The sequence below is a fragment of the Perna viridis genome, chromosome 5, assembly GCF_037379345.1.
Source record: "Perna viridis isolate PV_CMFRI_1.1 ecotype Kerala chromosome 5, ASM3737934v1, whole genome shotgun sequence".
Lineage (NCBI taxonomy): Eukaryota > Metazoa > Mollusca > Bivalvia > Mytilida > Mytilidae > Perna > Perna viridis.
In genome coordinates, this window is record NC_142449.1 from 33,291,827 (window position 1) to 33,357,676 (window position 65,850).

The 65,850-nt window shown below is 32.5% G+C and overlaps 1 protein-coding gene and 1 long non-coding RNA gene across 20 annotated transcripts; one reads left to right on the top strand and one right to left on the bottom strand.

The window, feature by feature from the left end:
* The first annotated feature begins 398 nt into the window (after positions 1–398).
* LOC148617157 (uncharacterized) lies at positions 399–31,296 on the top strand. Of its 17 annotated transcripts, none has more exons than XM_088584528.1 (15): positions 399–570; positions 1,298–1,367; positions 3,212–3,474; positions 6,280–6,615; positions 7,524–7,850; positions 10,811–10,856; positions 12,068–12,165; positions 14,481–14,516; positions 15,550–15,585; positions 19,717–19,791; positions 23,388–23,462; positions 24,090–24,365; positions 26,785–26,859; positions 27,854–28,129; positions 30,483–31,296. In XM_088584528.1, the coding sequence occupies exons 3-15, from the start codon at positions 3,384–3,386 to the stop codon at positions 30,506–30,508; spliced, it is 1,773 nt and encodes a 590-aa protein (XP_088440654.1). In that variant the 5' UTR covers positions 399–570; positions 1,298–1,367; positions 3,212–3,383; the 3' UTR covers positions 30,509–31,296. The 17 variants fall into 17 exon arrangements, with proteins under 17 accessions (XP_088440654.1, XP_088440658.1, XP_088440649.1 ...); XM_088584532.1 differs by having other exon boundaries at positions 401–570; positions 6,280–6,480; XM_088584523.1 differs by having other exon boundaries at positions 402–570; positions 3,369–3,474.
* LOC148617158 (uncharacterized) lies at positions 28,962–47,258 on the bottom strand. Of its 3 annotated transcripts, XR_015922436.1 has the most exons (8): positions 47,191–47,258; positions 44,414–44,521; positions 43,680–43,988; positions 42,547–42,629; positions 41,562–41,579; positions 35,956–40,348; positions 31,654–31,729; positions 28,962–29,285 (listed from the first exon to the last, which is right to left on the bottom strand). It is a non-coding gene; the product is annotated as an uncharacterized LOC148617158 (long non-coding RNA). The 3 variants fall into 3 exon arrangements; XR_015922438.1 differs by lacking the exon at positions 44,414–44,521; XR_015922437.1 differs by lacking the exon at positions 41,562–41,579.
* Between the last annotated feature and the right edge of the window lie 18,592 nt (positions 47,259–65,850).

The window sequence follows — 65,850 nt, forward strand, 5'->3', positions numbered from 1 at the left end:
CATTTGATATAATCCTTCAGTACAGTGGATTCCACTAAAATTGCAAACATGTTCATTGCATATACTGTTAATCGGATATGGACTCAAAAATTAAAACCATTTCCCCTCTAAACCCTCTTATTTGCATAACTTAAGACTAAAAATAGAAAATATTTTTTACTTCCATAAATGTATTTATTTCAAAATTAACTAAAAAATGTATCTGAATGGGTAAAGCAATAGTACATCGTTTGTGAAATTTCTAAGTATTCTTCAGAATTTTTTAAAAAAATTTTACGACACTATTTTATTTTTCATTGATATCACTAAGACAGTAATCTATTAGACTTATTAAACATGATACATAAATATATCCCTCTTAAACATTTAAAATATTGCGTATTTAATATTCCACTGAAGTACAATGGTCATGGTACGACCGGGGTCTGGTCCGAATGAATTGTCAACATGAGATTGGATTTAACCAGGAAGGTAATTGATATAAAAGACGTGGATATATTCCCTACTTGCGGAGCTCGGATACAGTCATATTTTATCCTGTTTTTGCAGAGTTACCTTCCGTAAGAGCAGGTATAATTTCGAAGTCTCTCTAATCGATGTTCGGATTCGGGTGCAGAAAAAAGAGGTAGACTGGTTCCCGATCGCAATATTCAGTATGTTACACATATACAATGAAAATGGAATCCCCAGCAGACAAACACAAAAGTGTTTCTTAAATTTACAGTGTGTTTCATTTTGTTGGTAGGTTACATAAGGATGATTTTCATTTGTATCCCGGGTAAAGAAAATTTATGGCAGGGTCAGTAGAACGAGAAATTCCCTTTTGACTTTCGAGATTTTCTAAAGTATCGTCGATATTGGATGGAAAACCTTACGTGTTCCGAATAGAAACCTGCTCCAAAGGGAGATAAATGTTGACAAAATGTTGGTCCGCAAGTCGGGTATATATAAAAATAAAAAAGTTTTTATAAGTTTTAAAAGCCGTCCGTGCAAGACCCGACAGAGTAGTCAAGAACATTGAAAACCCCTTTAGTAGTAGTAATTATCTTATTGAATACGTACAAGGTTAGTAATATGCATGTGACATGTAATCCAAGTAGACAAGTAGACTTTTATTTTTAAACACGCGGTGGGAATTGTATGCCTAGAAACATTATCAACGATATACATGTAGGGGTACCATCCGTAAAAAAAATATGTATATATTATTGATCAAAAATGTTTTCTGCATCTAAGGAGGAGAGACGTACACATTTCTGGAGTCTATGTCCCGTTTTGTAAATATTTTTTTTTATAGCAGAAGACCGTTGGCTGGCAAATGGTCTATTCTGTGGAATAAGAAGAGAGTTCGCCAATCTCATAATTAGGTGATTTCATATTCATTATTGTGCATATCATTAAGTGCCACTGAATTGGTTTGCAAGTAAATAATTTCATGATAAAACTCATGACAATCCTTATTTTCAAAACTTTATGACTTTGTTATTTTACATCCAGTAAGTTAGATGAATTGATAATTCAAATTTTGTATCTGAATCTATTACCTCTTTCACTTAAAAAAAATAATTTGAAGCGATATTTATATTTACACCTCTATTTTCATATAAAATTGTAATTAAAATATTATACTCATATGGTTCAATAACGGAACATGCTGACTATTATGGACTGAAAAAGAGTGTTGTTTGCAGTTTATGGAAACAAAAGAACTTTTACTTATCTTATAAAAAAATGAAAGTTTTGATGATTTAAAGTTGATGCCCCATACCGCTTAAGGATTTTTGCCAAAAAGAACAACTTACAGGTAATCGATGGTCAACATCCCAAGAACTTTCCTATGCTTATTTTTTTATGACAAGCTAAAGTAGACAAAAATGCCTATTTATAAATATTTATAAATAATTATAAATATTTATAATTCAATAATAAATATTTATAATTTATTTATTAATACGTATAATTCAATTATAAATATTTATAATTTATTTATTAATACTTATAATTCATTTATAAATATTAATAATTCATTTATAAATATTTATAATTAACATATTTGTAAATGTTTATGATTGATTTATAGATATCAATAAATGATTTTTAAATATTTATAATTGAATTATAATATTTATAAATGAATTATAAATAGTTATAATTATTTATAAATATTAATAAATAGGCATTTTTGTCCATTTTGGCTTGCCATATTTTTTTTAAATGTTGCCTGGTCGAAAAAATATTTTCAATCACATTGGGGCAAGATTATTTATTTTTTGTTCCACTGTATGAAGTATATTTGTATGTGTATGTGCATTTGTTCCCAATGAGAAGTGGGGATAAAGGGTCCTTTTCACCTAAAATACAATTAGAAACTTTAAGTTTTAATTGTGAATTTGGAGATTTGAATCCATTACAGATAAAAGAACAGAAAGATTTCAGATAGTTCTTGCATTAAAAGTCTTAAAAAGAACAAAAGAATGGCTTGAAGTTCATCAAAATCTGTCCATTTCGTACTTTAAGGTCACTGTTTGGTCATATTTGTGGCAAATAAAATGGTGTCCCATCCCAGATACACTTTCATATTTCATTAATACATTCATTAATACTTAGTTGTTTATATCTTTGAATATACGATGTTGTTCCTTGCTTGTAGACAATAGATATAAATATGTCCCCAAAATACCAACAAACTTAAAATGTTAAACGACCTATAATTGTTTTGTGAGTGAATTATTTGATTTTACATATGGGTGGAGGGGGTGGTGTCCTGCTTTTTTTTTCTCTTCGGCACTGAGCGCTGAATTTTTTTTATAATACAAACAATATTAGGGCAACAATCGTGCTTCTTTATTTTCTCAGATGACATGTCCTGGCTTTTTATTTCTTGAAAATTTTAATCCTTTTTATTTCAAATTTGATCATGCATTATTTTTGTTCCACCGGGCTTGAGATTTGTTTGAAGAAATTGCTTTATTCAGAATATTAATTTAGAGCATTGCTGAATATATGTTGAACTGCAGAAATTTTTAGTTTTATTTTGCAAGTTTCCTAATCTAGTATCGATACTGAATATTAGTTTGAATATTCTAAAACAAAGTGGATATAGTTCTTCATGTACAGCTAAATTACCATTTTTTCAATGATTGAATCTTCAGCTACGTTTTAGACTGTTGCGTTTTGTATATACTTAAGTATAAACATAAACTTTTTTTAGGTTAGGTTTCTAACATACTGCACTGGTGACTGGTGACATTTTGCTGCAACACCTCCTACGTCCTCAGTCGAAGCCATCCTTCATCATCGACTCCTTGTTCAAACTCACTATTGTGTTGTTAATAAAGTTTAGAACAAACCTTTAACTTTTTTTGAAGTTACAGTGAGTGTGAATGAATGCCCGAAGAACAACAAACTGTAAATGCCACATGAAGTCCATTGTACTTGTACTGTTTGTACTACAATTAGTTGGCTCCACAAATGGTAAGAAAATATCTGTAATAGTTTATATAGGATTAAACACTGACATTGTTTTGTGAGTGAATGGTCCGATTTTACACATCGATCAATTTCGGAAAAAGCAGTGCTTAATCCGTATATAAATTCCAATCCGTAACTATCTAAAATATATTTATATAGTATTTTTTCTTGAAGGGCTCTTATTCAGTAAAATTGACACCCGAAATTGACATTGCAAATGGCGGCATTCAACCGACAATGTGACATGGTTGTCAATTTCAATATTCAAAGTATTTACGGGCTACTGATAGCTGTATTCTTTCACAAATTGTTCTTTTAAATATACAATGCAGAAAATGAATGGAAAATATCAGATAATACCGTAATAAGCCTCTAAACGGCTCTATCTTTTGTCGAAGCGATGGTAGACATATTGTTTATGATATGTACATTGGATTTACACTGTTGTTTGTTTGTTTGTTTGTTGGGGTTAACGTCCGAGCAGCAATATTTCAGCTATATTCCGACGATGAACATGAAATTGATGATAAAATGAACATGAAATAATGATGAAATGAAAAAGGGATGGGACACAAGGGCAATAGGGTCGACAAATTTTGATTGCCACTGGAAATAGGGAGAGGTGGGTAGGGTCGGGCAATTTAGCCTCCTGTGGCGGAGCCCTATGGTTCCTACTTCGGGAGAATACCACAGTAGGGTTCTTTAACGTGCGAGGAACGTGGCATCTTTCCCAACACGGTGCACCACTATGGTTTGCGGTCAGGTTTTCCGTATTATAGCCTGACAACCCCAGCATGTAACACGCCAGGGGTACCCCATTCCACCACCTGGGGCACACATTCCAGTTGCTCTGTGGGCAGAGCGCCTAGCCCCTGGCTAGGTTCCTGAGTACTATTCAGTCGCCTTTTACGACAAGCTGAGCGCTGCTGCAGGTCTATTCTTTTGACACCCGGACCTGCACGGCTATTTACACTGTTGTAAAAATTGTCATTGCTGAAGTCGTAAAAAAGGTGAACAACCAATCATAATGGATGAAAAGGCATAATTTTATGCTAATTAGGTTGGAACTATTAAAGGATAATGTTCAAAAACAAAACATTACACTTAGCATTGTGTTAACCAATCCATGATTGATTCTAAGTACTGCCTGAATTCTAACCAATTGACAGGACTTTTTTTCTCGTTTTGTTGCAATATACACAAACAAGCAAACCCTACCAAATTTATAATGAATACTTTGTGTGCGTATGATTCATTCTTGTAAACAATTTAAAAAAAAACTTTGAAACGAAACAAAATTGAAGGCGAGACCGTCGTCATTTATCATTTGATATCATATTGAGATTTGAAGTTGCTCATTAATAAGACAGATCCGACGGCAACTTCCCTTTTCAACCATTGCTTGAAGGATGCACTGATTAGGAACATATATGGTACACTATGAAATCTTTGAAACAATATCAATTTTCCTGATTTATGAGCGACATCGCCAAAAATGCAAAAATGTTCTAAATCCTACACTGCCCACTGTCTCCGAGCTACTGCGATACAGGAAATGAGCGACGTAGGGTTCGAACTTCGACATATAATGCACATGGCCATGAAAACGAGAGCTCTGTTCGTAGTTATAACCGTAGCTTCTCGTCGAATCAGAAGGAAGCACTGAGTGACTCTCTTTCCGCGATTTCATCCGGCGCTAAAACTGAGTTACAGGTGTCATCAGGTGTTGAAATCAGTTGATTTTATTGTATAGAATAAATTCGTTGTATTAAAATATTTTTTAAATTAATCTATAAGGTTTGACAACGAAGAAAATATTGTCTATTGAAAAATAACATTAATTTTCGTTGTGCACATTTTGTTTATCGTCCTTCGCGCAATAAACAATGTGCACACCGAAAATTAATGTTATTTTGACCGTTTGGAGTTTGACAAAATATGGCCGCTGTTACTAAAATTAGAACATAGGGGTCGAAATACAGTTTTTTTTAGCAAAATTCTGATGGAGAGTAATAGTGTTTACCATCAGAAGACTGACCTTCGCTAAAATTTTCAAAATAAATTGTTGCCTGTTGTAGGATTTATTGTCCCAGGACGGCTTTTCTCCGCTGTTTTTTTTTTTTTTTTTTTATACTTTTTTACTTGCTTTGATTTCAACGATAATTGGTTCTTATAGTGAGCATGGTCTGAATGGTGATGATGAAAATGTTGGATAGCTATGACTTAACTTCATTTTGTTCTTTTTCAGCAAATGTATACTGGGTTTATGGCCTCTCAGACCAAGTGGAATAACAATTCATAGGGGTACCCCTGCCCAATTTTTTTCGGAGGTTTTTTTAGCAATTTTTTGTCAAACATGGTTGCAAAGCATGATACCTTTACTTACGTAGTTAATAGGGCATGGTGTGCAAGGTGAGCGATTCAGGCACTTCGACAGCCTCTTGTTATTACAAAATTTGTATCCTCCTCTGTGTAAAAGGTGGGGGAATTTATTTACCCCGCCCCTAGGAGATGGGGGATATTGTTCAACCCGTGACTTTTGGCTTGGAAGACAACGACTTTGACGACCACGTTAAGATTTTGATAATATGCTAAAATTGAGGTGCGAAGGGTACTGCTAGTGGGCATTGGCTCTCAGATTTTTTGTTTTAACCTTAAAATAATACCGAGGAAATCTGAAAAAATATTAACAACGCTTCTACGAAAATATAAAAAAAAATGCTAGGGTAAGTAAGGAAACTTTAAAGACATATATTTTTCATTTAACCTCACCAAATAATAGGAATCTTTTCATAATTTATTTTACAGGAAAATTGCAATGGGAGGTTTTAGGAAGTGTTACTAATTTTGGACAGACAGTTATATTGATATGTTTATCTGACTCTTGCAACAGCAAAACTTCATGTTCATTAAGGACAGGATGGGATGCTGGTAGAGATACTCTAAATCTGAGACCAAGATTTCTACTCGTCCAAAATCAAACAGTACCAGCTACCAACAAGTATTCAGGTCAATATGTTGAAAACGGTTTCACTCTTGAAGTAAGAAATCTATCCAAAGATGACATAGACATCCTTTATGAGTGTTCAGTTGGTCTTGATAGAAGTGATCCTAAAGCTTTACGTGTAAAAGATGCATTTACAGGTTGGAACAATAATTAATTAGTTTAGGCCAACAAAATAATGTGTGTTTCCTGCTACCATATCTACACTCAGTCTGTTTGTGTTTGTCCTAAACATTTCATGGCCATTTTGGCTCAAGTACTTTTAAAGTCTAGATTGTTTCCCCATGAACTCAATGACAAATATGATAACTTCCTTATCTACCCAAATTTATTTTCTAGACGGGAGCAGGAAACATGTCTGCCATATTTTGCCATAATTTTGTATTGACATGTTTAATACTAGAAGGGGTCCAATGGCTTGGTTTTAAGTTTGATCATATGCATATATCTCCAGTGGACTTGTGATTCTATTTTGTAACTTTTACTTGGATATAAAATTTTCTTACAATCTTAGTTCCAATTTTTTATTGGAATGTAGTAAGGAACAAATCGATGATATACAGGAATTACAACCCTTATAGTTGCTTTATTTAATGGGATAACTTATTTACAGAACTCTTGTTGATGTCTGATATGGTTTTTTGTACTCCCCATTTGAAAAGCGGGAAGCAAATATTAATAATTGTGTCTTATTGTTTGTCAGTCCTTCCCTCCGTTCATCTGTACTTTGTTCTCAATGTGCAACTCCTCTGAAACTGTTGAATGGAATTTGATAAAACTTTCACAGACTCTATATTACATGATGAAATTGTGCACCTTCAAATTTTGTATTTACATCTGGATGCTTATGGGGTATCCTATATGGTTTCTGGGGAGGGAAGCAGGGGGTATCACCATGTCTAATTATTTTTAATGGAAATATAAAAAGAGAATGTGCCTACGTATTATTCTAGGCACATTTTTATAGCTGGCTTTGGGTGACATAAACCCTGGATTTGTTGTATCATTGGAATACAAACATACTTGAGTAGATTCTTATTTTTTACAGGAAGTCTGAACTTGGAAGTGAAAGAAAAGATGACAGAGTTCGGACAAACATTAAAACTGTTGTGTGTTACAGATTCTTGTAGGAATAAAACTTGCCTATGGAAATCTGGATGGGGGAGATATATTCCTAGTTATGAGACTTTATTAGAAGATGTGAGGAACTTATCTAGTGTAACGAATGACAGATACTATGGTCAGATAGTAGAAAATGGGTTTACGCTTGAAATCAGAAATTTCTCAAAAAAGGATCTTGATTACCCATATGTTTGCGTAATACCATTCAACAGTTCAAACAGAGTAAAACTTCTTGAGAAAGATGTATTGTCAGGTAAGTATGACTAAAGAACAAAATCAATATTATTATAATGGTTTTTCATTGAATTCATTTAAGTCTAATTTTGTTTATTTTGTGTTGTATTTTCGTGAAACTTTATTTCTGTGTCAAATCGCTATAACTATGTTTGTTGTCATGGTTGTATGATGTGTATGTGCTGAAGTTGTAAGCTGTCTTTCTATTATTGAGGAGCAAATTAAAGAAATTTTCTTGCCAATTTAAGGATCTTTACTCTACGACAATTTTAGCCTGTGTACATCGTTAACCGTGCATTAAAACATCGTTTTGATGTTCGTTTAAACACACGAAAAACGCACACAAGAAGCGATTGTTTAAAACACATGATAAGAGCGTGCGTTTAAACCCAAAGCGGTCATTTTAATGCACGATAGTAGCGTTGGGTTAAAACGCACGATACTAACATTCGTTTAAAAGCTTGATTGAAGCATTCATTTACTTCTGTACATTCATTACTTCATTTTTCCAGCTATTATTTCGATATTCTGTTACTATTATTATACCCCTGCAAATAAAGTTTGGGGGTATATAGGTTTCACCCTATCTTTCTGTCCGTCTGTCTATCCAAACCAATTTCTAAGCAGCTTGCAGCATTGCTATGAGACTTTGTTGGATGTATTATAACCACATGGAAATGTGCATACTGTCAGGAATTTGTGTTTGTATGAAAAACAAAATTGTAGAAATGAGGGTTTTTGGACTCAAGCGTTTTTCAGCAAAACTTCGTCAGATGTATTGTATTCAACTCCTCCCCAACCGCTTGCAGGATTGTTATGAAACTAATTGGGGTGTTATATTATCATATGGAGATGGGCATATTGTCGGAAAGTTGTGTTCGGATAAAAATTTTAGAAATGACAGCTGTTGGAACTTTAGTATATTTCAGCAAAACTTGGTCTGATGCGTTGTCTACAACTCCTCTTTAACGACTCGCAAGATTATTATGAAACTGTGTTAGGTCACATAGACCATCTGGAGATGTGCATACTGTCCGGAATAAGTTATATTCTTTCATTGAGTGGTCAACAAAAGTAGTTCTGATTGCTGTTTGGAGTTGGTTGTTTTAGATAGAAATATGTGTGTCAAGAGTGGTTGACTTTAAACAAATTTTGATCCGTTTAATCATGTGTGAGTTATTGCCATTTTTCAATGTTTTTTTTTTGCTATTTTTTATGTTAGTTATTTCAAAAATCTTCTCCTCTGACACTATTTGACCAATTAGAACCAGACTTGATTTGAATGTTCCTTGGGGTATCCTGCATAAAACTGCAGTGGGGATATTTGATCTATCGAAAAACATGGCCGCTGTTACTAAAAATAGAACAGACAGTAGTTTGTCGCATATATATCTCCAAAACCATTAGGTTTAGCCACATTCTGACATGGAGAAAAGTGTTCAGCATTATTAGATCTGACTGTGGTTAAATTTTCGTTTTGTTCTGTTAGGCCGTGTTTGGATTATTGTCCTTTATCAACGTTTTTAACTCACATGTATACTACCATCACTTGGCGTCCGTCGTCATCGTCCGTCGTTAACAGGTTAACAAATTTTCAATACTCTTCTCCTCTGATACTACTGGACCAATTGGAACCAAACTTGGTATGTATGTTTCTTTGGATATATTACCTTAGAACTAATGTAGGGATTTTTGATCCGTCGAAAATATCGCCGCTGTTTCTAAATATAGACATAGGAGTCAGACAGTAGTTTTTTTCGCATATATATCCCCAAAACGGTTGATCTAGCTAAATTCTTTTAATGCTGAAATGATCCTTATGATAGTATGATAAGTCATACAAAAGTCTCCTTGAATCAAAATCGATGGACAAGATCTTGTTTAATTTCTTGCCCTTGAAAAGCAAAATTTAACCAGTTGAGCGAATCTGGCTCCTTGAAGCCTCTTGTTTCTTTCTTCATTAATTGTTAATATCATTCTTCATATTTGTCATCGTTCTATCGATGAGTGTTCATTTATCGCGCATTTAAGTGCATGCCATGAGCATTCGTCTATCGGGCTTATAAGCGCACACTTGGAACATTCCTTTATCGTGCCTTTAAACGGACGTTAGGAAGGAGTGTTCGCTTAATGCACGATAGAAGCATTCGTATATGGGGCATTTGGTAAACATTAAGATTGTGGAAATACAAACCCAGAAACATCGCGAAGAGTGTACAAATATTGGTGTTGAAGAAAAACAAAAAACAAAAACAAAAACTTCAATATGTTGAAACTAAAACTTTTCCCTTTCAAATAAATTGTCAGTAAATCTGTCTGCTAGATAAGGCTGATACCACACGTACATAATCCACAGATCTTAATAAGCGAAATCGTCGTATACTATTTCTGCACTTATTTTATAAAAAAAACAAAATGCATGTTTTAAGCAAATGCATTAATTTAAGCGTTGTGTTTTAGGGGTGGGATGGGTGTATTTTGTTTATTTGTTTGTTTGCTTGTTTACTGAAATACATGTGCATGTGTAGATAATACGAAGATAAAATATTAAGAATGCATTTTCAATACCAGTTTTTTTTTAATTTTTACTAAATATATGTATGTTTCCTAAGACATTTGCCCAAGCGATATTATGATTTGGTACATGAAGGCATTTCATACAATGACTATACGTTTTTTAAGGGTGAATTATTCAGCACAACACACAAGACTGTAATATCGATATTGACTCCATCAAATTATATGATTATATGTTAGACATTCATTATAGTCATTTATTAAAAAAAACAATAGTTTTAGCAAATCCAGCTTAGTAATTTTCGGGCATTGTAATATCACAAAAGATTCTTTAGATATTTTTCTACAGCTGAATCTATATCATTACTATAGATTCTGTTTCTAACTTCTTATCGTCAAGTACTATGAAATTTTTCTGTGATAAAGAGTTTTTTTTTAAATTATAAACACAATTTTTTATAGGTTCCTCTAATGGCAAAGGTGAAACAGGATCGAGCACTGGAGTGATGTAAGTACTTCAGTCTATCAACATAAAAAATATTTATATTTTTTTAATGTTTCAAAAATTGTAAAATACATATAGGAAGTACACGTAATACCTTATGGTTTCAGATTTTTAATTTATATACTTTTTAGCTCACCTGGCCGAAGGCCACGTGAGCTATTTCCATCACTTGGCGTCCGCCGTCGTCGTCGTCAGTCGTCGTTAACATTTTTTCAAAACTCTTCTCCTCTGAAACTACTTGACAAATTGGAATCAAACTTGGTATAGTTTAACTGCATAGAACTGAAGTGGGCATTTTTGATCTGTCGAAAAACATGGCCAACGTTACTAAAAATATAACATTTTTTCGCATATATCTCCAAAACCGTTAGGTTTAGTCAATTTTTTCAATAGCTAAAATGATCCTTATTTATAGGACTACAAAAGTCTTCAGGCATTTAAGTTGTTAGATGACTCCTTATAAGAGTTATTGCCCTTGAAAGAGAAAAAAATACAATTTTCAGCCAATATCTTAATTTTGGGGATTTGATGCATCGCTCCAACCCCAAGAACTTGAAATAAAGGATACTACAAACACTGTGAAGTCAGCCTCATATCTTGACCTACACTTAGAAATCGATGGTAAAGGAAAACTATTGACTAAACTTTACGACAAACGCGATGACTTTTCATTCAGAATTGTCAACTTTCATATGTAGCAACATCCCTTCAGCACCAGACTTTTTGTATCGCGCTGGAATTCTAACAAATAGGCTTCTGGTACAGGGTTATGTTGAGAAAAGATCGTCACTACAGAGGTTTTATGGTCGTCATCATGAACTCGTGGATTGTTACGGTGTATCCATCAGCGCCATGAAAACTGATTTGTTCAACGTGTCATTGCGGTACGTTAAGATAAGGATAACTACCGAAACACCACGAATACTTATATAAACTGGTTTCCTATTACGTTAACACTCGCGATGACCAGTTTATGAGATTTGTAAACAAGACAAATACGAAACTGCAAACGAAAAAATCGCGACGATATGTCTTTCAAATAAAATATTTATTTGGGAATTTTGCAGTAAACATTTGGGAAAATTAGAGCATATTTCTCATTGGGAACGGGGCCCAAATGAGGGATGAAAATCACTGGTTAAAGTCTAAATATGTCTGCAAACACCTACCAGTCAATACTTTTTGTCGAGTTTGTTCGTCTTTTTCTATTTTAGAATAGTTGTTGCATTATTGACACCTATAATTGTCTTTGCGATTGTTGCCATAGTGTGTTTTAAGTATAAAAGAAGAGAAACCAGTAGTCAACGAGGAAGTAAGTTAAAAGGATTTATGACCATGACAGATATTTAAAATCATTAGCACAAAAATTATATTGGATTCAAATTGAGGATGATAGAAAAGTATGAATTGCAGCACATATTTCTCATTCCCATTGTCTATTATTTTACTTTCAACAGACATTAAACAAAAGTACAGCTGAAAACAGTTTTTAAAGGCTTCTGGTTTAGTTACAACTTTTTTGATTGAATTAATTCATATAGCTATGCACATAAATGCAAAATAATAGTAACAATAGTCAATTATTTTGTTTATAAAATCAAGTACTAGTATGACTTAAACTTGATTTAAAAACTTGTAATTTTGCGTTTTGAAATCTTTTATGCATGGAAGTTAACCTATGTGTAATTGGTAAGTTACTTGTTTATTGTGTAGTTCTTGATTTAATCGTTTAGAAGTCATTGGCTTGCGAATCATATGAAAAAAATATAAGTTTTGAAATAACAATAAACTGTAGCCCCTGTCTGAAACAGTAACTTTCAGTGTAACCAATAACTGCAAAGAGCTATGCAATGTTTAAAACATGCTAATTTGTAGTATTTTTAGACCATAGGCCAGCATCAAGCTCCACGTAACCTGGAAGCCGGAAAATATTTTCGTTCCATAAGTTTCTCTCAAATATAACCCCGGGACATTATCAATTTATCTTAAACAAATTTCTGCCTGTTTGCTTAAATATTAGTGTATTGCTAGTCCAGGAATAAAGAAATAGTAACTGATTTTAACATTATACCAGAATTTCATATAAAAAACCCAGTTTCATTATCATAGTCAATTAAGAGACGCGGATACTAAATGATATTGCATACCATTAACAAGTTGTAAGATTGTTTGAATGAGTGTATGGTTTATAGCTTTTATTTTTAAGATATTGCCGAAAAGAAAAATAAAGAAAATCTTCTTACAAATTTTAGTAGAATCTCTTCAAATCTAATTGGAAATGAGCATGCAACAGTATATAACACCAATTCATAGAGGACAGCTTTGCATGCAATCATAGTTTGAAAGCCTGCATAAATAAAACATAATTCTGCTAATTCCCTTTAGAAATCTTTAAAACTAAGTTGAAAGAATGATCCTCCCTATATGAAAGTATCTGATCATTAATTTCCATTTTCATAACAAAAGCACTATAAAACTAAATTTAGAGGTACATAGTTATCAACGTATTGAATTATTTCTGAAAAGCTAGAAGACTATAAGAAAAATGAAGAATGCAAAACTTGAGTCTGTTTTCACCTATGAGAATCATTGCATTAAACATTTTCAAAATTATACTTAATCCATTTCTTAATTCGTACAAAATGTTATATATATATTCTTTCAGACTCCATAAATTTGACGTCCCGATAACTACAAGGTGTGGGATAAAACCCACATTTTGTTATACGATCCCAAAACAATTTGTTCGTTCGTAAAATGGTATCACCATGTCGTTCATTACAATAGCGTTATAGAACTAAATTTAGAGGTAAATTAGACATTTAATTTATTTATTTTACCAGTCATGGACCCTACATATAGCTTATCTTTCAGTCTCGAGAGGATTACAAGATTTCTCTACTCGAGATAGTTAAAAGTAAAATTTTACTGTCGAGAGGGGAGAAATCTTCTAAAACCAGAGACCATTGGAGGAGAATCAGTTTCTCCCATGAAATCTAAAGAACACTCGGAAATTTAAAACGGCACAGAAATTCAATCACTCTCCGGTGGTTAAAAAAATGTATTTCCTTTTTAATCATTCGATACATCTTTTATTATCTGTAAATGTTTCTAGTAATTATTCACCTCAATAATATTCTTTTATTTCAGCAAATAAAATTAGGATCTAGTCTTGAAATGAACGGAAGTTACTCTTTTTTGGCCTTGAAAGATGTTTAGTAATAGATTTGCATTTATGGAATTTAGTTCTCGCAGTAATTTGTCAAGGAGCATTAAATGTGCTAATCATGTTCCATTTAACACAATTTTCACTCAAAATCTCTATCCTATCATTAATATTTTGTAATTAATAAACAGGAATTGAAGAGCAGTAATTCAAACTAAGTAATATTGGCTGGACAATCAAAATTGATAAAAAGTGTCCTTTGACAAATAAACGTCACTTCTTTTCTATTCACAATGTTTTATTTCCGCTAGAATCTTGGTTCCTTGATTACTCTTTATCCTACACAAAATTTCAAACACTCAAAATCAGTCGTATGGGAACGATTGCATTTAACACTTTCAAAATGGGTACATAATTTGTACAAGATTTTGTTAACGTAAATCTTATTATTATTCTTTCAGAAACCAATACAGAGAAAACGTCCGAAGAACTGCAAGGTATGGGATAAAACCCCCAAATTTTTTTTCTCAAAGTCCGAGTTGCACATTTACTTTTATTACTTTGTATGTGTTATTTTAGTTATTATTATATTCTTTTTTGTGTATGTCTGTTTTCCAATTCTGATCATTGTCCCTGGATTTCATTTTTTTAGTTTCCGCTGGCGTCTTGGTTCCCCTGATTAGTGTTTGCATGATGACTTGTACCTTGTCGCCCCTTTTTAGGTTCCTCTCTCACCTACTTACTGTTTACCGATCGTTTTCGTGTCTTCCATTGCAGGATGTGTTGGATTATTCTTAGCAGAACATTCATGAAACCACTTGTTTAATTATGGATATTGGGTCAAATTAGACAGATGCTTAAATGGAAATTTTAAAATTCGTTGAACAGTTTTTTTTTGTTTCAGAATCTTGTTCTGTGTCAAACATTCAACCACAATCCAAACTCTGAACTGCATTCAGCTTGAATGTTGTGTGTGTTCATATTTGCCCAAACTGTGATTACCTGTTAATATATTTCTGGTAATTATTCACCTCAATAATATTCTCTTATTTCAGCAAATAAAATTAGGATCTAGTCTTGAAATGAACGGAAGTTACTCCTTTTTGGCCTTGAAAGATGATTAGTAATAGATTTGCATTTATGGAATTTTGTTCTCGCAGTAATTTGTCAAGGAGCATTAAATGTGCTAATCATGTTCCATTTAACACAATTTTCACTCAAAATCTCTATCCTATCATTAATATTTTGTAATTAATAAACTGGAATTGAAGAGCAGTAATTCAAACTAAGTAATATTGGCTGGACAATTAAAATTGATAAAAAGTGTCATTGACGAATAAACGCACTTCTCTCTTATTCCCAATGTCTTATTTTCACTAGAATCTTGGTACCTTGATTACTCTTTATCCTACACAAAATTTCAAACACTCAAAATCAGTCGTATGGGAACGATTGCATTTAACACTTTCAAAATGGTTACCTAATTTGTACAAGATTTTGTTAACGTAAATCTTATTATTATTCTTTCAGAAACCAATACAGAGAAAACGTCCGAAGAACTGCAAGGTATGGGATAAAACCCCCAAGTTTTTTTTTTCTCAAAGACCGAGTTGCACATTTACTTTTGTTACTTTGTATGTGTTATTTTAGTTATATTATATTCTTTTTTGTGTATGTCTGTTTTCCATTTCTGATCATTGTCCCTGGATTTCATTTTTTTAGTTTCCGCTGGCGTCTTGGCTCCCCTGATTAGTCTTTGCATGATGACTTGTACCTTGTCGCCCCTTTTTAGGTTCCTCTCTCGCCTACTTCCTGCTTACCGATCGTTTCAGTACCTTCCTTTGCAAGATGTGTTGGATTATTCTTAGCAGAACGTTCATGCAACCTCTTGTTTAATTTTTAATTATGGATATTGGGTCAAATTAGACAAATGTTTAAATGGAGATTTTAAAATTCGTTGAACAGTTTTATTCTGTGTCAAACATTAGATCACAATCCACACTCTGAACTTTGAACTTTCCGCTTGAATGTTGTTTGGGTTCATATTTGCCCAAACTGTTCGAGGTTAACCATTGCGGTCGTAGCAAGCTGTACCTGCAAAGCATTTAATATCATTTAAGTGTAAGTTTTCAATTTTTACAAGTAGCATTAAATCAATTCAGAAAGTCGGAAAAGTATTTCATCGCAAAGAAAAGGTATAACAGAGATATTGGCTATTTTCTATCGTATAGAGTCTCGGTTTCTTCCGCCATTGTTTAAAATTATGACATTACAAGCCATACAAGTTGTTGTTATCGTGAAAAATATTTTTGCAAAATTTCTTTTTTTTTTGTTCTATTTTAAACAATTTGTACATTGTTATTTTATTTGATTATTAATATTTTTGTATTCATGAAATTTAAAAACTATATATATCTTTTGATATAAAAAATCCTAATTTGTTTACCTTCATGTTGGGATTAGCTTGAGAATTAGCTTTTGCCTTGCAGCTTATTTCACCGCGACGAAGGACCGGATGTTCCATGGGGACAAATTTACTTGTAAGATGTTATTTGAGGTCGAGGGTTAAGGGTAAATTGTTTTGAAAACACAAGTTTGCATTGTTATCAAAAAACAAACTAATTGGTAGGGCTAGTCATGTGTAAATTGACAAAAAGTAATGCTTTTCATAGGTCATTTTCAATAGTTTATATATATTATTGGGGGTGGGGGTGTGGGGCTAATTTGATGATAATCCCGCAGATTTAAATCTGCATTTTTTTTTATTTTGATTATAATGTAAATTAAAATTGATTTTTTTTCAAAAATAGTAACTTTATCTAAATGTGCGACTAAATATTATTATTTATATTTACTTTAACATGATATATATTTACTATAAAAATATGATATTTCACAACCATGGTTTTACAGAAATTGTACATGTATGTTAGAAATATTGTTAATGACCTGACTCTTTATTACATGATGACAATTTATTTTAAAGACTATTGGAAGTTGATTGATTCATTAGTGTGTCTAATAGACAACCAATCCGACGGAAATTGTCACATGTTATAATCAAAAATTATAATACTTCAATGAAATACAGTCATAATAGTCTTTTTGAGTAATACTAAAATACTGGGATGTCGTGAAAGCATGACTTGGCTAAGCGCAGTATAGAAATGTCGTCTTCGAGTTCTGACAGTACTGACACAATTAGCATAAATCAAGATTGCATTCAAAGAAAATTTCCGATCTTAGAGTGGTCTCTGTGTCCGCCTTCCTATAATTCAGGCCAGTATAACAAAATGTTGTGAGATGTGATTTGTCAATCCCTTCTACTATCTACTTGAGGAAGTTGTGCTTTTATTTGTTTTAATTGTAAACGTACTTTCGAACAACATTTTGCATGACATAAATATATAAATAAATAAATTGAAGGATTAGAAAATTATATGGGATCAGGACAAAAGCCCCGGGCAAACCCCCCACACCCTGGATAAAAGCCCTCCCCTAGGACAAAAGCCACCCCCAGACAAAAGCCCCTCTTCCATGAGAAATTTCTTTGCAACTTATCCTACGTGGACACTGATATAAAAATGTACAAATACTAGTATTGTAAAATTTAAACATTTAGTACGTTTTGAAATTTTATTTTAGTCTAAGTTATAAAGTTCAGATGAATGGTATTATCAGTTAGCTATAGTGTATTTTGATCTTTGATCTTCTCATGATGATCATAACTGCTTATTTAACTATGATTAAAAACTTTCAGTTAGTTTGAAATTGTAATCAATCAAGAATTATTTAATTGAAACCATTGACTTTTTTGTTTTCATTTCAATAGAAGTCAATTTTGAGTTATGTTTTGATAATTATTTTTGTAAAGATACTAATAAGGATGATAGGGAATGATTTCTGTACATTAACTCATAAAGCCATAAGCTTTTGTTTTCAATTTCTTTTGATATACACAATTTTATTTCTTGAACAAATATGATCATCGTTTGTGAAACCTTTGTAGAATCTGAGAATTTTTTTAGTCAATTTTTAATGAAGCCATCTCATACCATAAAAAAAGTTGCAAAACTTTTGAAATCATATTACTGCTATGGAGTTTGTAACAACTAACAAAGGTAAGCAAAAGCTGTACTACAAGGAATATCTTATACTCGCCGGAAGACCTTACCAATGGTGCTGTTGCCTGGGAGTGTGAGAAAAGACGCCGTGAAAGCTGCACTGCTAGACTCAAAGTCCGAGGAGAGTAAGACGCACTATAGAGACTGAAGAAACTCCTCAACAGATAATTAGCACTGCTGTTGCTAATGTAACAGAGTCTGTTGCTGCTCAGTTGCCACCAATCAGACACATCAAATGTGGTATCAGACGGTACAAAAACAACGCTGGACATGCACTGCCAATATCACCAACTCCTCAGGCCATGGATATACCAGACAAGTACCAGGTTACCAACAGTGATGAGCAATTCTTGTTATAAGATAGTGCCACTGACAGTCCTAACCGTATGCTGGTCTTCTTCACCGAGACCAGCCTTAGAGCACTCACAACTAGTGGACACTGGTTTGCAGATGAAAATACTAAAATAGAACATTTGAGTACAACCATATATTTTTGTTTATCTTTGCAAAACCGTCACAGATAGAAAACAGTTTTAGACATCTTAGGCTTTTTAGCTCGAAGAGATCTATCTTCCTAGAAAATTTCAAGATATTCGATTTACTAATTTAGCAGTTATTACCATTTTTCCCAAGTTTTCCTTTTTTAGGGCAGTTTTTTGCATATAAGTAAATAAAAGCACTGTAATGATTATTGTTAATTGTATCTATTATTGGTGCAAATTTCTTTAAAAAAATTGTGAAACCGTCTTGGGGTTATTGTGTTCCTCTACTTGCTGATCTCTTCCGACACTCTGATGAGGCTGACTTTATGATTCTTGAATCTCAGTTTCCGCTATATAGGTGACGTATTATCGTTAATAAATCCTTGTTACGGGGATTTGATACATCGCATCTACTCCAAAGTACTTTAGATCAAGAATACTACAAACACTGTGAAGTCAGCCTCATATCTTGACTTACACTTAGAGATCAATGGTAGAGGAAAACAATTGACCAAACCATACGAAAAGCGCGATGACTTTTCATTCTATTGCCAACTTTCCTTTTATCTGCGACGACATACATTCAGCACCTGCGTATGTAGTTTTCATTTCACAACTCATACATTATGCCAGAGCTTGCCGTTAATACGCAAACTTTTTGTATCGCACTAAACTACTTACAATTTGTCATCTTGAACATGGTTATGTTGCTACATGATTGAAGTCATCACTATAGAAGTTTTATGGTCGTCATCATGAACTCGTGGATCGTTACGGTGTATCCATCTGCACCATAAATACTGATTTGTTCAACGTGTCATTGTTTTCTTTTCCTCGTTTGTTTACCCCGGACTTGACTTTTAAGCAAATCGACGGGTGTTTCTAGAACAACAGAGGACGCTTACCCTACCGATGCACCTGGTCCATGCTCCCAGGTTTTCGTTGAGTCCGAGTTTCTCATTTACTTCTGCTACTTTTTATGTATCATTTTGGTTATTTTATATTCTTTGTTGTGTGTATCTGGTTTCCATGTCTGTTCTTTGTCCCTGAATTACACTTTATTTATTTGATTCCCTTGATTACTCTTTCAGATAATCATGATACAGTGAATAGTCGGCTTCTAGGAAAGGAAAACAGTAGTCTAGGGGATGGTACACAAAGCTATAGTGAGTGTCTTAAATTAAATTTAGAAATGCTTAAATACTGTTTTGTTCAATACTTAAATTACCATAACAATGTTATATTATTCATAAATGGAAAACGGCACGGATTAGTTGTCTTCAATCGTCAATTTGATTGTTGGCTTTAGTTTTCCGCTGCAGTTTACCCCAAGTTAGGATTGAGTGTTATCAGTATATTATAGTTAAGTCATTTTACTACACTAAGTTTCAAGCTCTGGTCAGGAAAACAATAGGTTTGAAGGTTCAAAGGTCTAGAAAACAAATGTCAAACTAAATAATTGATTGAAATAGATCCTTAATATAGAACAATTGTATGTGTCTGTAAAGTCTGATCTAATGAAAGCCATTGTAAATAAACATATTTCCTGAAAAAATCCTTGCATGAGCCGAAGTGAACGATATGTCGAAGCTGACGACTTTATTAAAATATGTTGACTTACTGTCCACAAAATACGGTACATATTTCACAATGATATTTATTAGCACATATAATTGACGTATTTTTGTCCCCAGCCGCAACGCGGAGCGGGGACATACAAATGCTGGTGCCCGTCCGTCCGTCCGTGTGTCCGAAGTTTGTGGACGCAACTTCTCAGAAACGGCTGAACGGAATTTGACCATCTTGGAGTTATTGCCATTGAAGTTGTCATTTTTGACATTTTTATAAGTTTTTGCCTATTATTTAGAAAACGAAAGCGTACTGATGATTATTGTAATCTGATAAAATGTTCAGTATTTCAATATCTATTTTTGGTGCAAATTCCGGAAAAATCTGTTGACCCTTCTTGGAGTTATGGCCCTTAAAGGTGACATTTATGACATTTTATTAGTTCTTTCCTATTATTTAAAAAAGGAAAGCAGATTGATGAGTAACGTTATTTGATAAAATGTTTCAGTATTTCAATATCTATTTTTGGTGTAAATTCCAGTTAAATCTGTTGACATTTTTATCAGTTTCTGCCTATCATTTAGAAAACGAAAGCAGATTGACAATTAATGTAATTCAATGATATCTTTAGTAATTTAATATCTATTTGATGTAAATTTCAGAAAGTCTGTTGAATTTTATTGGAGATATGGCCATTGAAAATGTAATTTTTGACATTTTTATCAGTTTTTTCCTATTATTTAAAACAAAGAAAAGCAAAGTAATGATAATTGTTGTCTGATAAAATGTTCAGTATTTTAACATCTATTTTTGGTGCAAAATTCAAAAAAATCTGTCGACCCTTTTTGGAGTTATGGCCCTTAAAGGTGTGATTTTTGACATTTTGTTAGTTTTTTTTTCAAATTTTATTTAACAAAGGAAAGCAGATTGATGAATAACGTTATTTGATAAAATGTTCAGTATTAAAATATCTATTTTGGCGTAAATTTCAGAAAAATCCGTTCTTCTTAGAAACACTTAGAACACTTCTTAGAAATATTAGAAATATGGCCCTTGAAAGTGTCGTTTTTGACATTTTTATCAGTGTTTGCCTATTTTTTTTTTTAGAAAACGAGGGCAGATTGATAATAATCGTAAATTGATATAATGATCAGTATTTCAGTATCTATTTTTGGTGCAACTTTCAGAAACATCTGTTGACACTTCTTGGAATTATCGCCCTAGAAAGTGACTTTTGGACCTTTTCACAGTTTTTGCCTGTTGTTAACAAAACAATATCAGATTGGTAATGTATGAATACTTTATAAAAAAAAAATTACATAAATATAACATATTATCTTTGCAAACTTGTTCAAAGATATTCGACCATTTTTAGGTTTTGCATGTATTCAACTTACTAAAGCTATTAAACCAGATGAGCGATTCAGGCTCTTGGGAGCCTCTTGTTTCTATCAGATTAACATCTCTTATGTTTTGTCAGTAACAGGGATAGAAGATAAATGTTTTTTTATTTGCATCCGTAGAGCAGACCTAATTTCATATTTGTGCTATATTGTGTCCAATCAAGTTATTATATCCATAAAGAATTGTAAGTTCCAATTTTTAAACGTGACAAAAACTGATATTGTGTCCACACGTGTCTCAAGTAAACAGAGTTCCACATGCTGCGGTCGTATCATGCTGCGTTATGCGAAGCTCTTTATTCAAAATTTTGATTGACTTGCATTGCAAAATTCTGCAATTTCCTTTATCTCATTTACAATTTCATAAGATGAAGAAGTCGTGCTGTTTACTTTCTTTTATATTGCTTATTTTTTTTTAAAAAAAAGGTACTTTTTTTCTATTTCAAAATACAATGTTATTCAATTAAAAACTCTTAAGCCGTCATTATGCGTTTGTTCCAGTCGTTTTCAATTCATTTAAATTGTTGGCAGAACTTTACACAGAGTTGGAGTTCTTCCCTTAGTTGCTTTTGTGTTTACTTTTGTTCGTTAAGTCGTTCTGAATGCGCTCTATCCGTTTGCATTTATATGAGAAGGTCGTTCATGTAAGAAACCGAATTAACTCGCACATTTATTTTTAATGTGCTAAATGTTGATTTAACGCAATGAAACACCTTTTTCGAGTTAAAATAACATTTTATCGCATTAGAATATAAACATCTTTAATGAGTGAATGAGTTCATTTTTGTACCGTATGTGATTAAAAAAATATCACATAAAATGTGGGTATCATTGGCCAAATTTGACTTTAATGCAACATAAAGTGTTCTCTGTAATTGTTACCTCTTAACAGCAATTTTAATAGTTCAATGTTATTTAATGGATGCTATTCAAGAAATTTCAAAATACTGTGCAAAAAAAAAGTTTTCACGCTTTAATTAATATACATGACGTATTTTGCCACTTCACTTTGTAAGTTTCGATTTAAATTTGACGCCTTAAAATGCAATTATAGCAATAATAAAAATTTCTATTAGTCATTGAAACTATATTGAACGCGCTAAATTAAAGTGTTGGTTTGTCGGGTTTTTGATATGAATGGCTTTTCATACATATTAGTTTTAGCTCGTTCAAAACATCAAACTTTTTATTTGACAGTTTGTTTGCAGTCTGCTTAATTGTTTAAGTGTAAGACGATCTTAACGCAATATACCTGTCCGATATGTTAATAACAATCATAGGTGGATCCTGGATGGATAATTCAAATTGATAATAAAGAAAAAATGAATTTCCCCTTATGCAAATCAGTGAACCACCTCTTTTCCGAATATTTAGACTATCACTAATACAGATTCATTCCTTCAAAACTAGTTTAAAGGGGAAAGAGAATAAAAACAAGTTTTTAACAACATTCAAGGAGGTAACATTATGATATGCAAGAAAGCATACACTATTACTCTAAATTTATAAATGTGGCAGCATTCTAGTTTGTTTGTTTTCTTTTGTTTTGATTTGTTTTGATTTGCCATATGACCTGGGAGTTGTACTGATCAGGTGTTGATACAGCATGACTTTGTAGTACGAATTTAGTTATGTATTGTTTTCAATTAGACATTTAAACAATGAAAAAATCCATATTTTGATATCTACTAAAAACTGGTACTTTTTGATCACCAGGTACATAACGTTTTGTTTTAGGTCTGAAAGATTTCTTAAAGGAAATATATGAGTATATAAATGATAATTTTCAGATGCTCATGACACAGTGGACAGTCCGCTTTTAGGAAAGGAAAGCAGTAATCCAGTTGATGGTACACAAAGCTATGGTGATTGTTTTAACTTTATTTAGAATTACTTAAATATTGTGTCGTGCAATAAAGGCAGCAAAGAGCATTTTGGTAAACAATTATTAGTACATATTTAGAGTTGGGAGTTCATTAATGTGAGTTATCATTGTCATATTATTTATTAATTGATAGCGGAACGGATCAATTATCTTCGATTGTCAGTTTAATTGACCGCGTTAGTTTTCCGAAGACATGTGCTTGATATCAATATATTGTAGTCAAGTCATTTTACTACATTAAGGCCCAAGCTCGGGTTCGGTAAACAATGGATTTGAAGGTTCAAAGGTCCAGAAAACAAATGTCAAACTAAATAATTAACTTCATTGAAAAAGATCATTAATAAAGAACAATTTTATGTATTTGTAAAGCCTGATAAAGACACTATGATCTAATGAAATGCATTGTAGGTAAATATATTTCCAGAAAAAAATCCTTGCACGAGTTTAAGTGAACGATATGTCGAAGCTGACGACTTGATTAAAATATGTTGACTTACTGTCCACAAAATACGGTACATATTTCATAATGATCTTTATTAGCACATATAATTGAGGTCTTTTTCTTAATATTGTAGTACACAGTATTGTGATAATTTTACTGTTTCAGGTATACTCAGCAATAAAACTATATCAGCAATAGGAGGTAAACTGTCATGGGATGATTGGTGGAAGCTGTTATATGCATTAGGTCTTGATTACCGCAAAATAGAGCAAATCCAGAATGATAACCCAAATAATGTTTGCAGACAAGCAACAGTCGGCTTGGAAGAGTGGAGGGAAAAGGGTATACAAATTCATACTGAGGAAAAAATGGTAGAAGATTTACGAACAGCATTAAATTCTATTGAAAGAAGAGATATTAGTTATGATGTACTGTCAGAAGGTTTGTTTTATTGAATTACCAGTATGATAAGATTTAATTGAAAAATTAAATACATTTTTAAAAGAAATTTCTTGGTTCTGAAATGACTTTTAAATAGTTGGTATAAACATTTAAGGATTCAGGTTTACGTCCAAAGTACCTTCTCTGCAGAAAAATAGAAAATCAGTTGATGCTGTGAATAGCGTATTTAAATACATCAAGAAATGATTTAAATATTTGATCAATAATTACATGTTTCTCATATCACGAACAGCTCATTGTTGAAAAGAAGAAAGACATTGTGAGCTAAAATTGTACAAATAAAAAAAAAGACATTCTTTTAATTAATACGTAAAAGTACAAAAAAAATAGATTATATGCAGGACTATGTTAACATTCTTTACCAAACATACCAGTCATTCTGTTCTTGTTTTTGTTCCTGAATTATGGATAATCTGTTCATTGTTCAAATCATGGTCTCCTTGCTTCTATTCCCATAATATTACATCATGGATATAACAATCTTTTCAGTAGCTTGAATTGTACAAAACACACAATTTACGCTTTTGATCGTATGAACGAAAAAGTTACCTTATCAATCAAATGAATTCTTGCATATTAGAATGTGAAATATCAACCATAGCAGTTGTGTATCCGAAAGGGGGCATTGACTGCTCATGTATTTTCAAATGTTTACCCGCATCACTAAATGTAGAAGCAGGATTAGAAATGACGTAACCATTTTTGAATTAAGGTGAAAAAATGAATAGAAATAAATGTTTTCCTATGTCTAGGAAAAAACAACTTACCTTGAATTTTGATATTTATACGACTTAAAAAAGGTTATTCATTTCTTGAACCGTTTAGGAATAAGGAGCTAAAAAGGGACGAAAAACAAACATTTTCCTGATATTATGTGGACAATAATCTGACCTCAAGTAAATGGAGGTCTTTTATGATATTGAACGACAAGGTGCAATACTATAGAAAGACTTAGACAAAAATAACTTTTTAGGGTGATGACATGACGTACTTCTGAAATAAAGGAACGAAAAAGGGCCATTTAAAGCATTTTTATGTTTCGACCGTAACTTAAGTTAATGCGAATGGATCTGATTTAAATTTTACCAGAATGTTTAATTCAACAAAAAGAGGGTTGAAATGGAGTTTGCGGGTTGTGAACTGTTGATGAATGAATGTCATAATAAGGGACACAAATCCAAGCATTTTTTTAATGTTTAGGCAATGACTTTAGTGACATTGATTGGGTCTCTTTAAAAGTGTAACAACAGGTGCTACACAACCAATGAAAGGCCAGGAGTAATGGGGTATGATTAGCCACCAAAAGGGACCAGAAACAAGCATTTTTAGATGTCCTGACAATAATCTCCTTGAAATCATATTCCAAGGTGCCATGCAGTAAGAGAAAGACAATGTTGGGTTTTGTATGTTACCAAGATACAAATATGTAGTTCTTGATAGAGATTCCTCATACTTTTTTTAATAAATAATTCCTAATCATCTTCAAAACATACCGAATATGTTTTCAAAATGCTGGAAGTATTGTCGACAACATATTTGTCCAGTTTTTCAGCAAACGGTCGGCATTCTAATAGGAACGAACTCTGTTCCTCTACTTGCTAATCTCTTCCGACACTCTGATGAGGTTGACTTTATGATTCTTGAATCTCAGTTTCCGTTATATAGGTGACGTATTATCGTTAATAAATCCTTGTTACGGAGATTTGATACATGGCATCTACTCCAAAGAACTTTAGATCAAGAATACTACAAACACTGTGAAGTCCGTCTCATATCTTGACTTACACTTAGAGATCAATGGTAGAGGAAAACAATTGACCAAACCATACGAAAAGCGCGATGACTTTTCGTTCTATTGCCAACTTTCCTTTTTTCTGCGGCAGCATACATTCAGCACCTGCGTATGTAGTTTTCATATCACAACTCATACATCATGCCAGAGCTTGCCGTTAATACGCAAACTTTTTGTATCGCACTAAACTACTTACAATTTGTCATCTGCAACATGGTTATGTTGCTACATGATTGAAGTCATCACTATAGAAGTTTTATGGTCGTCATCATGAACTCGTGGATCGTTACGGTGTATCCATCTGTACCATAAATACTGATTTGTTCAACGTGTCATTGTTTTCGTTTCCTCGTTTGTTTACCCTGGACTTGACTTTTAAGCAAATCGACGGGTGTTTCTAGAACAACAGAGGACGCTTACCCTACCGATGCACCTGGTCCATGCTCCCAGGTTTTCGTTGAGTCCGAGTTTCTCATTTACTTCTGCTACTTTTTATGTATCATTTTGGTTATTTTATATTCTTTGTTGTGTGTGTCTGGTTTCCATGTCTGTTCTTTGTCCCTGAATTACACTTTATTTATTTGATTCCCTTGATTACTCTTTCAGATAATCATGATACAGTGCACAGTCGGCTTCTAGGAAAGGAAAACAGTAGTCTAGGGGATGGTACACAAAGCTATGGTGAGTGTCTTAAATTAAATTTAGAAATGCTTAAATACTGTTTTGTTCAATACTTAAATTACCATAACAATGTTATAATATTCATAAATGGAAAACGGCACGGATCAGTTATCTTCGATCGTTAATTTGATTGTTGGCTTTAGTTTTCCGCTGCAGTTTACCCCAAGTTAGGATTGAGTGTTATCAGTATATTATAGTTAAGTCATTTTACTACACTAAGTTTCAAGCTCTGGTCAGGAAAACAATGGATTTGAAGGTTAAAATGTCTAGAAAATAAATGTCAGACTAAATAATTGATTGAAATAGATCCTTAATATAGAACAATTTTATGTGTCTGTAAAGTCTGATCAAATGAAAGCCATTGTAAATAAACATATTTCCTGAAAAAATCCTTGCATGAGCCGAAGTGAACGATATGTCGAAGCTGACGACTTGATTAAAATATGTTGACTTACTGTCCACAAAATACGGTACATATTTCACAATGATATTTATTAGCACATATATTTGACGTATTTTTGTCCCCAGCCGCAACGCGGAGCGGGGACATACAAATGCTGGTGCCCGTCCGTCCGTTCGTGCGTCCGAAGTTTGTGGACGCAACTCCTCAGAAACCACTGAACGGAATTCGACCAAATTTTGCAGGATTGTTTGTCACCATATGTATTTGATCATACTTAACTGCTATTTTGATTCGACAATTTTTATGGTAGTTATGGGACTTTGTTCATTTTTCAGGTTCTTTTTTTTGCGGATTTTGTTGTTGTTGTATGAAGAATTCTTAACCTAACTTAATTTTATTCATTAAGATACATTAACCTTGAATCGCCACATGGACTTATGAAAGCACATAAGTTTTGAATCTGCTATTTATACAAGTGTCAAACATTTGTAATTCAACTCTTTCAACAGCGGCGGGGGACATATGGCTACGCGTAGCATTCTTGTTCTTAATATTATAGTACACAGTATTCTGATAGTTTTACTATTTCAGGTAAACTCGGCAATAAAACTATATTAGCAATAGGAGGTAAACTGTCATCGGATGATTCTTGGAAGCTTTTATTGCAATTAGGTCTTGGTTCCCGTGAAGAAGAAAACATCAAGTACAATAACCCACGTGATGTTTGCAGACAAGCTACAGTGGGCTTAGAAACATGGAGGGAAAAGGGTATACAAATTCATACTGAGGAAAAAATGGTAGAAGATTTACGAACAGCATTAAATTCTATTGAAAGAAGAGATATTAGTTATGATGTACTGTCAGAAGGTTTGTTTTATTGAATTATCGGTATAATTATATTTAATTGATTGTTTGTTTTTGTTTGTTTGTTGGGGTTTAACGTCCGAGCAGCAATATTTCAGCTATATTCAGACGATGAACATGAAATTGATGATAAAATGAAAATGAAATGATGATGAAATGAAAAAGGGATGGGACACAAGGACAATGGGGTCGACAAATTTTGATTGCCACTGGAAATAGGGATAGATGGGTAGGGTCGGGCAATTTAGCCTCCTGTGGCGGAGCCCTATGGTTCCTACTCCGGGAGAATACCACAGTAGGTTTCTTTAACGTGCGAGGAACGTGGCATCTTTCCAAACACGGTGCACCACTATGGTTTGCGATCAGGTTATCCGTATTATAGCCTGACAACCCCAGCATGTAACACGCCAGGGATACCCCATTCAACCACCTGGGGCACACATCCCAGTTGCTCTGTGGGCAGAGCACCCTAGCCCCCGGCTAAGGTTCTGAGCACTATTTAGTCGACTTTTACGACAAGCTTAGCGCTGCTGCAGGCCTATTCTTTTATCACCCGGACCTGCACGGGGCTATATATTTAATTGAAAATATAAATCTATTTATGAAAGAAATTTCTGAAATGACCTATAATTGTTGGTGTAAACATTAAAGAACTCAAATTTACGTCCAAAGTATCATCGTCTTAGAAAAAAAAGTTGGTGTTATAACTACCGTAATTGAAGACATCTACATCAAATAAATATATTTGGTCAACAATTAAATGTTTTTCAAATCGCGAACAGTTCATTTTTGCAAAGAATAAAGACATATTGAAATAAAATTTTAAAAAAATAAGACATTCTTTTTATTAATACATAAAAAAAATATGAATAAATAAAAATAATATGCAGGACTATGTTCAACTTCTTTACCAAACATGTCATTCATTTTGTTCCGGTATTTTGTTCCTGAATTACGGATATTCTGTTCATTGTTCTTATCATGGTCTCTTTGCTTCTTTTCCCATAATATTACATCATAGATATAACAATCTTTTAAGTGGCTTGAATTGTACAAAACACAATTTACGCTTTCTGTCGTCTTTACCAGAAGATTACATTATCAACTGATGCATTTTTGCATATTAGAGTGAGAAATATCATCCATAGCAGTGGTGTATCTGAAAGCGGGGAAAATATTATTCACAATTCCAACTGTGTATACATATTGAAAAAGTACACTTCCTGATAAAAACAAATTTGATATGTATACCCCACACAACGAAGTTGCAATGGGTATAATGTTTTGACCCGTCCGTCAGGCCATCCATCTGACTTATTTTCTAAACGCCTGCAGATATTGACATGAATTTTGGTATATAAGTTCACCATGATAAGTTACAGGTCAAGTTTAGCTTTCGTTCCGTTGTGATGTTTTTTTACCGAATTTACGGGCTTTGAACTAAGCAAAATTCACAGAAAAAAAGTTTTCCGGACTTTTTTTCGAAACACTTGCAGATATTGACAGGATTTTTGTTTTATAAATTCACCACCATGATAAGTTACAGGTCAAGTTTACGTTTTGTTCCGCTCTGATGGTTTTTACCGGAATGAACCATGAACCTAGCAAAATTCACAGAAATAACAGTTTTCCAGACTTTTTTCCTAAACGCTTGCAAATAATGACATGAATTTTGGTATACAAGTACACCATGATAAGTTATAGGTCAAACAAATTTACTGGAGTATCCAACATGGGGACGCGTGGGGTAGATGGGCGCGCTCACTAAGGTTCTTTAATTTTAATATGTTTTTTAGCGTCATCAATTTAGTAATTTCTTATTACTATAAGTTGTACATGCATTAAACAACTTTGTATAATCAGTAACTAAAACAAGGATTCAAACTTTGCAAAATGTGTATGTACATATTAGAATTGTGCATCTCTTGTTATAGAAAAAAATTATATTTTTTTCTACTAAGTATGTTTGACCCTCTCTGTAGGTTTATAACATTTCTCTTGCCACAAGAGTTTTTATAGTGCACACATACAAATTAAAAATACCTATGTCCAGGCAAATATATGACGTTGACGTAAGTGTTTTTTTTAGAATCCCTGATTGAAAATGCAAAATGTAAAGCAAAAACAAAATTAAGCATTTCATGGCTTTTTATGCTACATATTTGATTTAAATTGAAAAATAAACTAATTTTAACAGCTTTTAGAGTCAATCGTACTTGTAGTTAAAATCAAATGGAAATAGCCAATGTCCTGTAGCTATAATTTAATTAAAACATTTTTTTGCATTGCCCTTGTTTAAATATAAATGCTGTTAATCATTTTTATGCTAATATTTTTTCACGTTTATTTTTTTCAGTTGATTTACCAGAGATTCAGGATTAGCCTTCGAGTCCTTCGTTAATTAGGCATAGAAACTTGCCATGACAATATATCCGTACAAATTGCTGTAGACATTCTTCGACCAGAAGGAAAAATTGCTTAAATCAGTAAATATTAACTCCTCGTTTTCCATTCCTGCAGAATTATTCATTATTCTTCTGCAAAAACTCTCTTGAAATGGATATATATTTATGGCTGATTTTCTTTCAAAACTAGTAACAATTTGCATTGTGGAATTAAATTCGAAGGTGAAATGAAACATTGGCAAATCATATGTATAAAAGCATCATATATTGTTGAATAACAAGTTTCGAGCATGACAATCATAATATATTGGAAAGAACTGTTGCTTTAGTGAGAGAATGCAGTTTAAAATTCGATCCAAAAGAACCTCCGTATGAAATATGTAAATGCAAAGCAGAAGGGTACAGCAATACTTGGAAGTAGCTAAAAAGTTCAGAAGAATTAAAAACATTGGACATACAAAATAATGGTCTATGGATTAGTTGTGATACGCTTCAAACAGTAGTGAGGATTTTGCATAACTTATCATGGCAAGATGAGGGAAGCAGAATGCTTAATTTATTTGTTACCGTTGGTTACTATATAGAACAATCAAACATTGACCCAAAAGTAGTGGACAATGCTGTTTCTACTGTTAAAATGCTTTGGGAGAAGTATTAAGACCAAGTTAAGATCCATTACCTTATGTACAAAAATAATTAACCAATAATGGCTTTATATACGAAACTATAATAAATAAATTCTGTGCTTGCTCACCTGCATCTAAAGATCTTTTTAAGTATTTCATATCTAAGTCTGATGCAGTACCGCATGTAGCATTTGACACCCGAAAAGTTTAGAAAACTTTAGATTTAACTGAATTTGATACTAGGAGGGAAACACCCTAAATTGACCGATATCAATTTTACACGTTTTCAAAATAATCAATGCTATTGGAATTTCAAAATATTTCATAAATAAATACAAAATCCGAGAGAAACTTATCTCTTCATTTCTTCTTGTAAAATAGCATTTTTTAAGGGGAAATGTGCCTTTCAATCGTGTTAGAAATTGACAGGCTTATAAAATCTGCATGATTATAACTAATAAGAAACCATGCATGTTTTCCATCAACTGGTACATACCTACTATCTGTTTTTTTCTAATTCCGGTTCGTCTGAATTGTTATGGTACACGGAACTGTTGTTCGAATGGAACGAACTGTATAATGGAAAATACCTTATTATTTTGTAATATCTAATTTTTAATTAGAGATGCAAAAACAAAAAAAAAAGCATTTTCCTGATCCCAAGACAAAAACATGACTTTTTCATAGGAAATGGTTTCATCTTGTCGAAGACGGCGGCGGCGTCAGCGTCATCGTTGTTGGCCAATCGGAACTCCTCAGCCTTTCTCGTTACACAAAAGAAAAACCTCGGATGCACGGATGGGCGGAAGAATCTGTCCGGAATTTGACCCACTGGATTCTAAGATTATAGTCAAACTGGTTGATTTTTCCCCATCACTTTTTTCTTAGCTCCTCGATTCGAGACAAAATACTTGATAGAGTTATTGTTCTTTATTTCTAGTGATATCTAAAAAAATGTTGAGTACCAACTGGTGGAGAGAAATATTTTAATTCGCATATGACAATTCCGGCGATTTTTTTTTCAAGACCGTTTCTCGGAAAATGATGTTAGAATATTTGACATAAAATAATTAAAAATTAAACATAAAACTTTGAGGTTTTTTTTCTAAAAAAATATATCACCATTGACTATTTGATCAGATAAAAAAGATTTTTTTCTTCACATCTTTATAAAATAAATGTTGGTCGTATAATAGTATCACCCTGTCTTCGTCGTTGGCGTCCGTTAGTTTATTTAGGATAACTATGAGTAAAACTTGTCCAATCTTTCAGAAATGTTAACATAATGTTCTTATGGACATGCTGGAGTTCGCTTATATTACCTGTTGTTTTTGCTCCACCCTTTTGGAAATAAGGGGCTTAAAGGGGGAAAGATGGTATTATCATTTGAATTGATATGGAAAGCTTATTTTGATCCGATTTTCATGATTTAGATGTCAATTTGATTTTTTTAAATATTCCGTTTTAGAAAACAAATTACAGGGTAGGCTTATCTTTAACCGTTTTGGAGTCAAAGAGGTACAAAAAAGCAACTTTGTTTAAAGTCGGTCCGATTTTGAAAAACAAATATTTATTTGATTCCTTATGGAAGTCCCTGCCTGTTTGTAACAATTCTTGTGTAGGGATTTTTGATCTGGCAAAAACATGGCCGCAATAGAACATAGGGGCTAATTGCAAAAAATTGCACAAATAACTCAAAACATTTTGGTTCAGCTAAAATCTGGCTTGGTGTAAATTTGTTCAGCGTGATAGGATTGGACCTATGCCAAAATTTTCTGGAAGATCTGTTGATAAATGAATGAGTTATCGGTCCTGAAATGGATCTTTATCCCGAATTTGTACATGTACAAGTTTGAAAATCTTCTCCGAGACAACTTGTTCCATTGCAACCAAACAAGGGATGAATGTTTGTTAGGATATCCTTGACAATTTTTTATCTGTCAAAACATGGCGACTGCTATTAAGAATTTTGAGGATTTGTTCAAATTACTCGAAAACCAACGGGTTTATCCAAATCTTTACAGGGGAAAATTTGATCAGTATGGTGAGACGGACCTATGCCGAAATTTGTAGAAAGATCTGTCGCTCGATGGCTCTTCTAATTACCTCCCCATCATATTTTTTTACAATTTAATACAATTACTTCAACTGTTCTAACAATATTTTAAATACACGTGTATAGTTGTATCATGGTGTAAATGCCGCGCTAGGCCGTTGAGGTAAGTCTAACAAAATATTAACCAATTACGGTCCTCTGAAACACATTTCATTCTTTGTGAATGACATTTCAATGTTGATTTGCTATCGTGATCATGTCATTCAATGTTTTGCCGAAATCACTGGCCGAAACCGTCATTTTACATGGGTCGTACATCCAACTGGTGTGGTATTTTGGACACGTTCAATGCCAATGAAAGGTTGTCGATTCGGTTTCTTTTTTATTAAATTATTTTATAATTTAATGAAAATTTACCTGTTCAATGATTGTGCATGTGCGAGCAGAATTTTACGCTGTTTAGAGAGTTCCTTTGTTTACAAAGCGAATGTGTCACGCCATGTTAGAAAACCGAGTTCGAGCTTCGCCTATGGCTCGTTTCATATAAGTTTTCATGGTCCATATCACTACCACAATGCAGTCCGCATTTTATAACATAGCAAATCATGAACAATTCTGTAAATAATGCATGCTGCATCATAGTATCAAAAAAACACCTTATCTGAATGACTTCAATTTTGCGGATTTGCTAATCAAGATGACGCTCGTTTAAATGAAGATTTTATAACCATTCACAAGTTATTACTATTACTAAGCCTGCTGCAAGGTGCCGACTTGGACAAACTTATCATGTGGTTCTGTTTTTGTATACACTCTCCACGCAAACAAAGGTTGGGTGTATATAGGAAACACCCTTTCTGTCTGTCCGTCCTTCCGTCTGGCCACATTCCTTGTAAGCACAATTTCTCCTAAACCACTCAAGAAATTTTGATACAATTTCACGGGAAGGTTGGGTATTATATGTAGATGTACCTGAGAAATGTACAATTTCATAGGAAGGTTGTGTATCACATGTATATGTACTGTCGAAGGTCTATAAAGGATTATGAATTTTAGGTTTTACTTGTTGATACCTTGTAAGCAATACTCCTAAACTGTTGGAGAGTAATCAAGGGAACCAAGGTTATAGCGGCAATCAAAAGAATGTAATTAAGGGACAAAGACCAGACATGGAAAACAGGCATACACAACAAAGAACATAAAGTAACTAAAATCATACATACAAAGTAACAAAAGCAAATGAGCAGCTCGGACTCCACTAAAAACTGGGAGCATGGACCAAGTGCACCGGTAGGGTAAGCGTCCTCTGCTTTTCTTGAACCACCCGCAGAGTTGCTCATAAAAAGTCAAGTCCGGGGTAGACAAACGAGGAAAGGAAAACTATGACTCGTTGAATAAATCAGTTTTCATGGTGCAGATGGATACACCATAACGAGTTCATGATGACGACCATAAAACTTCTGTAGTGATGACTTCAATCTTGTAGCAACATAACCATGTTAAAGAAGCCTATTTGTTAGAGTTCTAGCGCGATACAAAAAGTCTGCGTAGTCTCGGCAAGCTCTGGCATAACGTATGTCTTACAAAATACGAGAAATCTCTACCAAGAACTATATATTTGTATCTAAGTGTATCATCTTTTCTTTTTTTGGAAAAAAACAACGATGTATCATGTTTTGAAGCCGGGATTTTAACTGAGTATGTGGAATAGTAGTATACAGTGTTGACAAATCATAAGTATGATTTGGATGAAATTGGGATTTGGATGAAATTTTATTGGAAGGATGGGCATCATATGTAGATGTGCATGCAGGAATCTAATTACTGTTAGGTGTCACTAAAGGGAGATAATCCAAATTAAGGGTTTCATTGGTTAAAACCTTTTAGGGGCAACTCCTCCTAAACCGCTCAAGAGATTTTGATGAAATTTTATATGAAGGTTGGATATGCTATTTCAATCTGCACGTAGGAATACAATCACTGATGGATGACTCCAAAAGGAAATAATCCAAATACAAGGCGCCTTGACTACTCGTGAAATATTGATGTTATTTTATAAGAAGGTTGGGTATCAAATGTAAATGCGCATGTAGGAATATTATTACTGTTGAATGGGAGATATTCCAAAGGTTTTACATTTCAGTCCATTTGAAGCGGCCGGGGTATTCTCGTTTTGAGCTGCTCGCAGTATTTCTAGTTTTTGTCATAAATAATTTTGAAAACTAGTTGAAAGGAACCAAAATCTTGAACTAATGTGGTCTCCAACCATCAAGCTACAATATTTATTGATTATTTTATGTATGCACTTTTTAATTGATCTTATATTTGAAAATGAATTAAAGGACGAGAAAGGAAAAGTAAATATGTAATATATTACGACCGCAATTCAATTTCGTGGACGTTGATTGGTACCAAGCTAGGTCCTTTAGTTTATTACCATATTATTTTCATGACACACGTATTTATTCAACAGGTAAGATTTCGACATCCAATTATTCGTTAAGACAAAAGAAAATAATTGCTGTTAGTTTCCCTGATCTATGTACTACTCTTACTAACGTTATTGAACCTTTGTGAAATGGATTAAGTCTGATTTTTTGTCGATGTTAATCGTTATTTATGCATGCACAATTTTGTTTTTGTTTTTGTTTTGTTTTGTTTTATTTTGTTTTGCTCTTTTATTTTATTTTATTTTTTTTATTGCTGTTTAATTAAACAATTCAACGGATGTATGTTACTCACTCTTTTAGCTGCCTCAGTATCATCATTTAAATTCGTCAAATTCGTGACATCTACCGTCATTAGAGCAGGGTTAGCATCAGCATTTAAATCCACAAAAATCCGTCACCTCTATTTCACCAGCAACCATAAAGCATTGATCTTCTACATATGGAGGGACCAAAGTCGGCATTTACTGTATCGCCAGTTATTCTACAGCTTGTACACTTAAATCATCCAATTCAACGCAATTCATGGTAGCCCATGTCGTAAAGTTTTCTTCAGCTACAAGCTGATTTTCCTCAAAATAAGAATGCAATTTCAAGTTCATTTTGCACATTTAAAAGTTACAGGAACACACGTGGAGAACTTTTACTTAAGTTATTCCAACTTAATACAATTACTTCATACAAGCATAACATGTCGGGAGTATATGTATCATTCTAAATATAATTGTAGATATAACTAGATAACGCGAAATCGGTTTATGCACCAAAAGTTTGTTCAATGTGTTCTTACCACAAAAGTTCCTATCAGGGTATCTACTGATGATGGTTTGTGATACTCTATAACTAAATTCATCTTTATCACATAGACATACAGTTACGGATAAACAACAAGTTTGAACTCAAATCATTGAAAACATCACACACAAATAAAACAAAAGTAGTTTACATTCTTCAAACAATGTCAACGTAACAAACGTACAACGTCACTAGCAAAGTACGGGAAATAAAGTATAAATAAAACGTAACGCAGACGAAAATACAAATTTACAACAGTTTGTCTATTAGTCTGTCACGTTTTGGAGTACCAATTTTGCGTAATCTATAACCCAATAGTATTAGATCGAATTTATTCAAACATTGCAGTTTTATAAACACAAGTTAAAGTCAAGATTAAACCCCCTACGCTTCCCATTTAGTCACTGCATGTGTGATCTAACTATTCTACACTCTACTTCCTGCTTATTACCTTCTAGGAATCCTCGAGCTTTTTAAATAAATGCTTTTTACAAAATGTTTTTCAAATTATGAAAGCTCAAATTAGATTTGCTGAACCTAAAAAAAAGTTCAAACTGGAAATCAAATGAAGTGTCATAAAAAAACATAATAACAGTGAATATATGGAATAGATAAAAGCTATTATTATAACTACATCGTAGCTATCATAGTTGATGTAAATGTAGAAGAGTAAACTAGGGAACCAAGGTTATAGCGGTAATCAAAAGATTGGAATCCAGGGACAAAGACCAGACATGGAAAACAGACATACATTACAAAGAACACAAAGTAACTAAAATCATACATACAAAGTAACAAAAGCAAATGAACAACTCGGACATGTAGAGGATAAGCATTGACAATAATTGAAAAGTGTGATGAACCATTAGAACTCTGAAAATTGGCATTTCTTATATAAAAGTAAATATTGTATATTAGTATCTATTTGCCATGAAATCTACAGACAGATTTTTGTATTGTATGCACCACTTACTCATTCCTTTGGGATTTAAGTAATAGTCTTTGTAAGAATCATGCAAATTCTGTAATATGTGATACAACCCAAATAAAGGCTACATATTTGATTTTTTGTTATTGAGTTCCTTTATATATCTGTATGATGAAATGTATAATGATTCATTTTAATCTGTTTGCTCTTAAGAGATAATCCACATAGAAAATCCAACAGTTTCTATTGTTTTTAGTTCCGTTTATTGAGTAATGTCCCTTAATTTGGCATTTTACAGTACGTTCTATATATTTTTCATCTCCCAAGAACAACGGTGATGTGAAAAGCGACATGTTAATTTCTGTATATTATAACATTCTAAACAAAATATCGAAAATGAAGATATGTAGGCTTTCCAAGCATGAATCACATTTTGCATGATTCTTATCTGGAGTCCTTTTTTTCAAAATTTACATCTTCATTTGTATAATTCTTTCTATTTCCTTATGTACTATTATTAATAATTAAAAGCACTTTTTCTTTTAACACATATTGCCATTGTTTGCCAATATATCATTAAATATATTGTACTAAATTTTAATTCCGAAGTTATGCTATTAATTTTGATAAATTGGCCTTAGATTAGACTGTTTGTATTTTGTAATTGCATTCACTTTGTAGATAAGTATACATTACATTTGAATCAAGATTCGAAAGAACTTGTATAAATTACCGCACTTGTCGAGATATTCCACATGCTATTCGCTGGTGACTTTTATTCAATATATATTCCACTTTGATTTGTAAACAAAGACATACGTTTAAATAATTCGGCTAACATCCTCCATAACAAAGAAATCAGGCCATATTTCAAAGATAAGTCCGTACCGAAAAAATCATATGATTAGATTTCACCGAATGCACCCAGATTTTCAACTATGAATGAACCTAGCAAGACCTCGAGTTCGACACTTGCAAAAACTTCACACAAATAGGGTCCTGCCGGTCACGACATTACCGGAGATTTAAATATCATACTGTAGAAACAAATCTCTCCGTAAGGTCTTTGCTTAAGGTCCCTTTTATACCAAAAAACCACGTTCCATAAATTGGAATTATAACTTTAAAGTTCTTATAGACAATGTGGAGGAATATGCAAGAAATCGGATAAAACGAGAATTAGGAGTCATTCATTCACTATCAGAGTGGGTTAATGCCATGAGCTCTAATTTTGAAACGTATAAAATTTCAATTAGTTCAATGAGTGTCAATGCTTTATCAGTTTTCAAAATCCCGATGCAACCAAAACATTGTCTGCAATGCATGAAAAATGAGATTCCTACCATCAAAGAAAGCCAAAAAACAACATTGATTTTGTCTCCAAGATACATTACACCCAATAATATTAATAATAATAGCAATAATAAGACCTATACTACTTCAACACTCTCCTAAGAAGAGATTGTGGAAAACCATTAAACCGTGCTATCCTCTATTTGTCTCTCTACTAAAGACGATGATTGTAATCTATCGAGTATATACTGGATTCCATAACTCTATAAGAATCCATGCAAACAACACACCATAGCTGGATCTATAAAATATACTACCAAACCTTTTTCGAATCATTTAACCTCCATACTGACAGCTGCCAAAGAGGGTCTGCAGTTGTCACGGCACTTGTGATAGTAGTATCAATTCAATGTGTAGTCTGAAAAATTCAAAAAATCTTTTAGACACTCTTAATGCGAGATTATTATCAAAAACAATATCATCAAGACCTTTTCATTTTTCAGCCCTTTATATTACTATTCCCCATACTCAATTGAAATCCCGACTGAAAAAACGTTATACATCGTTGTTACTCCATAAAAGACTGTACACCTAAATACAGATAAATAATGTTCGTTAGAAATTCCTTATACTTTCTTCAAAATAAACGGAAGAAGATCTTATCAAAATGCTGGATTTTTTTACCGACAACATTTTTGTCAAGTGGACCCGTTTTTCAAAGAGTAATCAATAGGAATCAAGGTTATAGCGGTAATCAAAAGAATGTAATTCAGGGACAAAGACCAGACATAGAAAACAGACATACACAACAAAGAACATAAAGAAACTAAAATCATACATACAAAGTAACAAAAGCAAATGAGCAACTCGGACTCCACTAAAAACTGCGAGCATGGACCAGGTGCATTCAAAAGGACGGCATTCTAATAGTAACAAATGGTGCTCCGCTACTCGCTGACCTAATCCTTCACTCTTTTGAGTTTGACTTTATAGCTCATCTGATTAAAAGAACGAACATCGTTAAGCTAGACACTTTAGTATCAGTTTCCGCTATATAGATGACGTATTATCATGGAACAATCCTTGTATAGGAGTTAATCATAATACATCGCACCTCCTCCAAAGAAGGTGAGATAAAAAAAAAAAAGCAAACTTTACAGACACTATATAGTCATTATGTAGACAAATTATTGTCCAAACCAAATGATAATTCGGTTTTAATTTCCATTTAATGTCTTCATCCTTATCCTGAGACCTATAATTTTTTTCTCTTTCTTTTTTGTCTCTTTGTTATCTACCTCACAAGCCCGAGGTTTAATATCTTTATCATTTTTTTTCATTATCTTGTGGAACTCCTAACATTTTTGTGGAGTCATTATAAGAAGATCTATCAGGATAATTTTCATCTAACACTGTAACATATGGCGGCTGTTGTAAAGTCATATCCTCTCCAAGACTTCTACGACCTTCCCTCGAGCCAATTAAGGTATCAATGTCGTTTTCACTGACATAATCATGGTGTGACATGTTGTTTGCATCAACCTTTATCAAACTGATAAAGGTTCGAGTCGTCTTGAAGCTGGCCGAAAGTGTCATCGTAACTTTGCTTTATTTCTATGCTCTTTGCAACAGTTTTGGTACATGTACTACCAAGTGATTTTTAGAGAGAAAGCTGAAATAAAACGCAGGACATGCTATAAAAAAACAAGGATTTCTATCTGTCGGCAAACAAAAAGGCGGCACCTTATTTCTTAGATTATAAAAATGTGTTTTATATAAACATTATGAAGTAGCACCCTAAATACCTTGCAAATGTTTTTGTCCCTGGTTAATTTGATTATTCATATTTACTAGATTTTGAATAATTTATATATGAGAAAAAATATGACTCAAGAAAGTAACTTGGAACTTAAAATAATTTTAACAAACACTGTATACCGGTACTGAATAACGTCGGTATTAAAGTAACTTCTCGTATGATATTACTCTCCTGTAATCTATCCTCGTTTTGTTATTTTACATATAAAACACTCTAGCTAAGTACCATATTTCATCAATATTTAAGAAAAGACAACAAATGTGTAACTATATGATTTGCTAGAATGTTGCAAATCCATGATTTTTCCAACTTTTAATACCCCTCACTATGTTTCCGTCGTCCATAGTCTTCGTCCGGTGACTTTGCAAACAACTTTTACATTAAAACCACTTGATGGACTGTAAACAAACTTTGCTTGGATGCTTCTTAGGTTATTTTAACAATTCGTGTGTTGGGATTTTTTATCTGATATTAAACATTCTCTTCGTTACTAAAAATTGACCATAAGAGTCAAAACGCAGAATTTTGCAAATAATTCAACAACAGTTTGGTAAGCTAAATCTGGCAGGGAGTAAAATTGATCAGTATGATAGGATGGACCTTTGCTGGGATTTTCCGTTGACGAATGAATTTTAAATTTTCAACTCTCTAAACCTACTGGGTAGATTGTAACAAAAAAAAGCGCGAATGTTCCTTAGGATATCCTTAGCAATCTGTATGTGGAAAGTTTTTATCTAGCATACAAAATGGCTATTGTGACTAAAAAAATAGATCGTTGGGGTCAAATTGAAGATCTGTGAAAAAAACAAAACTTGCAAACCAAGGGGTTTAGCTCAATTAAGACGTGGGTAAATATGATCAGCCTAGGGGAGATTTACTTTATGGTTAAAGAGCGGGGCAAACACTCTCTATTGATTAAATGACGTCTATGACAATATTTATGTAGGGTCAAGAGTTAAATTTTAAAAAAAGACTTTTTGCTTTAGACGACGAAAAGACTTTTATTATTAGGTCAGCGATTTATGCTCTCTGAAGCCTCTAATTCTAAACTTTAAAAAAATCATACCATCCTGATTATGAATATCTGAAATTAAAAGCTAATATTAGTATATCTTATCTATCGAAATCCACTTTCTCCGAATCTACTAAAGAAAATGAGGAATTAACTCCATGCACTTTTATATTTTTTTTCAGAAGCATTGTTATCATTTTGGTCACTCTTTATAGCGTGTTGAAGAAAAAAGTATATTAAAAAAAGATTTAAAATGTTATGCTATAAAAAGAAGTAAATTAAAGTATTTATAGGCAGCTAAAGCAATTGCCTTTTTAATGGTGCAAGTAACTGTGCGGGGGAAATTTAAGGTTTTTTTTTCACCCAGTGGGATGCATTCGTGGGCTTTACTGAGAGAATCCAAGGACATTTAAAGTGACGAATGGATTTCTAAATAGATGGTTCATGGGTTGTTAAAATCTTAATGAATTTATGTAATAAGTTGTGCCTTGTCGACATTTTTATTCATTTAACAACTATAATTAAGTTGTCTTAATATTTTTCTTTCTTTTTACGGTATGTAAGCCATTCTATTAAGTTTTTCAAAGGGACATAAGCCACTAAAACACGACAATGTGGTTGGCGGTCTCATTTGGGGAAAGTCAAAACATTAAAAATGTTTCTTGGAAACATAAACTGTTTTCACTTGGTAAGTACATGAATAGTTGGAAATAAGTTAATTAAAGTATCCAAGTACTTACCGCGGATCTCATGAATTGAATATTTAAAATGTCCATTGCTTCAATATGACTCTAAGTCTGACGGATTACAAGAATGTAGAAAGATATTTTCCCTTGCTTCAAATCTTAACAAACGACGTCAAAGTCGGGAATATGAAAGGAACTATTGCCTGATCAAAGAACTAATATGAAGTGACCTTAAAAGACAACTAGTTAAAACAGGTTTTACAGTGTGGAGCGCTAATTGCAACAAACCACATATTTTAGTACTCACGATTTTCAAACATAGTTACATGATTGCATAAAGTATTTAGACGTACATGTTCTGTTTGAAGTCGCCCCATTCTCAATTATTTTACTAGGGTTTATGCTAGTTATGCTATGCTACGTTATTCCACCAATACTGAAATATTTTATACGATAAATGTGATTATTTCAATGTAGATTTTGACATATCTTTGTTGAACCAAATAAAAATAACTTAAAACTCTCTCTAAATTTAGTCTCTTTATATAAAACATAACTATGAATATAATAAGAAAATAAATAAATTAATTTATAAACTCTTAGTGAAGAATAGGAAATAAAAACAACCAAATAAACATTAAAAACAGAGTTTGATATTAATGTTGGGACAGTTTGCGATGACAGGACCAATAAGGTACTATCATCATTTCGGTGAATCTTTAGTTATAATAAACAGTAAAAAACAGTAATACTAACACACTAACAGAAATAAAGATATAGAAAATTTAACCTATTTGCTAATAGAAGGACCAATACAAAATACTACAACATTTTTGATATAACATTTTCAAAGAAAAAAATACTACAAAAACATCCTAGTGAGCAAAACTGATAATTGATAAGGATGCAATAAATATAGTGGTAACTGGTTGCAAAAGGCTACTTATTTCACAACATTCAAAATAAGTAATTGAATTAATATCTACGTTCGAAAACATTCTTACTTTGTTTTATTCATTTAAAAAAGTATTGTAATTATACAGAATTCCATGTTCCATGCTCAATTAAATTCATAATGGATAGGGATGTTATGAAGATGTTCTTGCCATGTAACATATGTAAGGAAATATCCATTTTAAAGAGGCTGTCACTCATCAATACCAAAATATTATGCCAGAATGTAAGAATATCCTCCAGTTTATCATATCATTTTCTTAATGAGCAGCTTGGATTTCTCTTTAAAATTATTTTTTAAGTTGTAGCTGCGTTTATGCTAATAAGTTGTTTCAGCCTTTGTTTTGGGAATTGTCACATGGAACTGAACATGGGTGCCCTTATCAACTGGTTCTTACATTAGTTTTAAATCTGTACTGGTCTTCATTTCGTTTCCCCCTTTCTGAATTTTCAAGCTGATTTCTAAAACAATTTAAACTTACTATAATTTATAATTTATCTGATATTTCAGATTTTTTTATTTTTATTTTACCTAGTTCAGTCGTGTGGTTGACAAATGATGGTCCGATCTGCATGTCACAAATATATGTATCAATGTCAAATTCATTTACATTGAAAATCAACAGAACGAAATTTTTCTTCTGAATGTCTTTCTTTAAGCGATATTATTCATTATTTAGGTCATTCCCGCTCACTATTAATTTTCCATTTTCTTGTCTTAACCATCTCAGGTTGACTTCTGATACATGAGATATCATATTACAATTTAATGCAATGTTGTCGTCTACAGCTACATATCTTTCTGTGAACCAACTATTTTTTGTTTCATTGATATCAAAACCTACAACCATGAAAAACATAATGATTTTTATATTATCCAGAATTTTTTCTGTACCTGTTATCTTTATATCATATAGCATTTTCACACTAACTGTTCTTTAATGTGTCTCATGTTTCCGTTTTTTCTTTCTAGTCTTTATCCTTTTGACTTTCGTTCGAATCCTGGTCCCTTAATTAATTACACTTTCATGAAATGCCTTCCTGCACAATGTTAAATGTAATTCATTGAGTTTAAGGGTAAACACAGCTGTGAGTAAATAATCGATTAAATAACGACACAAACCAAAGCACATGATTAGAACAGTTTATAAAAGCATTCGGTTTAAGAAGGAGGCCTAGGGTCATATAACACAAAATACGTTTTAATTTTAGTATTGCTGGCATGAAAAAAATGTGTGCGTTTATCTTGAATTCTAAATTACTTACATTGGGATCTCAAGTAAAGTGTAAAATATAGTAGAAGGAACAGTCGAGGGTATAAATACATGCTTTACAACCAGTCTGTCTCCGGTGATTTGTTATGGTCAGTAATCTCTTTGAAAGAAGAATAACTTTTAATAGATTGATTGATTGATTGATGGTGTTTAACGCCCAAGCAGCAATATTACAGCTATATTCGGGCGATGAACATGAAATGGATGATAAAATGAACATAAAATGATGATGATGAAATAAAAAAAGGATGGGACACAAGGATAATAGGGTCGCCAAATTTTGATTGCTACTAGAAAAAGGAAGGAATTGGTACGGTCCTGTGGCGGAGCGCAAGGGTTCTTACTGCTATCGAACACCACAGCAGGGTTCTGTGACGTGCGAGGAACGTGGCATCTTTCCCAACACTGTGCATCACTATGGTTTACGGTCAGGTTTTCCGTATTATAGCCTGACAACCACAGCATGTAACACGTCAGGGATACCCCATTCCACCTCCTGGGAACACAACCCAGTTGCTCTGCTGGGGCAGAGCGCCCTAGTCCCTGGCTAGGGTTCTGAGCACTATTTAGTCGCGATTTACTACAAGCTTAGCGCTGCTCCTGGCCTATTCTTTTGACATCCGGACCTGCACGGGGCACTTTTAATAGAGGAAAACATTAAATAGTAGTATGAGAAATAGAAATGACAATTGCGTTGGTGTAAAACATATGTCTAATTGATCTGTACAATCAGTTTCTGAAATATCTATATTTAAATGCACCGGAAGTGAACATTGCAAGGGCAGATAACTTTGTCATAAAATCCCATTGTTCTAACATTCTATATATTGAAGAATTTCTTAACAAATCCAGTGATGCAGAGTTCAAATAATCGCTTTTAAATATAGATATCATTCTTAAGTGAAATGATATTGTCAGATCAGTGGGTTTTTGACATGCATGCTTCTAATTTTGCCAATTTTGCCTGAAATCTACAAATACGTACACTTAATGACACAAGAAAATATAAATACTAGAACATTTCATATTCAAATTATAAGGTTACATTTAATAGTACAAGTATATATTTTTTCTTTGGATATCATTAACCAAGACAACCGGAATTACATACATATTTTGTATTTGGATTGCATTTGCATTGTAGGGTATTCATGTCTTCAATTTGATGATAAACTGCTTACAAAGATATCTAAATTCAAGAGTAGGACTTATCATACTTTAAGCTTGTTTCTTTACTTGAATAACCTGATAACGTATCAGATATCATCACCTTAATGCGGACCCGATAACCGAATTTGTTGACTTCCCGTTTGACAAAAAAAAAATAGAAAGTATTATATGTGTACATGTATGACTGGAAAGTTCCAGCACTTCTTGATTATTTTTTTTTAATAAAAGAAAATTATTTTCACTAAAAATTCTCTCGGGATCATAGCATATTTCTGAAATCATTTTTTCTACCTTGCAAAATGTTTACATGGTTTCAGGAAACGACAATATACTGTATACTGTAATATAGTTATTTCAAGACATTTGTAGCCATAAAAGCAATTATGTACAAGGTGGACGCATAAAGAAGCCTTACTTCGTCAACAGTATGACTTCTCTAAGCCCTTTCGGACTTATACTGCCATCAAAATCAAGAAATCAAATTCAAACTTTAACAAAACCCTGAAAGGCACCGAGAACAAAAGTAATAAATTTCAATCTAACAGAAAGGAAACGCATACAACAGTACAAAGACGCATTAGTGACCATAATCTCATGCCGTTGCAGAGGCGAATGAAATTCACTCAAAAATAAATCCCATTATCACTATGTAACACCTCAACAACTCATCCAAGAGGAGTCAAAAGTAGTTTTTGTTAAATTTTTCATCTTATATGGTTAGCTGCTACAAGAGATTGACTCACTAGACAAAAGCTTTGAAAAACGTTTGCAAAATGTTTTACGGTGTTGAACACTTTATAGTCTAGTGCATGATCGGTAAGTGCAATACAATAGTGTAAACCATTAGTTTAATTATTTCAGTGATATTAAGTTTAAATTAGACCTCATTAAAGTAGATAGGAAGGAACACATGAAACAATCAAATCAAAGTAAGAAATTTTAGAAGTTGACCGATTTGTTATGTGATAACTTTGTGATTTATTTCTTAAAATGAATTGAAAGCTGATTGAATTTCGTTTCTTTTTATGGGAAATTTAAAATTTATACACCAATACATGATCGCTAATTGCAAAATAAATATGAAAGACAAATATTTATAAAAATATTATTTGCCAATTTCAGTGATATTAGGTTCAAATTTATTGGTATCCTTTTTTATTGTCATAAGACGCCGTAGCAAGTATTTAGATAAATATCGAGGCGTTACTATTGATTTCTTACGCTACATAAGTGATGATTATTGAAAGAATCGAAATAAATAATCAGTGAAAATAATTTCCAGATCCATTTCAAAGATATAAATGGCAAATACTAAATTAAATTTTGAAAGTGAAATTAAAAAGTAAAGGTACGATCAAAACGGTAAAGCGAATTCTAAAATTTAAAAAGAAAAGGGTTAAAGGGGAGTATACAAGTTTTATTTAGTTCTGATTATAAATTAAAACATTCACGAATTTCATTTTATGTTTTGCACGGAAAATCAACGTCAGATCAGAAAAATTGTTAAAATTGTTCTGCCATTTATGTAAATACATTATCAACTTAAAAAAATGAAAGATAAATCATTATGAATTAAAAAAACATAAATCTGATACATACATGAATCGGACTTCAATATCGGGAATTATGTCCTTGTTTAACTTCAGTGATAGTGCATATTTTCCAATGGTTTGAAGTGTGACGGAAGTTTTATGTTAGTATTTTTATATCATTGTATTTTTTTCGAAAACAAAACATAAATGTTTCTTATTAGTCTTGTAAACATGTAAGAAATTAAATTTTGACATGAAAAAGTCATACTGCATTACCTATTAAACTAGCATAAATGATGAATAATGATTTGATCTTACAAATGTACTTTTAAAGTGTTTATGTTATTTCATTCCGCAGCTCGTGGGTTGAAATCTCGATTGGAGAAATAATGTAATTCTCTCTTCTCTCGAGACTAGAGGAGAATCTATATAGCATTGTCTTTAACCTCAAAATTCTAAGATATGAAAAAGTGAATGACTGTTCTTTAAATTATCGTATGCTTTCATCGAAATGTAAAGACCAAACAAATTCAACCAAATTAGAAAGTTGATACTTTTGTGTCGACAAATTACTATGGCGGAAAGTTTATGGGCCATGTCTAAACACAATACAAACATCTTATGACTTTTATTTTTGTTTTGATCTTACACTTACGGAATCGAATTTTGGAAAACGGTCAAAAGATAAATTAGAATGTTTTCTTTGTTTTAAAGTAAACAAAAAGAGGTAAATTGGAACGTAAACAATATCAGAGGGGTCAATTTTTTACAGGGGACATGTTGACAAATAAGGTATTGGTTAAAAATACTTTTTTCCGTCAATCCATTTTTCATATTCACTCAACTAATTATTTTAGTAAGCTTGATTGGACATTCTCTAGAAAAAGAAAGGCCTTTTTTCTATCTAAACTGTTTAGAGAAGTAATATAACCCTACATAATGTTGCATGACTGTGTCGATATTAGAGGCAATCCTATTTGCACCGAGTTGCTTGTATATAGGATACCAACAATCAGATCTGTACACTAACTTTGAATATGAAAAACATAATTGCTCCAGTTAAATTCTGACTGTCTACCCTTAATTCTAACATTGGACTAGAGATCGGATTCCTAAACAACTGGTCCACGAGCACTGACCAACACTAAGGGTGTTGAAATGATTAACCTACTAGCAAGTCTGATGTCATTACATTTAGAATGGTTACAGAAAAACTGAAGCTCATTTGACTGTTTCAATTCACATACCATTGAAATACAAACTCACAGTTACCATTTTTTGTAAGTATTTGTGTTATGAGATTTTTGGTATGAGAATATATTTACTTCATATGGACTGAAGATCTTAATGCGTTTCTGTTATCACGCTAAATCTGGGGCCGTCCGTCGAAAACAAACCCCTCGGAAACGAATTCGTAAAAGATAATCGAAATTTGCATAAATAAAGACTTAAGAATATTCGACGTTTGGTTTGAAAAAGAAGGATGTCGAAGACAATTAATGGTCCTGATTTGTTAATGCTTTTGAATCAACTCTTCAGAAAAGAAGTTTCTTAAAATAAAATAAAATTAGAATATTAAATTTTAATATTGTTATAAAAAGATATGGTGTTTAAAAATTATGAACTTGCACGTGTTATTATAACTTTGCATCAAGATAATAATGATTACTTTTATTAATGCAAATATAAGCAATAGTTGCTGCCACCCATTTCAACCCACAATCCCTTTTATTTGTTTTATTTTTAATATCTCAAACAAGCTACAACTGCTTACAAAAATTTGTTTTATATTTCGTTAAGCATGGTCAGTTTTGTTGTGGTCTACTGTCTTGCTTCACAATTTTAATTTTTACCTTAAATAGCAAATGGAAAAACACCCCTTGCAAAAAATAACACGACAATAGGGATAATTATTATTTATCATAGGGAATTCATTTGAACAAAAGATGAAAGTTGTTAGAAATGATTGCAGTTGTTGACAACGTAACATAATATATCTGTGTACAAAACGTGTGTTACATTTTTCATCTTTGTGGAAAATATCAGCTTTAAGAAAAAAGAGTTGAAAACTTAAATTTCATATACTGTAAACGTATTAATATTCACGGTTGCTAATATTCGTTGATTCTGTCAAGTGAGCATATTTTCGGGTATTAATTTTTGTGGATTTTTGTGCTTTCATATTAACCGCAAAATTAAAAAAAATTAGTACACTGACAAAATTTATAGTTTTACAGTACCACACATGTGCATTAGGGATGACTTAAGCCACGTTGTGTAACACGAAACATTTGATTTTATCTGCTTTTGTTTCAGTTATTTATTTCTTGCAATGAAATACCTTTAACAGTTGAAGAGGAATATATAAGATCAATCACACGTTAGGGAACGATGAAATCTATAGCATATTTTATATTTGTTCTTCAATTATGGAGCTTATCAAAAGGTACAGCAATATTACGTTTATTAAAGTTTTGGAACAAAAGAGAACGTCAGATTTCGCACAAAATATCAATAGAGTCATGCAAAAGTGCAACAAAAATCTCATTCTTCAATGTGTTTGTTTGAATAAACTTTATGTAGAGATCCACCGTTAAAAAAGTGTTTAACATTTTTACGCAGAGGGAACAATCGATATCAAAAAACCGCAATACGATAATGATCATGTTAATTTTGGCTTACATCAATTTAAGAGTTGAATTAAAGTTCTTAACCTTTCACGCTTATATGAAATTACCAAATATAATACATACTGTATAATTGAATGAAAAAAAAATAGTATAAAAAATGAACTTTAGACAGGTGTGAACAATATTTGCTTAGTTTATCAGAAATAAACATAACTGTTAAAGTCAATTCTTATAATGGGTTTCAATGAGATAATAATTTGACTTTGCTACTTATATGGGTATATGTATATCTAGATATTATAGTATGTACTACAAATTATAGGCATATTTCATATTCATATTTTGTAGGGAAACTACAGTGGCTTTTTTTTAAAAAGAGCAAACCGATTTTGGACAAACAGTAAAGCTGCTGTGTTCATCTGAGTCATGTAACAAAATCAACAAATGTAATGTTCGCACAGGATGGAATAGATATACCCCAACCCTAACACCAACTTTTGTTGTGGCAAAAGATCAAAACATATCAGCTTCTAGCAAATATTCGGGTCAATACGTTTAAAATGGGTTTACACTTGAAATAAGAAACATATCGAAAGAAGATCTTAACATCCGATATGAGTGCTCAATTAAGTTCGACAAGAGTGATAATGCATATCTTAATGGTATATAATTTAATTATAACACATAAGTACATGTGCTTAAAGGGTCATCAAATGATGAATACGGCCTCAATCAAACATTATGCAGCGAACTTTTCACATCGAAGAATATTCATTATATATTGTAAAATCCATGGTTAAGTGAATGCATGTAAAAATATACATTTATCTTGAGACTGGATTATTCTTTCTCGTGTACATATTCTCCCAACTTGGACGCTGATAACCCTTTAAAGTTCGACTCAAAATAGATACTCAATGATAAATACCGATACAAGTAATTTAAATTATAACACGCTGAATGAAAGTTATAATTGTTTTGTTTTGTATAACTTATGATGATTTCCATCAAAGTACGTTGATATAAATACGATCTTTTTTTTAATATTTTGATATGAAGAATAAAATGTCGAATAGTGCTCGGACGACATTTCATTGACACCATAAATAGATTAATATAAAAATTGATATATTCGAATACCCTTATATACCAAATTATATTTCATCCAATTTCATGTTATTTCATTATGCTTTGATATTAAACATGAACAAGATGAGTATTCAAATGTTTGCAAAATTGAGAGTATGTTTACTTAATAGTTAAATTTTACATGTGTGTCTTGTTCTCGGACGGTCATTTCATTTACAAACCCAACACCTGAAATCCACCACTGATAACTTCAATTATAATAAAAGTGTCAGATGTAAAAAAAAAAAAGGTGTACCATCTTCGTTTCTCTAAAAATCATGAGCTCATGAAGTATCATTCCCTTATGGAATATATATCTTTACTACCGTTTGCCTCTATGGAAGTTATAACGAACGCTGTTTCATAAAAAAAGAAGAAGGCTTATATTAGCTTAAGCAGCAATATTAAACATTTTTTCAGTAGTTTTACTTAAGCATTAGTCTTTGTAAGAATTAAATTTTGCAAATTCTGTAAAATGTAACACAACTCAAAAAAGACTACATATTTTTATTTTTCTTATTAAGTTACTTTATACGTTTATATGATGGAATGTATAATTATTCATTAGAATCTATCTGCTCTTAGGGGATAATCCACATCGAGAAGCAGTCAGTTTCTATTGTATTTTACTGTCATTTACCGATTTATGTCCCTTAATTCTTAATTCTACAGTGCATTCTATATAATCTATATCTCATATGAAAACAGGTTCTATGAAAATCCACATGTTATTTTATGTTTACTTACGATTTGGGTAAAATATAAAAAAATAAAATATGTAGTCTTTCCAACCACGTATTACATTTTGCACGATTCCTAGCTGGAGTGCTACTTAAATTGTATTTGTTGTAATAATTGTTATATTTGTACATTTCTATAACATATTTTACATCAGTTTAGTTTAGTGAGAATATTAACGCTGCAGTCTGTACTGTGATGAAGAATTTGTTAAAAATAAACTTTTTTTCATTTTAAAGATCAGGTTGAGGTTGAACAAACAATGGGATTATGCAGGGGAGCAATGTGAGTACATGTACTTTAGTTTATCAATACAAAACTATGCCAGTTAAGATGAGTTCCACCATTTCCATATCATTTTAAGTGTGAATTGCTTTGATGTTTTTGATGGGACGCTTTGAATTTAATAACCACTAAATTACTTATAGATGGCTTGAACCTCCACACACCAAGGATTTCAAAATTATGCACTTTTTTCTGACAAAACACCAGAAATTTATTTGCGGACTGCCTCAAAACAGCTTTATTTCAACAAAATGAGACCAATTTTTCAGAATCATACCTAACTGTGTTGTACTACCTAAGGGCTTTCCGGATTACACTTATTGACGATATGACATATGCCGTTGGCTGAACAAGACGTCTCTACCCATCTTGAACTCCTGGTGTGACATGTAGGAGTTCATATGGATGTTGCTTTAGTTTTTATATGACATGTCTTGTTTTCCATATCTTCACTTGTTACACTAGTATATTCCGTTTTTAAACTGTGTATATTGATCGTACATTACTTTCAGGTTATGTTCTTGATTTTGATGTATCTAGATGGTCCTAATTATTGAGGTTTCCAAGAATTATCTGCTGCAAATAATGAAGGTTTGCTACAAGTGTTAGTCAAATATCAAAATTATTTCTTAAAACATGAATTCTGTGACATTTATTTTCAATTTGTATATGGCTTTTAAAGGTTTATTTGTCCTTAAGTGTGTGTAAGGGTAATTAAGGGAGTCATGATTTGAGCAGAAATAACGTATGAGTTGTGATATGAAAACTCCATACGAAGGTGCTGAAGGGATGTTGCCATTAATGATAGGAAAGTTGACTTTACGGAATGAGAAGTCATTGCGTTTGTGATATAGTTTTGTCAGTTTAATTTTCCATAACCATCGATCTCTTAATGTATGTCAAGATATGGGACTGACTTAATAGTGTCTGCAGTGTTAATTCCAACAGACACCAGACACATTATTTTTTTATTTTATTTTATTTTTTATTTTTTCGTGTTTTGGGAGGATGTTCTTTTTGTATCTTTTTCATCATATGTTTTATGTTACTTTTTTTTTTTTTGAATAGTTTAGATTGAGAATTCTAAAATATTAGAATAATGATGATAAGAATCACGCGCCATAAATTGGAAATATAACTTTAAAGTCTTATGTATATTGTGGAGGACTATGCTAGAAAATGGATAAAACGAGAATAAGACCTTGATTCGGAGAGTGGATGGAAGCTGTGAGATCTTGTTATGTCAGTTCATTCCTTCCAACAATGAATTTCGACAAAACTTTCATTTTGTAACCGTAGTCTAGTTTCTTTAAAATATAGACATCTAATCTTTTGTACGGAAAAAATAGTTAAGTACCAGTCCACATAAAATTCAGATACTGCCAATGGTAACGCGATTCATAGTGCAGAAAAAACCTAACAAACAAACGATGCCTTTTCAGTCTGCATATGCTATACTCTCACAAAACAACAATCTTTTCTGCATTCAGATCTGCACTGTTTAGAAAAGCAACCAAATGAAGCCAAATCAAGAATGATAACTCTTCCAAAGTGCCAATTTCATGTACAATCTATATGATTTTTTATATGAAAAGCGCAACAACGTAATTAAAAACTAAGACTGGGTATGTGACCAGTAAGTGTTACTGAACAAGAAGTAAGACTCAATTCAGTGGGTTTTTAATATGCTTGAATCATCTTCTGTCTGCTTTTTAGAAAGATCAATACTTAACAGCATCCAATCTGCAAACTTCGTGTTTTCAGTCACAATTTAAACCACCAAGCTGAAGCTTTATATCAAATTTTAAATAGTTCGTATTAAGGGATTTTTTATTGCATCAGAATGGATTGGTCAGATGTACATGTAATGTCCTTGACGCATACAAATGGACATAAAAATAAAACCTGAGGAACCTAAATTTCATTTTGAATTTTAATTGAAAGCAAATGACTTTAAAGAGCGGAGATGTGAATGATGATGATCCATTTTTCAATATTTATTTTCTTTTTTGTGCACTGTTATCAAGTTGCTCCAATTTGAGACCAAAGGGTCAGAAATAAGACTCTGTCTGTACTCCATCAAAACATGAATTGTTTGGTTTGTGTTGTGGGATACTACAAGTTTTTATATAGTTTATCCTTTATTAGACACATATGGGTCTTTGTACAATATGTTGAAAAAGGAAAAACAAGATATGGTATAATTGGATTAATTCTATAGAGAAATGAGTTGATAGTAAATTGTCATGTTTGTTCAGAAGTTTTTTTAATTATTTGTTTGACTTTAACTTAGCTGTTCTTACGTCATAAAGTAGCAGTCTTTATAAGAATCTTGCAAAATTTGTAGTATGTAATACACCCCGAAAAGGGCACCATATTTATTTTGTTTAGGATTTAATTTTGAGAATAGGACATTATTGATTATATTTGAATTGATCTTCAGAACATAAATGTGCTATTGTTTTATAATTGTAATTTAATAATCTGGAATTATTTATAAAGGTTTAAGTAAAGATGGGCTTGTCATTAACAAGGTCGTAATATAACACTACACTTCAAATAACGCATTCTTAAGAAAGGCATTTTATATACTTAATTGAAATAAAATGATCATTCTGGAGCACTTCTCTATTTGCAACAATCACTTGAAGTCAACAATACAGGACAATTCAGAAGCCATGTCCTATGACGTCGTATGTCCATAGGAAAAGCATCTGGATCATTTATGGCACTCAAATGAGACGCAAGCAAAAATATCATGACACCCAAGGGGTCTTCGTGATGAAATATGATTATTCATTTCAATGTGTCTGGTCTAAGAAGATGATTAACTTTGAAAATCTAATAGTACTTATATTGTACTTCAATGGCACTTGCAGAGTTGCTATATAATTGTTGCAGAATTGTTTTGTGTTATATTGTATAATATAATAGAGTCGAGCGGTCATAAAAATTGAATAAGTCCAATGTAAAATAAACAGATATATACGTTTACTCGGTTTCAGCCAAACATCAACGCAGACAAAACACGTCGTTTATATTCCTCAACAACTTCAACGTAACAAAAAATAACGTCACCAGCAAAATACGGGAAGTTAAGAATAAATAAAAATTAAAAAAGACGAAATTACAAAATCGCAACAATAATTTATATCTACTAAGACCAATGGTTATATATAAAAAGCACATATTAATTTCCATTCACTTTAACATTTTAAACAAAATATCAAAAAACAAATATGTGGCTTTCCAACCATGTTTCACATTTTGCATGATAGTTAGCTGGAGTTATCATCAAGTTTCATTTTCTTCAATTTTTAGAATTGGTATTGTTGTTGGCATTTTTGTTTCTATTGTTGCTGTTATTGTTTCCACTACATGTTACCGGAGATTGTTCATTAAACGGAAAATTTCAAAATATAATCTTCAAACACAAGGTAAAAATCATTACCTTATAAACCATAGTTTCTGCAAAACTTATTAATTAATTTTAATTACAAAAATTTTACTATGATGCATAAGAAAACAAACAAGCAGTTGAAGATGTGCTTATTTGTATTTGAAATTTAAAATATATATAGTTCAGGGCAGTTATACTATATATATTTGTCATATTGACTACTTGAATATAAGTAGTGTGTCTGATTTATATTGAATGCTATTGTTACCTCTTGTGTTGAAAGCTTTTATTAAACAAGTGGCACAGTCTTTAGTATCATTACAATCTTGAAATTTTCTATGTAAAAAAGCTACAGAAAAGGTCATATGAGCTTACGACAATGTGGGAGTGATTACAATAGGATAACTATACGAAAAAAGTTAATAGCCAAAATATTATCACGAGTGTCGATCGTCAATATTAAATTTTTGTAAAAGCATTCTCGACACGAATGATTAAATTTTGATTATTCCCAATATTGATAAACGATTGATTATCTTTTATTTATATTGATTTCCTCTGTAATGATTTGTAATCTTCAAATAATTTTGGAAATTTGTGATTGGCGGATTCATATTCCAAATCATCAGTAATTTTAAAAAAAGCTACGGTCACAAAAGAAGGTATCAAATTTATTTATTACACAGAAAACATTCGATTATTCATTGTTTTTTTTTTTTTTTTGATAAGCAAAACTGAAATATATGTATCTGTTCTTTTTAAAGTTGAAGTTGAGAATAATGCCATTGTTCCAACAGAAGGTAAGTTCATCGCGTATACTGAGAAGTATTCCTTCAATTAATGTATACCTTAACAATCGACAATTATGTTTCAACAAAGTATGATTTACTCTGCTTATTGTGCACGGTAATTTCTATTGGTAGGAAACAGATTTATACCCGGTATATAATATAGCAATTGTAGTGTTGAAATATCTGAAGATGAAGGTGAATGGGATGAAAACAAACTAATGATTTTTTCCTTCACTAATATGTTTCTATCGACATGTGCTTAAAGGGTCATCAAATGATGAATTCGGCCTCAATCAAACATTATGCAGCGAACTTTTCACATCGAAAAATATTCATTATATATTGTAAAATCCCTGGTTAAGTGAATGCATTTAAAAATATACATTTATCTTGAGACCATGTTGAGAGCTCACCCCATCGCGCGTTCAGTGTGCTGACCATCAATTTTAGTACAAAAATTCTATTTTATTTCAAATTCATCAAACCATATTCTATCATTTAAAGTGATATGTTTTACTACAACGATGACGAACCACATTGTACTATGTCAAAATGTGGAATTAAAAATTTCAAACGATCATTCTGTTATTAATACCCTATACGTACAAAAGAAATTATTATGCAAATCGACGAACTTTATCAAGGGATTAGAATGCAACTTATGCGGTCTAGTATATGCCAGTGAAACACAAGAACAATTAAACAAACGAATGTGCGGTCATCGTTTGGAAATAAATACCACCAAATTCACAAATGTTTATCAACAGGATCATTCAATCCTCTCTATGAAAGTTCGAATTCTTGAAAAAAATATACCATCCATCGAACAGTCCTGTATTGAGTAAAAGCTATCGTAAGGAACGAGCGAAATACTGAAAATGCAGACTAGGTACTGCAATACTTTACTGGTGCAATACCAACATTGAAAGTATAGGAAACCTTTCAGGTCAGTATAAAAATAACATAGATGTGATGAATTCATTTGACAAAATTCCAAGACGAATGTTATTCCAAAAAAGACGGTACACCTAGATACAAATATGAGATTCCTCATACATTGTAAAAAAAAACAATTCCAAATCATCTTCCAAATTTACCGAAGATGTATTCATAATGTGTGATGGACGTATTTTTCAACAAACAGGAAAAACTTGTGCTCCTCTATTTGCTGACCTATTAACTTTTATGACGCTGATATTATAGCTGATCTTATCAAAAGAAGGAACATTGTTTAGCTAGATACTTTAATGTCAGTTTCTATACATAATCTCAGTAATCGATATAGATGACGTATAGTCGTTAAACGATTTTATACATCGTATCTACCAAAAAGAACTTGTAATAAAGAATACTATAGATACTGTGAAGTCAGCCTTATATCTTGACTTACACATAGAGATCTGTAGTAACCTAACTATATGACGAACGCGATAACTTTTCATTCCGTATTGTCAAGTTTCCTTTCATCTGTGGCAACACCCTTTCAGCACCTGCGTATGTTGTTTTCATATCACAACACATACGTTATGCCAGAGGTTGCCATAAGTAAGCAGACCTTTTGTATCGCGCTAGACTTCTTGCAATTAGGTTCTGGAACAGGGTTATGTTTCTACAAGACTGAAGTCATCACTATAGAAGTTTTATAGTTGTCAACATGAATTCATGGATCGTTACGGTGTATCCATCTGTACCATGAAAACTGATTTGTTCAATGTGTCTTAGTTTTCCTGCCTTCTTTCGTCTACCTTCGACTCGACTTTCTATGCGGAACTCGTTGGTAGTTTCTAGACAATTAGAGGACGCCTATCCTACGAGGCACCTGGTCCATGCTCCCAGTTTGTAATGGAGTCCGAGTTGCTCATATACTTTTGTTACTTTGTATGTATTATTTTGGTTATTTTATGTTCTTTGTTGTGTTGATCTGTTTTCCATGTCTCGTCTTTGTCTCTGGATTTCATTCTTTTGATTTCTGCTAGAATATTGGTTCAACTGATTACTCTTATTTCACCTACATGTATCGAATGTGTTGATGTTGTTTTGGAGAACATGTCAATCTAAACCAAAGAAATATTGATATATCTAGAATCAGAAACTGTCCGTTTAGTGTAGGGTGCTATTCAATCTGTTTTGTTTTTAAATGCAAGCTTGCTTAGAATCATGTATAGAAGAACACTCAAATATCTAATTCCATATTTTCATGAAATGCTCCATCACCAATAATCTAGAATCTTGAGTGATGTTGTATCGCAGAAACTTCGACAGATTTAAATTCTTAACGTTATATTAGATGTTTCGAAAATATAACATATTAATTAAAAAGATTCTTCCTATAGGAACTCATTTTACTTTCTATCATGAATGCACAGTTTCAGTGGAGCAAATAGGCGTGTAGATGTATTTCAGAAATATTCTTAGTATTTCAGATATAACAAACTTGCATAAAATATTTGTTCAATTATTCCTCTGGGAGATAATTTATCATTTTTGTACCTTTTTAGCAGTACGTTTTCTCAATTGCTTTTTTTTGTAAGAGAGTCTTTAGTGTCAAACCATGCTTGATGTAATTCGATGAGAAAATAAATTTCCAAGAAACTCTACACATATACTGACTGATTTTAAGTTGTTTTAGCTTTTAATATTTCAGAGACTGGAATCGTAGTGACGAGCCATCTTTTGGAAGACGAAGGCTGCACACATAACACTGACACATGTAGGTATTTCATATCCTTTTTATTTGATTGCGAATATTGATTATTTATGAACGAATAATAAGGGGGTCATGCCTATGCAATGGACAATTATTTTCCTTTATAATGCAAATTCATTTAGAAATATAAATATAAAAAAGTGTTCCATTTAAAGTAAAATCTTTATCTTTAGATTGAATTTGTTTTTTGGACAAACAGTACATATGGTAAATTTCAGACATGGTTTAAAAAAACACTTTCAAGAGTTGGATATTTTACTTATAAATGTAGTAGGAAAGCTCTTATTTTCTTTTTAAAACATGTACAAATCAAATTTAGACATGAAATTTAAAACTGCTTTAGCTGTCGTTTTCGTGAATATTTGTTAATGCCTCAACTTTGAATGATTTCTACGAAATTGTTCTCTTCCTGTATAATTTCATTTGATATCCACAAATATAATGCATTACATCCATGAAATAGGTGTCGATACATATATTGTCTTGCAGGACAAAAAGTCGACCAAGATAAAATGAGTAAAATGCATGTAAGTTCTGGTAATATTAATCTGCGCATGTGCTATAAGGGTCGATTCTTAAAAAAAAAATACTCTGATTGCAGAGCGAAAGTGCTTCATCGACGGCAAGGAAAACCCGCTTATTTGACGGACTCAAGCCGTAAAAGAAAAAAAGTTCAGATATAACGCAAGTATTCTTTTATAATTCGCGTATACTGCTATAATATGGCACAAGTGTAGTCAATAATGATTTTTAATTTGAAAACTAAACTAATCAAGAAATAGATGAAATGAACTAAAAACAAGACATGTGCTTACCTGTGTATCCGTTATTGCTATTGTTAACCAAGGTGAAAGTATTTTACCCCATTACCCAGGTGAATGTCCTGTCGGCAATCTTCGGCAATTTTTTGATTGAAAAACGTTGTTTTCACAATATTCTGTAGGTATTATGAACATTTATTGCTTCGATTGCATCACTACAAACTTGTTGAAGCAGCAAAATTCAGTAAAATCAAAACTGAACAAATTTGGTAGCTAAAGCAGCTTTAATTGACCACGTTTTAGCTCACCTTGCCTAAAAGGATATGTAAGATTTTGTCGTCACTTGCCGTCCGTCGTCTCCGTCGTCATCTGTCGTCCGTCGTAAATTTTACTTAAAAGATATTCTCCTCTGAAACGATTCAGTGGATTATATTTTAATCATCAGCATCCTTAGGGTATCTACTTTAAAAATAATATCAATTATGTAGATCAAGCGTAAAGCATGGCCGCCTTTGCTATTTTGGACCATAGAGGTAAAATCTCCAATTTCTACTTATATCTCAAAAACTATTAGAGATATTTGAAAGTGAATGTGACCTATCTTGTTTAGCTTGAGGGCTACAATAGTCTGTATTGGTTCAAAGTCTTTGGGCGACTCCTTGTCAAGAGGCGAAAATGGCGTGTTTTCAGTTATCAGTCAAGATTGTGAAACTTAGATAGATAGAAAAAAATTCGATAGATGAAATGTTCCTTATGATAAGGCCTATTAAAGTTTAATGGGTCATAAAAGTTGTAGGACGACTGCTTGTTAGAGTTATTGCCCTTTAAGGGCAAACATAGAAGTAGGTCAGCGATTCAGGCTCCAAGATCTTGAATTTATCTTAAGTAATGCTTTAGTACGACAAATATAACAACATTGTACATTCTTTTAAGTACAATAACCATTACACAAAATATCTATTTTTCCATGCAGGCACTAATGAGTTGAAACCGGTCGAACCGGCAAGAGGTACTGTTACTAGTGAAAAACATTTTAAAAAAGAATCTGACCGAACAACTGTGAGACCTGCTAAGCAGAGACGGGAAGGGGGGAGTTTTTTTCCGGGTTACTTCCGCTATTTAAAAAACCCACGCGAACACGTAATGCTGATGATTCACAAGGTGGTTTATTTCAAAATGAATATGACCGACCAATTGTTAGACATAGAAAGCGGAAACATAGGGTGTAAAAATTCAGGAACCTAAGAGCTGAAAAACTCACGCTTATGCTTATGGTATTGTATTTGCACTTTATACACCAGTCTAAGGACGGAAACGCAAACATAACTGGCAACAAGTGAAATATACTTTCGCATACTACTAGAAAAAATGAATGAAATAATTTCTTTAGCATCAGTTATTGATACATGTAAATGTTATCCCGTTATATATCTTGATATCGTCACTTCTGTTTTTTTTTTTTTTTTCCTCTCTTTTCTAACCTATACTTAAGGGTAATTCATAATGAATCGATAATGATTATTTTACATCATGTCTGTATACTAGTAATACTGATCTTTTCATTGGGTTTTTTTCTTTACTGTTTTATTTTAGAGAATTGCCATTTATTGACCTTACCTTCTTAATCTAAGAAGATAAGTTTTGTGGTAAAAGAAAGATAAATTTAATATATTTCTTCATTAAAAAAGGTATATTTTAACATTTCTATCAGTAATGTCTATACTAATTCAGTACCGTCGCAATGGTTTCTAACTATTCGATTTTTGCCTTGATAATGTTTTTTTGCACTTTCCTTTTTGACAATTTCTTATAACTTTATCAGTTCGGTACTTTTGTTATTACCCTTCTGCTCATATTTATGTTTATATTGTAAGATACATTTTTTACGTCAATAAATGTTTCCCACCTTTTCATGCAATTGTGTTCTATTATATGCAGGATTTTATGATAATTCTACATATTTTCTCAGCTGAAGATAGACTAATGAAGAATGAGTGTTATCTTTATGGGTGTTTAAATCGTTAGTGTTTTAGCTGTTAAGTTTGTATTTTTGTTTCTTTGTTTGTTTGGTTTTTTTTCTCATTTTTTTTACGTGCAGATCATGTACTTGCATTTTGATATATCTTAGTTGTCTCATTGTTGACGCTTCGGAATTTTTTTGCCGATGGATATTACATAGATAATTACACATAATTTTATTTTGTATGCTGTTTTGTATGTGCCTGTGGAGGCACATAAATAAATAAAAAGGATTGTTCTGGTACAATTTACTTATTAATTGAATGATAAGAAAACAATAAAAGAATTTCTTCATCTACTACTGTTGCATTTCACTGAGCGTTTGGTTAATTCAGACGACTCATACTCAGTTCGAATCTTCAGTATTCTGTCATTAAAATATTAAATATTATATATTATATTGTCAAGCATACACCATAAAACTTTCAATTCGTGTATGTTTTATACATTTAAACTATTTTTTGATTGACCAGTATAATGGAATTCGTTTAAATACCATTCATACATTTTAGTTCGTTAATATTACTTAATATATTAGATTTCTAACAGTAAATATTTTTTGTAATCAAAGTCTCCAAATTAATAAGTCTTAGGAGGTTTAAAAAATCTGGGGTCCTCGTTTGTATTGTTCTGTTTTGGAATGTAGTAGACCTTTCTAAATTTGACACCAATTATTTCTTAAACATTTCTTAACTGGGCATCATCTTGACACCTTTCATATCAATATATACTCAATGCATCAGTGAATTGAAAGAGTAATCAAGGGAACCAAGGTTAAAACGATAATCAAAAGAATGTATTCCAGGGACAAAGACCAGACATGGAAAACAGACATATACAACAAAGAACATAAAGTAACTAAAACCATACATACAAAGCAACATAAGTAAATGAGCAACTCAGACTCCACTAAAAACTAGGAGCATGGACAAGGTGCATTGGTTGGGTAAGCGTCCTCTGCTTTTCTAGAAACACCCGCCGAGTTGCTCATAAAAAGTCAAGTCCGGGGTAGACAAATGAGGAAAGGAAAACCATGACCCGTTGAATAAATCAGTTTTCATGGTGCTGATGGATATACCATAACGATCCAAGAGTTTATGATGACGACTATAAAACTTCTGTAGTGATGACTTCAATCTTGTAGCAACATAGCCCAAAAAACTTTTCAATTTTGTGTTTGCTTCAGATTGGTTTCTGTACCTCGGGCATTGTTGTACCGGATGTTAAAAACAACGTTGAAAACTATAGTAATACAATGAGCGTTTTCGTTGTAACATTTTAAACGAACAGTACTAGCGAAGTTTACATATCAACTATATACTCTAGATACATGTATTCTACAGGGAAAAAAATGACTAACATATCAAAACAAATTATATTTAACTGGTCAACAATAAACTATTTTAGATAAATTATTTGTATTTTCATACATAAACAAAGACGATCAACATACACAATGTTGCGAGTGGAATAAAATATATTGCATACAAAAATTACGGATAAGGAAAACAAGACATTACGCGAAGACCTAAAACGCTTGCAATATGAACTCCGGTATATATTGCTCTGCTAGGGGAAGCTGTCATGTGGCAACAGTGTGTATAATCTGGTAACAGTCTATTTACAACATCCAGCTCCTCTTGACTTTATTGTCATAATGTGGTTCCATCAATACCTACGGAGATATACACATTTGGCCGATATCATTTAATTAAACAAAGTAACAAGATGTAAATAAGTAAATTATAAGGAACTAGTGGAAAATTATCAAAACTACATTTGTTTGAACGCAAGAATATTTGGTGTTGAACTTTATATACCTAAGTAAGGAAATGATCTGTATCACTGTAATTTCGCCGTCCTCACATGGTGGTAGTGTGAGGACGCTGATCTCTTACTTAAATTGAGAAAGCATCGTTGTGAGTAGCGTCTTTGATATACCCTCTTGTAGCTCATCAAGCAAATGTCAAATTGGGTAGATTGTCAACACGATTTTACGTGAATTCTAACTTTTCATATCTTTGAGATTAAAACTTCATGTCGCTCAATCCAATTGTGGTGACGATCGTAAAACGTCCGTAATGATGGTATCAACAAAGGCAGAACGTAATCCTGATTTAAAATACATGTATATATTTATTTAACAGTATCCGTGATCTACAAAAAAAGTACAGGCTAATCAGTAACGAATCGTTTGTGAAATGTACACTCTATAGGCTGGATAGGGAATATTGCCATTAAAAAGAGGGGCTTATAAATGAATAGTAAAAATGATCTATAGTATTTTTTATAAAAATTTCGTACAAGGATGAAGGGTTATAGCACCTATGTCCATGACTAAGCTGGCGACGTTGACTTGACAGATTACCCAATATCATTGATATTGTCATTACAGGCGTATGGTATTAATCCAAAGCTCTCAAATCCCGCGTGCCCCGTGCAGGTCCGGGTGTTAAAAGAATAGGCCTGCAGCAGCGCTAAGCTTGTCGTATAAGGCGACTAAATAGTGCTCAGAACCCTAGCCAGGGGCTAGGGCGCTTTGCCCACAGAGCAACTGGGATGTGTGCCCCAGGTGGTTGAATGAGGTACCCTTGGCGTGTTACATGCTGGGGTTGTCAGGCTATAATACGGAAAAGCTGACCACAAACCAGTGGTGCACCGTGTAGATGCCACGTTCCTCGCACGTTAAAGAACCCTACTGTGGTATTCTCCCGGAGTAGGAACCATAGGGCTCCGCCACAGGAGGCTAAATTACCCGACCCTACCCACCTCTCCCTATTTCCAGTGGCAATTAAAATTTGTCGACCCCATTGTCCTTTTATCCCATCCTTTTTTCATTTCATCATCATTTCATGTTCATTTTATCATCAATTTCATGTTCATCGTCTGAATATAGCTGAAATATTGCTGCTCGGACGTTAAACCCCAACAAACAAACAAATCCCGCGTTCTTCTCTCTTTACACGGTACAATGGGACTATTTGTGTAGTGGAACCTTTTTTCAATATACTGACGTTTAAATTAACAATGTGATGAGGACTTACAGTCACCTCTATCTGGAGTAATTAAGACCCCAATTTTAGTCGTTTTGTATGCTATTAGTGGCCTTATTATTAAGTTGATACTTCATGCAAATGTATGTTTGCCCTGTATTTAACTTTTTTTTAGAGGATCAAAGTAAGTATATGATAGTCGACCTATTTTCGAAAAAAAAAAACGGATCTGACAAAAATTTCACGCTTTTGTCATACATTTAAATTGTTTCCGAGTTGTAATTCTTTTTTAATGCTTCGGTAATTTTGCAGATATTTAACACTACAATATTATATTTGTTATATCTTTCAATTGGTATGTCGGACTTTCTGGAGGTAACTCTCATTTGCACCATGTATTCAGTGAAACCTGTCATTTTCAGTCTTCGAAGGGTAGTACTCCCCCATGAGTTGTTGTTTCACAATTTAATTAACAATAAAAAGCTTGCTCTGTCATCAGTAAGGGTTTCTTTCGTCTTATAATGACATACAAGATAAAAGCCAAAAACAGATTGGTTCAAGTGAACTACGAAGTAGAAAACTGGTATCGTACAGTGCATCTATTTAGTATTCTGTAGTTTACAGCGGAGTTCTGGACACTCCAATATTTTGATTTGAATTTTGCTTTAACTTCAGCCTTATTAGAGGTTTCTGTGTCTGCTTACGCATTTTGTCCTTGACAGATGTACTTCATTCGGTCTTTATTGTGTAAGTTGTTCATTTTTACGCTTTTGTCGTACATTTGAACTGTTTCTGAGTTGTAATTCTTTTTTAATGCTTCGGCAATTTTGCAGATATTCAACCCTACAATATCATATTTGTTATATCTTTCAACTGGTATGTCTGACTTAACTTCAGCCTTATTAGAAGTTTCTGTGTCTGCTTACGCATTTTGTCCTTGACTAAGTGACTTATGAATGTTACACAGTTTTTCTGTAAAATTGATTAGTGCATAATTGTGATACGATAACATAATCAAAACAATTTCTGCAGATATTTTATTGTCTCCTAATTTCATTGGTAAAAAGTAAAATAAAAAGTGAAATAAAAACAACTAAACCAAGATTTAGTTGTATAGTATAAGTGTACAACCTATATTTCAGATCAAACAACACAATGTAGGAATACTAAACTGATAAGAAAACAAAGATGCTGTGCTATTTTCCATAGTAGAATATAACCTTCCGTTCGTTATGGGTTTAAGGATGAAGACCTACGGTAAGGGACACAACTCGT

What these genes read in the sequence shown, in the direction of transcription:
- LOC148617157 (XM_088584528.1), top strand. Translation starts at nt 3,384, where the DNA reads ATGAATGCCCGAAGAACAACAAACTGTAAATGCCACATGAAGTCCATT. An exon ending in AACCAGTAGTCAACGAGGAA is followed by an intron (nt 12,166 to 14,480) that starts GTAAGTTAAAAG and finishes TTATTCTTTCAG; the next exon opens with AAACCAATACAGAGAAAACG. An exon ending in TTATGATGTACTGTCAGAAG is followed by an intron (nt 28,130 to 30,482) that starts GTTTGTTTTATT and finishes TATTTTTTTCAG; the next exon opens with TTGATTTACCAGAGATTCAG.